At 43.9% G+C, this 72,089-nt stretch overlaps 1 protein-coding gene and 1 long non-coding RNA gene across 2 annotated transcripts; one reads left to right on the top strand and one right to left on the bottom strand.

The window, feature by feature from the left end:
- Window positions 1-14,007: 14,007 nt before the first annotated feature.
- Window positions 14,008-60,214, bottom strand: LOC308578141 (uncharacterized protein; the record flags this gene model as incomplete). Its single annotated transcript, XM_081178406.1, has 9 exons — window positions 14,008-14,210; window positions 16,308-16,487; window positions 32,124-32,225; window positions 34,681-34,834; window positions 41,568-41,668; window positions 42,437-42,577; window positions 45,383-45,578; window positions 47,251-47,330; window positions 60,077-60,214. Coding segments are annotated over 9 exons (1,284 nt in total), but the record flags the coding sequence as incomplete, so codon positions are not given.
- Window positions 60,215-63,256: 3,042 nt separating this feature from the next.
- LOC308577885 lies at window positions 63,257-69,016 on the top strand. The gene is made up of 4 exons (XR_014003750.1): window positions 63,257-63,338; window positions 65,012-65,207; window positions 68,010-68,150; window positions 68,916-69,016. It is a non-coding gene; the product is annotated as an uncharacterized lncRNA (long non-coding RNA).
- The last annotated feature ends 3,073 nt before the right edge of the window (window positions 69,017-72,089 follow it).

Here is a 72,089-nt window from a genome sequence, read left to right as displayed (position 1 = left end):
GCGGCAGCTAAAAAAGCCAATGCAATTCTGGGCTGCATCAATAGGAGTATAGCATCTAGATCAAGGGAAGTAATAGTGCCACTGTATTCTGCTCTGGTCAGACCTCACCTGGAGTACTGTGTCCAGTTCTGGGCACCACAGTACAAGAAGGACACTGACAAACTGGAACGTGTCCAGAGGAGGGCAACCAAAATGGTCAAAGGCCTGGAAACGATGCCTTATGAGGAACGGCTAAGGGAGCTGGGCATGTTTAGCTTGGAGAAGAGGAGGTTAAGGGGTTATATGATAGCCATGTTCAAATATAGAAAAGGATGTCATATAGAGGAGAGAGAAAGGTTGTTTTCTGCTGCTCCAGAGAAGCGGACACGGAGCAATGGATCCAAACTACAAGAAAGAAGATTCCACCTAAACATTAGGAAGAACTTCCTGACAGTGAGAGCTGTTCGACAGTGGAATTTGCTGCCAAGGAGTGTGGTGGAGTCTCCTTCTTTGGAGGTCTTTAAGCAGAGGCTTGACAACCATATGTCAGGAGTGCTCTGATGGTGTTTCCTGCTTGGCAGGGGGTTGGACTCGATGGCCCTTGTGGTCTCTTCCAACTCTATGATTCTATGATTCTCTTCTCATGAGGTGGCCAAAGTCTTGGAGCCTCAGCTTCAGGATGTGTCCTTCCAGTGAGCACTCTGGGCTGATTTCCTTCAGAATGGATAGGTTTGATCTTCTTGCAGTCCATGGGACTCTCAAGAGTCTCCTCCAGCATCATAATTCAAAAGCATCAATTCTTCGGCGATCAGCCTTCTTTATGGTCCAGCTCTCACTTCCATACATCACTACTGGGAAAACATAGCTTTTACTATACTGACCTTGCTGGCAAGGTGGTGTCTCTGCTTTTTAAGATGCTGTCTAGGTTTGTCGTGAGATGATTACCCCTCCTTTATTGCCTGTTCCGGGTTGCCCAACCACTACCCCAGAGTCCTCTCTTGGCAGATCAAGAGGAGCAGGTGACGGCAAAGGCGGCCGGGTTTTGAGCTGGGGCAGTCAGAATAAGGTCCACTCTCGATTCAAAACCCTCAAATGTATTTGATATCATTGATTTTTCATTTCTATTCCTTGCAGATCATCTCGTTGTTTTATTGCTACAACCAAGGGCTGATGCAAATTAAGAGGATAATGATGATAATAATAATAATAATAATAATAATAATAATAATAATAACAACAACAACAACAACAACAACAACAACAACAACAACAACAACAACAACTTTTATTTGTATCCTGCCCTCCCCGTCCGAAACCGGGCTCAGGGAGGCTAACACCAAATATGTAACACTGTTATAAAATCAAGCAATAACGAAATTACCTCCTGAAAACAAGCCAGGATCAAATTCAAATCCAATTAGATGGCTTTCCGCAGGATTAGGGTTGGGAACAGTAAACGCTCATCAGGCCCAACTCTTATATGGGCCTGTGAGAACACTGGGAGGCCTCTTTCATACTAGTCCTTACACAAAAAGAGAAGGGGAGTCAGGTTGAACCAAAGGCCCGGCGGAACAACTCCATCTTACAGGCCCTGCAGAAAGATGTCAGATCCCACAGGGTCCTGATCTCTTTTTTTTTTATATATAAATTTTTTATTGGTTTTACAGAATTTTTTAAAGACAAACAAACACCTAAAAAGACATACAAACACGTATAATTTCATAACATTTTTTCATAAACCTCTTTTCCGGGACTCCCCCATATCCCCCCTTTCTGCATCCCAATGTCCATAATTTTTTAGCAACTTCTAAATATTCCTTTCCAACCTCTGTCGTCTTAATCTTTTCTATAATCTGGTCTTATATCACTGTATCCCTTTTTTCCTGAAAACCTCAACATTCTAGCATTCATCAAGTTTATAATAGTCCTTAAGATAGCTTTTAAATTTTCTCCATTCTTCTTCCGCCGTCTCTTTTCCCTGATCACGGATTCTGCCTGTCATCTCAGCCAATGTCATATAGTCCATCACCTTCATCTGCCATTCTTCCAGAGTGGGTAGATCTTGTGTCTTCCAATACTTTGCGATGAGTATTCTTGCTGCTGTTGTAGCATACATAAAGAAAGTTCTATCCCTCTTTGACACCAATTGGCCGACAATGCCCAAGAGAAAGGCCTCTGGTTTTTTAGGGAAAGTACATTTAAGTACCTTTTTCATTTCATTATAAATCATTTCCCAGAAGGCCTTAATCTTCGGGCATGTCCACCAAAGGTGATAGAAGGTACCTTCAGTCTCTTTACATTTCCAACACTTATTATCAGGCAAATGATAAATTTTTGCCAGCTTGACTGGGGTCATGTACCACCTGTAAACCATTTTCATAATGTTTTCCTTTAAGGATATGAGTTTCTTCACTGCTTTAGCTTCCACTGGAGACACCCATCTGGGGGTTTTGTTTTCCAACAGATCTTTATATCTTATCCAAACATTAAACAATGCTTTTCTGACAATATGATTTTTAAAGGCCCTATGCAGCTTAATTTTATCATACCATAGATATGCGTGCCAACCAAATGCATTATTAAAACCTTCCAAATCCAAAATGTCTGTGTTCTCGAGGAGCATCCACTCTTTCAGCCAGCAAAACGCTGCTGCCTCATAGTACAATTTTAAGTCCGGCAGGGCAAAACCCCCTCTTTCTTTAGCATCTGTCAATATTTTAAATTTTATTCTGGGCTTTTTGCCCTGCCAGACAAATTTCGAGATATCTTTCTGCCACCTCTTAAAACATTCCATCTTGTCAAGAATCTGCAAGGTTTGAAACAAGAATAACATTCTAGGCAATACATTCATCTTAATCACTGCAATTCGGCCTAACATTGACAATTTCAAATTTGACCATATTTCTAGATCTTTTTTAATTTCTGACCAACATTTTTCATAGTTATCCTTATACAAATTCAAATTTTTAGATGTCAAATAAACCCCTAGGTATTTCACCTTCTTGACCACCGTCAACCCTGTCTCCTCTTGGAATTTCTCCTTCTCCATATCTGTTAATTTTTTTCCTAAAACTTTAGTTTTTTGTTTATTCAACTTAAATCCGGCTACCTGGCCAAACTGTTGGATTATTTCTAGCACCTTTTTCGTACTAGTGTTTGGCTCTTGCAAAGTCAATACTAGGTCATCTGCAAATGCTCTTAACTTGTAATGTTTAGCTCCGACCTGTACACCTTTGACCTGCTGGTCATTTCTAATCATATTCAGCAACACCTCCAGAACCAAAATAAAAAGCAATGGGGAAATTGGGCACCCCTGTCGTGTTCCTTTTTCTATCTTAAGTTCCTCAGTTATTACATTATTTACAATCAACTTAGCTTTTTGTTCAGAATATATTGCACCCATACCATTCTCAAAACCTTGGCCTACCCCCATCCCATGAAGATTCTTTGTCATAAAACTCCAAGAAATATTGTCAAAGGCTTTCTCCGCGTCCACAAAAATCAATACTGCTTTAGTATTTATATTCACCTCTAACTTTTCCAAAATGTCTATTATATTCCTTACATTGTCTGCTAGGTGTCTTTTTGGGAGAAAGCCTGCTTGGTTCTTATGAATCTTTTCCATCAACACTTTTTTAAATCTTTTTGCCAAAATGTCTGCAAAAATTTTGTAATCCACATTAAGTAGTGATATTGGGCGGTAGTTCTTCAATTGAGTCTTTTCAGTCTCTGTCTTTGGTATGAGTGAAATATACGCTTCTTTCCATGATTCAGGTGCCTTTTTTCCCTCTAGAATCTCATTACAGACTTCTTTTAATGGTTGAATCAACCACTCCTTCAAAGATTTGTAGTATCTGGAAGTCAGTCCATCTGGTCCTGGAGATTTGCCCAGTTGCATATTCTGAATGGCAGCCTCTATCTCTTGTTCTGTTATTCTCTGATTCAGATCCATCTTACTTTGATGAGAGATTTTTTGTAATCCATATTTGTCAAGGAATTTATCTATATCTTCTTCATTTTGCGGTCCTTGAGTCCCTTTTTTAAAGTAGCTCAAAAAGCAATTTCTAATTTCATTAGGTTTAGATATGTTCTTTCCATCCACTTCTAGGCTTGTAACTGTATTTAGTTTCTGCCTTTTCTTCAATTGCCATGCCAGGAGTTTGCCACATTTATCTGCCGATTCAAATGTCTTTTGTTTCATTTGCTTTATCTTCCATTCAATCTCTTGGTTCATCAATTCCATATATTGTGCTTGATATAACTTAATCTCTCTTAAAATCTCCTGGGACTTTGGTTTTACTCTTAATTTTTTCTCTCCTTCCTTTATCTTTTCCAAAATCTTTTCCTTTTTCTCATTCTGTTTCTTCCTCTTTATTGAGTTTTGTTGAATCAAAAAACCTCGCATCACAGCTTTGCTTGCGTCCCAGATCACTCTTTTTTCCACATCGGCCCTTAAATTTATTTCAAAATAGTCCTTTAAAGTTTTTTGGGCCTTCATGAGGATCTCCTTATCTCGAAAGAGGGTGTCATTCATTCTCCATCTAAATTGACCAGTTGTTGTAAGTTTCATTTCCATCTTCACAGCTGTCAGGGGTTTAGGAGCAGAGGCAAGGCCAAGGGAGGAAACAGAGAGCGAAGGGGAGGAGGCAGAAGAAAAGATGAGTGATGACGACGACCCGAGATCTCCTAGTCTTTCCAGTGAATCAGAGGATTCACAGAAAGGAGCACCAGTGGCCAGGGCAAGGGGGGAGTCTAGGGGGGCACCCCAGGAAGATAGAGCCAGAGGGGACTCAGGGGAGAGCAGTTGGAAATCGGGACCAGCGTCACCGCCAGGGAGCAGGGAAGAAGGAGGGAGCCAGGGGGCAAGCGCTGGCAGCTCACCACAGGAGGGAGGGCATGAGTCAGGAGTGGCCACACCTCCATCGGGGAGCGAAGAAACGGTTAAGAGGAAAGTGGAAGGCTGGGCGCGCGCGCCAAGTTCAAATGCAGAGGAAGGCGGCGCAGTAAGCAGCCCGGAAAGGGAACCAGGTCCTAAAGCCCGGCGCAAGGAGGCAGGAGGGTCCGGGTCAGCGTCAGAAGAATCCAGGAAGGAAGAAACCCCGGGGGGTAGAGGGACCCAGAGGAGGACAGTCAGGCGGAAAAGGTGGAGCAGGGCTAGGATATTAAGTTGGTGCACAAGGGGCGGAGACTCAGACGGAGCTTCGCCGATCTAGCCATTAGACGTAGAGTTGCAAGTAGCAGCTTGAGAATGGAAACTGTAACTCAATAAAGACTTTTACTTAATGACCGCTGGCTAGCGTGATCCTCTGTGAGCCAGGATCTTGAAGCAGCTCTGACAGTAAGCTCCGTCACACAAAAATTGTGGGCATCTACAGCCTCGAGGAGAGGAGAGAAGCAGGTGCCTACTAGCTAGCTCACAAACGGCAGACAACATGACGGCTGAGCAGCAGATAGAGGAACTCAGAAAAGCAGTGTCACAACTGACTGCCGAGGCTCTCGCATCCAGGAAGAGAGAGGAGGAGGCAGCTGCCGCCTGCAGGGATCTCCAGGTCAGGTTAGACGTGCTGACAAAGCAGACACCCCGGCAGGAGGGAATTGGGTTGGCGAGACGAACAGGCGGGCTGGTCTCTCACTTCGATGGGAACCTGCAACAGTATCCCAACTTTAGAGCAGACGTACTGTGCGCACTGCAACTGCTGCGTAAAGACTTTAGAGATGAGCAAGAGAGAGTGGGATTCATCATGTCTCATTTGCATGGGGATGCTAAAGCATGGCTACGCAATTTATGGAGAGATAAGGATCCGGCGCTCCAGAATGCAGATGCCTTTATTAAAGCGATGGATGGGTGTTTTTTATCAAGCATTGACGTGGATCTTGCCCGGAAGGAGGTGCATGGGCTAAGACAAGGGAGGGCCAGCGTCAGGCAGTACCATGCCCGCTTTTTCGCCTTGGTCAGTGCCCTGGAGTGGGACAGAGATTCGGCCCCTGTAAGAGACCTCTTTTGGGAGGGGTTGCACAGCTCGATTAAAGATGAGATCGCGAGGGGGGAGAGACCCCGAACCACCCAGGAGGTCGTTCAGAGGGCACTGGCAGTGGGGGTGAGGCTGGAAGAACGCCCGTGGAGCAGGGACGAAGGGCGTGGAGGGCGCGAACCAGCCAGGGGCCCCTCCTTCCTTCCCAGAGAAGCAGCGCGGGCGCAATCCACGCCTCCGCCAGGAGGAGGAGCCGAACCTATGGAGGTTGGAGGTGCAAGGGCTCAGTCAGCAACCAGAGCCCTAGCACCGGCAGCAGTGAAAGCGAAGCCTCCTAGAGGGAACAGGAAGTGTTACGTCTGTGGGGAGCCAGGGCATATGGCGAAAGAGTGTCCCCAGAGGCTCCACAAGCTCACTGCAGCCTCGGCAATGGTGACTGCAGCAACGCAGCAAGGAGGAACACAGCAGGGAAACGAAGCAGTCTGGCTGGAGGAAGAGGCCCTGGGGCCCAGCCAGACGTGTTAGTGCTGCAGTCCCCAGAGATTTTACAGCCCGTGAACCCCCTCCCGCCCAAACCAGTGGTGAGGCTCACCGCATCTCTCCAGCTGCCCAATGGAATCACCATGGACGTGCCCATCACAGTGGACTCGGGCAGCAACGCGGACTTTATAGGGCAGGACTTTGTCGACAAGCACGCTATACAGTTGCTGCCGGCCACACTGCCCCTGCAGGTTGTCACGGTGGATGGCAGGGAGTTGCTTGGGGGGCAAGTGGTGAAGCAGACGCCGCCAATGGCGATGCGACTTGGGAATCACAAAGAAATCATCAGCTTCAATGTCACTCAACTATCGGATACGCCCATTGTATTGGGAATGAGTTGGCTGGACAAGCACAGCCCAACGCTGGCTTGGTACCAGAGGCAGCTGGTCTTCGGCTCTTCCTTTTGTGCTGAACACTGCATCGTGCACCGGCAGGAAGGAGAGGAAGAGGAGTCACAGCTGCTGCTAGGCACGCTGCAAGCGATTCCCCACAAGTACGCAGAATTTTTGGAAGTTTTCTGCGAGAAGGAGGCGGACAGGCTACCCCCTCACAGACCATATGACTGCAAAATTGACCTGCTGCCGGGGGCGGCGCTGCCTAAAGGGAAACTGTATTCCATGTCGGAGGACGAGCTGCAGGAACTCAAAGAGTTCATCGATCATAATTTGGAGCGCGGTTTCATCCGAGAGTCCAAGGCAGCGGGGGGCAGTCCTGTATTCTTTGTTAAAAAGCGAGACACGCCCCAAAAAAGACTGGTCGTGGACTATCGCATTTTAAACAGTGTGACCAAGCCGTCGGACTTCCCCATGCCCCGAATCGACGACCTCCTGGCGAAGGTGCGGAAGGGAAAAGTGTTCACCAAATTAGACCTGCGAGGGGCGTACAACCTCATTCGCATGCGGGAGGGAGATGAGTGGAAGACGGCCATGTTCACGCCACTGGGTACCTACGAATACAGAGTTATGCCTTTTGGACTGCAAAATGGCTCCCACGTTTTTCAAGCTTTCATGCATCACGTGTTGGCGGGACTTCTCTACAAGACGTGCGTCTGTTTCTTAGATGACATCCTGATCTTTTCGGAATCGCAGCAGGAGCATGACAGGCACGTCAAGGAAGTGCTGACCAGACTAAAGCAACATAGGCTCTACGCCAAGCTGGAGAAGTGCCAATTCGACGTGACGGAGGTGGATTTTCTGGGCTACAAGTTGTCTGACAAGGGGCTCGCCATGGACAGCGCCAAGGTTCGAGCGGTATTGGACTGGAAGAGCCCACGCAACCGGAAAGAGGTCCAAAGGTTTGTCGGCTTTGCGAACTTCTATCGCAAGTTTATCAAGGGCTTCGCTATGCAGACAGCGGCCATCACAGACACGCTTAGCTCCAAGAAAAAGAAGTTCGTTTGGACAGAGGAGGCGGAGCAGTCCTTTCAGGCACTCAAGCGTCTCTTCGCGTCGGAAGAGCAGCTGCTTCACGTCAACCCCAGCAGGCCGATGAGGGTGGAGACAGACGCCTCGGACAGAGCCGTGGGGGCGGTCCTGCTGCAAAAGGACCAGCAGGGGGTGTGGCGACCGGGAGCGTTTTACTCCAGGAAGCTCAGCAAGTCCGAGCAGAACTACACCATCTGGGACAGGGAGTTGCTGGCCATTCATGCAGCGTTCAAAGCGTGGAGGCACTTCCTGATCGGCGCCAAGCACACGGTGCAGGTTTGCACGGACCACAAGAATCTGGAGCACTGGCGCACGGCACAATTCCTAAACCAGAGGCAGATACGCTGGGCTGAGTTTTTTGCGAACTTCGACTTCCGCATAGAGTATGTCCCGGGGGACACTAACATCATGGCGGACGCCCTCTCCCGTAAGCCACAGTATCTGGAGGACGCAACGCCAGCGGCAGCCATGCACATCTTCGCACCAACAGTATGGGCGTGCGCCGCGGCCACCGTGGACCTGGAGGCGGTGCGACGAGCATTGCAGGATGACTCCTTCGCGCAAGCAAAGATGGCAGAGGTGCAAAGGGGCAAGGCTGTGGCCGACGGTTTCCAGCTACGAGATGGATTGCTCATCCGTAAAGGGGCCATCTACGTGCCGGGAGACGACCTTCGCGCCAAGGTGCTGCAGCAGCTGCACGACGCGCCCACGGCCGGGCACTTTGGCAAGGAGAAGACGGTGGAATTAGTAGCCAGGGATTTCTGGTGGCCTGGAATGAGAGGGGAGGTCGCAGACTACGTGGCGAGGTGTGACACCTGCCAGAGGGCCAAACCAGTGCACAGACCGCCGGCCGGACTGTTGGAACCGCTGCAAACTCCGGTCGAACCTTGGGAAAGGGTGGCTCTGGACTTTGTCACGGATCTGCCCAGCTCGAGGGGCAAGACGGCAGTGCTGGTGGTGGTGGACCTGTTTTCCAAGATGGCCCATTTCATTCCGTGTGCTAAGGTGGCCACGGCGGAGCAAACCGCCAAACTGTTCATAGACCACGTGTTCAAGGTTCACGGTCTGCCACGGTCTATTCTGTCCGACCGCGGGCGGCAGTTCATCTCGAATTTCTGGCAGAAGCTGATGGGCTTCCTAAACGTCAAGATCAACCTGGCGTCGGCGAGGCACCCGCAGACCAACGGGCAAGCGGAGCGGGTCAATGCCATCATGCAGCAGTACCTGAGATGCTATGCGAATCAACAGCCTGCGACGTGGGTGGATTACCTGCCGCTTGCCGAGTTCGCCTACAACAACACGAAGCACGTGTCCACGGGGGTCACGCCGTTCTTCGCCAACAATGGGAGGCACCCCAGAACCTTCCCAGGACTGGAAAGAATGGGGGAGGGGGAGCCGCAGACGGCAGATGCGTTCGCGTCGGAGCTGCAGGAAGTCCACGATCAGCTGAGGCGCCACCTGGAGCTGGCCAAACACGCATACAAGGTACAAGCGGACAGACACAGAAGGGTTGGCGAAGAGCTCCACGTGGGAGACTGGGTCTGGTTAGCAGCCCACGCAGTGCCGGCCAGGTCGTTGGCCAAGAAGAAACTAGGGCATAAACAACTGGGGCCCTACCAAGTCGAAGAGCAGGTCAACCCGGTAGCTTTCAGACTGGCACTTCCGGAGGGTTCCAGAATGCATCCGGTGTTCCACAGATCGGTGCTCACTCCCTACAAGGCACCGCACAGGTTCCAGGAACCAGGAACGGCGCCGAGTCCGGTCAGAGACAGAACAGGGCACGCGGGAGTGGCACAGAAGGAGCGCATCAACGAAGTCACGGAGATTTTGGACTCCAGATGGGGGGAAGAGGGGGTAGAATACTTTCTCGCCAAGGAGGGCACCCCGGCCAGTGCGAACAGCTGGGTGCCGGGCTACGCCTTGGGCGAACCTCTACTCAAAGACGAGTTTCATGCCCTCTTCCCACATAGACCTATGCCAGCAGACTTTTTCGACGACTGGCTTTTCACGCCAACGCTTTCTGCCAGCACGTTCCGGGGGTTTGACTCGGACGAGGACCCGATACGAGACGCCCGTTCCCCGGAGGGGTCACCCTCGGGATCTGCCTCAGAACCCTCGTATTGGTGGGACGATAGACCAGAGGAGCAGTGGCGCAGGAAGTGGCAGGAAGGTCCAGGACGAGCAACGCCGCCAGGAGGAAGTGAGGGAGAAACGGACATGGACGTTTTCGGGGACGACCCTGGTTTCGAGCACGGCGGCACAGAGATGGAAGCGGAGGTGACCGTCGTCGACGAGAGCAGGGAGGAAGACCCGAGAGACTTCAGATGGAGGCCCGCCACGGGAAGCGAACGATATCCGACGTTCGTCCCTTTGCAACAGCAGCACCCAGCTCCAGCACCGGAAGGAGGGGAGGGGGGAATGGGGGGCTTCGAGGGGGGGATGGATGTCAGGGGTTTAGGAGCAGAGGCAAGGCCAAGGGAGGAAACAGAGAGCGAAGGGGAGGAGGCAGAAGAAAAGATGAGTGATGACGACGACCCGAGATCTCCTAGTCTTTCCAGTGAATCAGAGGATTCACAGAAAGGAGCACCAGTGGCCAGGGCAAGGGGGGAGTCTAGGGGGGCACCCCAGGAAGATAGAGCCAGAGGGGACTCAGGGGAGAGCAGTTGGAAATCGGGACCAGCGTCACCGCCAGGGAGCAGGGAAGAAGGAGGGAGCCAGGGGGCAAGCGCTGGCAGCTCACCACAGGAGGGAGGGCATGAGTCAGGAGTGGCCACACCTCCATCGGGGAGCGAAGAAACGGTTAAGAGGAAAGTGGAAGGCTGGGCGCGCGCGCCAAGTTCAAATGCAGAGGAAGGCGGCGCAGTAAGCAGCCCGGAAAGGGAACCAGGTCCTAAAGCCCGGCGCAAGGAGGCAGGAGGGTCCGGGTCAGCGTCAGAAGAATCCAGGAAGGAAGAAACCCCGGGGGGTAGAGGGACCCAGAGGAGGACAGTCAGGCGGAAAAGGTGGAGCAGGGCTAGGATATTAAGTTGGTGCACAAGGGGCGGAGACTCAGACGGAGCTTCGCCGATCTAGCCATTAGACGTAGAGTTGCAAGTAGCAGCTTGAGAATGGAAACTGTAACTCAATAAAGACTTTTACTTAATGACCGCTGGCTAGCGTGATCCTCTGTGAGCCAGGATCTTGAAGCAGCTCTGACAACAGCGTTATGGTCGGAGCAAGTTTTTGGGCAGATTTCTACCTTCTTAATCTTTGGAGCCATCCCACTAGTAATCCAGATTTGGTCGATTCTGGTCCAGGTCGTCATTGCTTGGGAGAAAAAGGTTCCCTCTCTCTCAAGAGGGTTCCTTGTTCTCCATATGTCTATTAAGTCCATATTTTCCGTCATTTCAAAAAAAGTCTTAGGAAGTCTCCCTTCCTTGGTAACTGTCAGTCTTTGTGCCTTGTCCATGTTAGTGGAGACCACACCGTTCATGTCTCCCATAATTATCATATTATAATCCAGATAGTCCGTCAAAGTTTCATGAAGTTTCTTGAAGAATTCAGCTTTACCTTCATTTGGTGCATAAATTCCAACTATCAAAAATTTTTCTCCTTGTACTTGTATCTCAACTGCCAAATATCTCCCTTGTTCATCTTTAAACATCATTTTTGGAGCCCATTTCTCTTTTACATAGATCACAACTCCTCTTTTTTTGACTTTGTCTGATGAGATAAATTCTTGTCCTAGTCTTTTGTTTATAAGTAATCTCCTGTGAGCTCTGGTTATATGGGTTTCTTGTAGGCATATCAAATCCAGTTGTTCTCTGTTCAGAATATGAAAAACTTGTCGTCTCCTCAAAGGCATATTGAGCCCATTACAATTCCAACTAAGGAATTGCAGAGCCATCTTGTTATTTTTCTGACACTCCTCCAACAGCTCCAAGTTGTTGCTCTTCCTCTGATGGTGGTGGAATGTGTCCAAACGAAAGATTCAAAATGTCTATTGCTCTCCTCTGTTCTGCAATTGGGTCCACAGTTCCCTTCTGTAGGTCCTCTCGGTTTCTTTCCAAAAATTTCTCTTTGTCTTGTATAGTCTTTATTTTCACCTTCTTCCCCTTGTAATCGAAAGACAATCCCTGTGGAAATTCCCACCTAAAGAGGATGGTATTCTTCTTTAACAAAAAAACCAGATCCTTATAGAAGGTTCTCAGATCCAAGATATATTTTGGGATGTCTTTAAAAATCTGTACAGCTGAATTTCCAATTTGCAAGGCCTTTCCAAAATGTAGTCTTAATATTTTGTCTCTTTCTTCCTTGGATCTAAGGGTAATCAAACAATCCCTCGGGGTCTTTCTGTTCTGTTTTTTACCCAGTCTAAACGCTGTTGTGATTTTAAATTCGTCTTCCTCCAAATCTTCCCAGCAGTCAGCAAACTCTTGTGTTAAAAACTCCATGAGATTGTCACCTTCGTTCTCTGGAATTAATCTCAATTTCAAATTTCTCTCTTTTCTCTGTAATTCCCACAAAGCCAGAGTTGCGTCATGCTCGTGCACCTTTTTGGCAATCGGTTCTAAGTTCTCTTGAGTCTCTCCAGCAATAGCTCTAGCTTCTTCCGCAATTTTACGTGTTGCAGAATTTTCCTGGACCAATTTGTTTATAGATTCTGTGTTCAGATCTAATCTTGCTGATAACTCTGTTAATTTTTGTGTATTTTCTGAGCTCTGCTTTGTTAGAGTCTCCAGGGATTGGTTTATCTTAAGTAAAGCTTGTGTCACAGCATCCATGGAGACAGCTGTCACTTTTTCTTGTCCTGTTATTCCTGTAGGTCCTGTAGGGGTTGCGCCTGTAATCGAGCCTCTCTTCTTTTGTTGCTGTTGCTGTTGCTGGTGCTGTTGTTGTTGTCTAGTCTTAGCTCTTGTGGCTATCTCTTCTAGTGGACCACTCATGTCCCAAGGTCGTTTCCCACGGGAACCGTTTCCGGATGGAAAATTCCACTGTCTTGAGCTATATCGGCCTTTACTTTACCCTCTAGGGGGAGCAAATCAAAATGTCCAGATACAGAGACAAAGAAAATGTCCAAATACAAAAAGAAAGAAAGAAAGTTTAAAACAAGTATATCAGGAGGCTTGTAAATATAAATTGCAGCAGTTTTCCAGTAGATACTGTCTCAGCCTACTCTGGTATACTGTAGCAAAAGAATCCAGGAACTTTGTATCACAATGTAACCTTCACAGGGAAAAGTCAGTTCAGTGCCCTATTGTCTTATTTAGCAGTCCGTTTCAGGTTATTGAGGCAGCAGAAATTTTTTTCTTTTAAATAGATCATGCAGTTACTAATGTCTCTTTTGCCTCCCCTCTGCCCTGCTAGCTAGAGGGGAGATCTAAAGTCCAAATGTCAGATTTAATTAATCAAAGGCAATGTCTCTTGCGGATGCAGCTTTAAAGTTTCGTTGCTTTCACTTTCATGCAGTCGGGGGAAGGCAGACTTCCTTAATTTTCACCTCCCCGTTTTCAGCCAAATTTCCAGACTTTAGTTTCAAATAGACGTTCAGTCTTACTCACGGGTTTTTTCAGTCCGAAATTTACAGGAAGGAATCGGCGCTCTCCGCTAATAGCGACGCGGCTTCACCCTGCGGGCTGGGTAGCGATTCTCAGCACCGCGCTCCCCCGATGTCGTTCCGGAGCCTTTAAAAAGGCTCTTTCTGCGGTAAAGGGGGGGCGCTCCTGGTGCCCACCGAATCTCCTCGTTCACAGGCTTCCGCGCCTGTGATTTTAGGGGTCCCCCGCTTGCCGTAGCGGGTCAGACCCGAACTCGCAGAGCAGTCCTCCTCCGGAGCTCGGAAAGAGGACCGCCATTAGCGCTGGCGCCGACCGGAAGTCACCCAGGATCCTGATCTCTTGTGGCAGAGAGTTCCACCAGGCCGGGGCCAAGGCTGAAAAGGCCCTGGCCCTGGTCGAGGCCAGCCTAATCTCCCTGAAGCCCAGGACCTCTAACATTTTTTTATTTGCAGACTGTTAGATCCTCCGTGGAGAGGCGGTCCTAGGCTGTATTCATTCGTTTGGCCCAACGTGGGGCTCGTACCCATGACCCCAAGATTCAGAGTCTCAGCGCTCTGCCGCCTGAGCTACTCACACAGCTGCCCTCTTGTGCACCTCACCTCAAATTTGTCCGAATTGTGCATGCCTGGGATTGACTGCATGAGATGGGAGGTGGGGTGGTTCCCAAAGTCAGAGCTCAGGTAGCCAACGCGGAGCCGGCCCTCACTGCCTTTCAGGTCCTTGGGGTGCTCGTAAGGCGGCTTGTGGAGCACGTTGATCTAGCAAGGGGATTCAAGAAAGCCGGGTTACGGAAATGACATGGGGGTGGGGGACATGAGGCCACATCTTTGAAGTTGTTCCAATGTTACAAATATACATACCTTTGACTTGACAGCCCAAGAAAGACATGCAGAAAATCTATGCTTTAACCGACTCTCCTCATTCCGCCATTTGAACGAATTTGGGCTCCACCTCCCTCCATGAGCCAAGAAGCAGGAAGTCATGTAGGCAGCAGGAACAGGGCATCCCGCCAGAATTCCCCAAGCCTGAGAGCACATACACGGCACCCCACCGAGGGAGGGACCAAGGGGGCAACCATAGACATCTGCCAAGGCAGTTTAGCAAGGCAGGTGTTCTGAATGCCCATCTCCAGACAAGTCCAGTGGGAAAGGACGTGTCAAGAGTTTTATTGTTCTTTCAGTGATGGAGATTTAAGGGGTCTGATAAAGGGACCTCATAGTGAATGCATAACCCTTGTATACCCCTCCTCATTTGTGATGTGCTAGTGATGTAGTGATGATGTATCAACGATGCTGCTTGAAGTGTATTCTGGGGGGAAGAAGGAAGTTATAAAAGTTGACATTGCCCCATGCTCGGGGTTCTTACTCCTGGGCAGACCTGTGGTGCAACAGTAAGAATCATGGTCTACTGACCACTGTTTTGCTCCAAATTACCGGGCTGGGACTTCCTCCTTTTACTGACAGCATGGACCCATGGGGGACAAGTGCCCCGGTGAGCTAGGCTGTCAAGGAGTCACTCACCCTGGAATTTTTTCGCTTAACAGCCATTGGCGCCAATACAGAGCAGGCTTCCTAAACCTTGGCCCTCCAGCTGTTTTCAAACTACAGTGCCCATCATCCCTGACCACTAGACCTGCTAGCTAGGGACCATGGAGCTGTAGGCCAAAAGCATCAGGAGGGCCAAGGTTGAGGAAGCCTGATAGAGAGCTCTACCTCTCTTTCAAATCAGAGCCGGCAAAGGCGGTGGAGTTCCTGCGCGGGTGCCTCGAGGCGGTTGGAGGGTGGATGGCAGCTAACTGGTTGAGGTTGAATCCTGACAAGACTGAAGTTCTGTGGTGTGTGGGTGGGTGGGGGGGACTCCCTGGTCCTGAACGGGGCAACTGTGCCCCTGAAGGACCAGCTGCACAGTCTGGGGGTCATTTTGGACCCATGGAGGCACAGGTCTGTTCTGTGTCCAGGGCAGCTCTATCTGGGATGCAGGATAAGACCCTCCCTGCCCACGGACTCTCTTGCCAGAGTGGCGCATGCTCTTGTTATCTCCAGCTTGGACGACTGCAATGCGCTCTATGTGGGGCTACCTTACTGCAATTAATCCAGAATGTGGTAGCCAGACTGGGGGCTGTGAACAGCCGCAGAGACCACATAACACCAGTCTTGAAAGACCTGCATTGACTCCCAGTACGTTTCCGGGCACAATTCAAAGTGTTGGTGCTGACCTTGAAAGCCCTAAACAGCCCAGCAGATGAAACTTTCCTCTGGTTGTCAATATTAAGAGGATGCCAGCAAGATCAAGCCTTTCTGTAAAATAAAGGATTTAAATCCAGTCTGACTGAGACCACATACCACCGGTCCCAAGAGATCTGCTTTGGCTCCCAGTACGTTTCCAAGCACAATTCATAGTGTCGGTGCTGACCTTGAAAGCCCTCAATGGCCTCGGCCCAGTAGACCTGAAGGAGCATCTCCACCCCGGACACCGGGGTCCCTCTCCCGAGGGCCTTCTGGCGCTTCCCTCCCTGCAAGAAGCCAAGTTACAGGGAAGCAGGCAGAGGGCCTTCTCGTGGTGACGGCCGCCCTGTGGAACGCCCTTCCATCAGATGTCAAAGAAATAAGCAATTATCTCACTTTTAAAAGACATCTGAAGGCAGCCCTGTTTAGGGAAGTTTTTAAATATTTAATGCTGTCTTGTGTTTTTAATATTTGGTTGGCAGCCACCCAGAGTGGCTGAGGATACCCAGACAGATGGGCAGGGTAGAAATAATAAATTATTATATATTATTATATATCCAAAGCCAACATGAAAGCATTCAAACTCTGACGGAACGGAGCGGCGCACACCTCTTCACAGCATAGACCCACCTTGTCCAGGCAAAGGTTCCCATGTCTCTCGGCAATAGCCTTTCGGAAGCCGTGAGACAGTGGATACAGCATGCTGTGATGGGGGTGCACCGAAGGGAGCCGGTTCTTCTCCAGCTGGTCAGCCACAATACTGACAAGCTTCTTCATTCTCTCGTCGTAATCGGTCCAATCACAGACGATCTGAAAGGGGGCAAAGAAAACCAGGGTTCTAGATTCAGGTAGGTAGCCGTATTGGTCTGATGAAGTCAAAATATATATAAAAATTGTCCAGTAGTGCCTTAGAGACCAACAAAGTTTGTTCTTGGTATAAGCCAGGCACCCCAAGCCTTCGGCCCTCCAGATGTTTTAGACTACAATTCCCATCATCCCCGACCACTGGTCCTGTTAGCTAGGGATCATGGGAGTTGTAGGCCAAAACATCGGGGGGGGGCGCAGGTTGGGGATGCCTGATATAAGCTTTTGTGTGCATGCACACTTCTTCAGATACACTGAAGCGGAAGTCCCCAGACCCTGATATACAGAGGGAGAAGTCCCCAGACCCTGCTATATAAGAGTAAGGAGAAGCCCCCAGACCCTGATATATAGTGGGAGGGTGAGTTGGGGTTTTTCTCCGAAGGGTAGTATGTGATAGGAATTTTATGGTTTTAGATATATAGTAATGTTCATAACTGCACATACATAGATCAGTACAAGAAGGCCGACCTGGAACCATTTTGATTCCTAAACTGACCAAATCCTTTCTCTGCAAGGTTAAAAATGGAAAAGCCTCCCCATTGTCTCTTCCTTTAATCTGTGTTTGAATAAGGTGTGAGCCTGTGACCTGGCCCAGGAAATAAGTATTTTAGCATTACAAAGGAATGGCCAGGCTCCCCAGAAAATCCAATCAAGTAACCTGCTAGACAGGAGATAAACAAGGAGAAGAGAAAAACAACATTTAAATTTCTGTGATGTAGGTGGGATGTATCTGAGGGGTGGTCTTAGGTTACACCCCTTCTGTGATGTATGCATAATGTTTCTGGGGGTGGTCCTGATCTAGAGAAGGGGAATTTCAAAAGTCTTTATAAGGCCTCGCAGGCCATTGTTCTGGGTCCTCTTCCTCTCCTGCGTGTGAGGGGGGTACCCTGTTGCAACAGATCAATAAAGATCAAGCTTACTAGCTGCTTTGCTTCTCAATATTCTCTGGTTGGCCTCTGTTATTTTCTCCTACCAATAGGGAACCTATGTAAGGACTCTATATGGGCTCTTGGATACCCCATAAGGGAAAAGGGCATATTTTTATTTACAACAGATGGCGACCACGCACGAAGGGACTTTTGGTTACCCGGATTCTGGAAACGAGGAAGGACTGGTTATCCAGCGTGCACCAGGCAGTTTGCCAGGAGGAATAACCAGTCTTCCATCGGTCCCAGGGTCTGGCAATAACTGGAGTTTCAGCGGGGCTAACCAGAGGAAGCAAATCTTGATCAGGCCGGCCTTAAAAAAACCAGTCAAGAGATCCCGGGATCACCAGGACAGCGCTTGCGAAGTGAGTATGAGTAGGAAAAATGGGTAGTGGGGTGGGATTCTGCAAACCACAGCAAACCTATACTTCTCAAATCCTTACTTCTTTCCTCACTTTAACTCTTGAAAAATTGCCTTCTCCTCCTTTCTGTCCCCTCGATCTCAACACCAGCCTTAGCCCTTCGGAGTATGCCCAGGCAAGGGTTGTGTGTGACTTCTTTCACTTAATTCTTTATGCCGACCTATTCCTTCGGAGTTTTGCCCAGAAAGGTCGTGCAATTTCTTCTGCACTGAAAACTATAATTCCCAAGACTATAACTCCCAGCACAGCCGCACCTCTGCCATGGCGATCTTTGTTAGAAATGACCTGTGAACAGAGAACGCAAGGGCGCTGAATTCCTTTCCATCTTTCATATTCCAGAGTCTCAATCTGGCATTGCAAGTGTGCAAGCGTTCAGTAGGGACTCTGAGTTAGATTGTAAAAGGCAGGGAGGTTGCTGTGAGTTGTAGAATAGAGATTTGTCCAGGTATCCCCAGGTTTTTTCCCTTGGATCCCCAAGTTTTCCCCTCGGAGATTTGTCCAGGTATCCCCAAGTTTTCCCTTGGATCCCCAAGTTTTCCCCTCGGAGATTTGTCCAGGTTTCCCCAAGTTTTCCCCTCGGATCCCCAGGTTTTCCCCTCGGAGATTTGTCCAGGTATCCCCAGGTTTTTTCCCTTGGATCCCCAAGTTTTCCCCTCGGAGATTTGTCCAGGTATCCCCAAGTTTTCCCCTCGGATCCCCAGGTTTTTCCCCTCGGAGATTTGTCCAGGTATCCCCAGGTTTTTTCCCTTGGATCCCCAAGTTTTCCCCTCGGAGATTTGTCCAGGTTTTCCCAAGTTTTCCCCTCGGATCCCCAGGTTTTCCCCCTCGGAGATTTGTCCAGGTATCCCCAGGTTTTTCCCATCGGAGATTTCTCCAGGTATCCCCAAGTTTTTTTGTCCAGGTTTCCCCTTTTCCGGACCCTTCGGAGTTTTGCCCAGGTCCAAAACCCTTTTAATTGAAAATGGGTGCACCTCAGTCAAAAGAAAAATAGTCCCCAGACCCCTGGCGTGAAAGAAGCCCAGTTGGTGCTTACTTCCCGCCTGGACTCTGACAGTCCCCTTCAATTTGTGTTTAAGAAACGTTTTTCCTGTGTTTAAATTGTACTTAGGTAACATCCAGCAGCTGCTTATCTTAAATGTGCCATCTAAAATAAGAATGCAAGCTTGCTCCAAATTCTAAATCTAAGGAAGCCATGTTGAACCTTATCAGTCTTAAAAACAAGACAAAATGGAGAATGGAGTGTGCAAATGTTTATTTGAGAGAGGCTCTAAAAGAGTTTTCCTCCCAAGTGGTAAAATCCTGTATACGTGCTACTTGTGTTCTGAAAGGAGGATTACCCCACCTCCTTTCTCTAGTTTCAGTGGGGAGGGTGATTTTAAGTCTAATGGTAAATGTTGTGTTGTAACTTTTGAGTTTGTGAGTACATCTGTGTTCCAGTCTAAGTTAACCTAATGTTTCTAGTTAACCTAATGTTTCTGCTGCAAAAGCCTAGTTGAGCCAACTGCTCTCTCAAGCTAAAATGCAGTGTATGTATTTCATTAAGCATATGCCTATGAAAGTATGGTGTTCCTTCTAAGAAAAATATCTGAGTCCAGTTTTAACTTTGATCTGGTTGGACAGAAGAGTTATTGTAAGGCTCCTGATATCAGTCTCAATAAGATGTCCTGGCCTTTTTTCTTAGAAAATGCCCCCCCCCCCCTTGTTTCATTCTCTCTTTCAGGTTTTTTCCTTCTCCTTCTTATTCTGTGCCAGGTGTTGTAAATAAAAATATGCCCTTTTCCCTTATGGGGTATCCAAGAGCCCATATAGAGTCCTTACATAGGTTCCCTATTGGTAGGAGAAAATAACAGAGGCCAACCAGAGAATATTGAGAAGCAAAGCAGCTAGTAAGCTTGATCTTTATTGATCTGTTGCAACAGGGTACTCCCCTCACACGCAGGAGAGGAAGAGGACCCAGAACAATGGCCTGCGAGGCCTTATAAAGACTTTTGAAATTCCCCTTCTCTAGATCAGGACCACCCCCAGAAACATTATGCATACATCACAGAAGGGGTGTAACCTAAGACCACCCCTCAGATACATCCCACCTACATCACAGAAATTTAAATGTTGTTTTTCTCTTCTCCTTGTTTATCTCCTGTCTAGCAGGTTACTTGATTGGATTTTCTGGGGAGCCTGGCCATTCCTTTGTAATGCTAAAATACTTATTTCCTGGGCCAGGTCACAGGCTCACACCTTATTCAAACACAGATTAAAGGAAGAGACAATGGGGAGGCTTTTCCATTTTTAACCTTGCAGAGAAAGGATTTGGTCAGTTTAGGAATCAAAATGGTTCCTGTGCTGATCTATGTATGTGCAGTTATGAACATTACTATATATCTAAAACCATAAAATTCCTATCACAATATTCCCCCCTTTGGGGCTAGAATTTTTCTTAAAAATTTTTGCCCCACAAATAATAACATCGTATGTTGTAAATGGATGTGTTTGTATAAATATATCATAAAAATAACACATGTTGCGTTTTGCTACTAAATTACTTGTGGCATTCTAACACTTTGGGAGAGACCATTTACTCAATAGTGTTCTATGCTTTACACCTAGCAGGAAGGTAAGGTCCACTAATGACTGAAAAGTGCAGTTTGCTTCCCCCCCGCCATTTTTGTGTTCTCAGGTGTCAAGGTAGCTCTTCTGAGGTCTCACACTGACATAGTGCTACAGCAACACATCCTGTCTGTTGAATCCCCTCAGGGCTTTCATTTAACCATGTCGCCTGGCATTCACCATAGCTGGCACAGGTTTGGGCATCTCGTGAGGGAGAGGTCTTCGCCTTGGCCTTTAGCTATGGGATTTTATTATAGGCTGTGGTCTCGCACTCGCACAATGGGAAGTTGCTCACTTGCACTTAAAGGACCAAAAAGCTAATTGCAGCCTGGATACACTTGCCCAATTCAAACTGAGTCCAATTTGAATTTATCTTGCCCCATGGTTCTCAACTCTTCAAACCAATCTGTTAAAGAAAACCATTCTTAAAAAGGGCACTTTGTCCAAATAAGTCAATTTAACTCTATAAGGGATCATTCCTGCTAAACTAAAGCATATCCACCTTCATGTACCTGGTGTTTTATGGATCCAGAAGTTTGTCCTTGGCAAAACGAGGTTTAACACATATTAAAATGGATAGGGAAAGATTGGCATAGTGTCAGGTGGGACAATGAAATGTGGTTATCTAAACATTGGACTACACAATAGTGTGAGCTATTAGAAAGTATAAAATGCATGAGAATTCTCCATTGGTGTGTAAGCAATAAGACATTAAACATAAAAACAGTTACACACAATATTCCCCCCTTTGTGGAAATTACACTGTCAGACACATTTCAACATTCTTACATAATAACACATAATACAAAAAAAAAAAACTAATTAAATATCTGTTACATATCTTGACACAATTGTGATCTTTTACGTATGTATCTTTTGAATCCTGGAGCAGAGGCTTGAGGTTCAAGTGAAAAAATGTCCTTGCAATTCAACTCCTCCCCCCTTTGTCAGCCCCCCCCCCGTCAGTCTATAGCCTTTGAAAGAGATAACTGTGGGCACTTTGAAAACTCTGGTGTTGCAGGTCTTGTGAGTTGAGGGGTTGTTGCTGCTTTTCATCATTGCACATCTGTAGAAGTGATATCCTGTAAGGGGGCAGGGTTTTGGGGAGACTTAAACACACAGTTAGACAAGGATGGGGGAAAAGGCAAAAGGGATGTCCTTGAGTTTTCCGTGGGAAGCTGCAGATAATAACAATCTTAGTGGATTAAACATTTTATTCATTATCACATTTCCATATAATTACTGTTATTATCTGCTAAGTTTGTTTGCTTTCTTTCACTTAATAAAAAATTACTCCACATGTAGAGAAAGAGAACTGTAAAAAATACAAGAAAGGTTAAAAAATAAAAAGAAAGCAAAAAATTAGATTACCAGTTAGATGAAAATGGACTTGACACAAAGACATCAGATTCAGAAAATAACTATTATTAAATAGTACAAAGATATTATCAAAACCACACATATTACTACTGGACTGAAAAAAAAAATGGGAAACCAATGGGGAAAACTTAAAATTCACCATGTGCTATCCAATAAAAGAACTTCATGAGACTGACTTTCAACATGTGATGAACATGTCCCCAAAGTAAAACACACACACACACAAATGACCTATGAGGAACCAAAAATAAATAAATGCTAAGACACACAATTAATAAGCAACCTGAAGTAACCTGAAGTAATCTGTTTTGGCATTCTAACATCACAAATGAAAATAAAAGTGTTTCTTGATGTGACATCAGCTGTAATGTTAATAGCGGAATATTGGGAAATGAGTTAATACCAATAAAAATGAATGGCAATTTAAAGTTGTGCAGGTACCTTGCACTAGCCAAAATGACAGAATTAGTAAGAAATGCTCAAACAATGTTTGGTTGTGCTTCGATTAACTTCATAGACATCATGGAGAAACTGATTAAATAAATGAAAACAGATTATTTGTAACTTAAAGTGTCAAAGGCACAAAGAGATGGAAGTTACTAATACAGCAGGGATTCAGACTTGTTTCACAGAACAGAAAGAAAGTTGCTGTTTGGCTTTAAGGGAAGAAAGACAAAAAGAAAAACAAATGCAATTACTTTTTATAGAGTATTTAAATCACTGTTTGCATCCCCTCATTATCATTTGTGCTGTGGGAGAAAAGAAAGGACACTCTGTTGAAAGGGAAAATTATTTCATGTGAGAGGTCTGTCAGGAAATGCTGTTCCTAAAATGCATAGGCATATACACACCTGTTGAAAGGGAAAATTATTTCATGTGAGAGGTCTGTCAGGAAATGCTGTTCCTAAAATGCATAGGCATACACACACACACACACACACACACACACACACACTGTTATAAAATCTACTCAAGAGAGGAACTCACAGTGGGAGTGCTTTGATATTACCTGTGAAAAGAATTTGACATGTCCAGTACTTAACTCTTTTGTATTAAGTAGCCCCTGGAGCAAAACACATTAAGGGTGATTTCCCTCAATGGCTATTTGGAAAGGTTTCTCCCTGCAGCACACTGCTCTCCAAACCTTCTCTCTCCCCCCTCCAATCTCTCTCTCTCTCTCTCTCTCTCTTTTTTTTTTTAAGCTGATCTAGCCTCTGTGCATGTGCAGAGTTCATGCCTCAGCAAACCTTTTATACCATTGAAAATGTTGCATCTTTTGGCTCAATTAGAATAAGGAAGGGAAAGGTAAGGAGTAGATTTTAAAAATATGGTTAGATTTTAAAACAAAAAAGAGAAACTCAGCAATTCAAGTATTCACCATTCAGCCCAAGCAAAGGAGTGCTTCCTTTATGTACAGGAAAGGGCTAATATCCCTCTGGCCATTCGCGGAACAATCAACCGCTCTCTTATTTATGAGTAAAAATGGCCAGAGAGTTAGAATTCATAGGATTATTTTATTTTATTTTTTTAACATTCTCAGTCATGGTCAAGGCTAATTCTACTTAACTATATGAATTTTTATGTGCTTAAACTTTGAGTAGACTTTTAAGTCTGATTTTTGTAAATAATAGACAAAATGATAAACACTAATCACTTAAATGCCTGATATCACCAGTTCTGCTTCAAACATCACGAGCAAATCTGGGCTGAATTTCAACACATCAGTTACAAATTGGGAAAGTTGAAAGGGACCTGGGGTCATCTAGTCCAACCCTAAAATACAGGGTTCATAGCAAGATTTGTACTACCAGAAACACACACATTCACCTCTCACCTTTAAAAACAAAGAGCAAATCTGGGCTGGATTTCAACTCATCAGCCACAAATTGGGAAAGTTGAAAGGGACCTGGGGTCATCTAGTCCAACCCTAAAATACAGGGTTCATAGCAAGATTTGTACTACCAGAGAGACACACACATACTTATGTACACAGACACAACTGGGGAAGAGACCACAAGCCATGCGCCTATCATGTACTATGGAAGAGGAAAATAAAAGTACCCAACCCTTTTAGCAGATCTTGAAGCTAGTTTGAGTGAGTGTTTACTTCCTTAGACTAAAGAGTGAAAGTTCCTAGATAAATTATCTTTAAAGACTGAAGTGAACATTTTTCCTAAGATAGGGAGAGGATCTCTTATAAAGCATAGTTAAAACAACCATAGATTTGATTTAAAAGGAATACAAAAGTGACAATTTTTCCTGAACTTGCAGAGGAATAGTAAGCCTAATCTATGCCCCCCCCCTTTGCAGTTTCCTTTAAAGGAAGCTTACTCGGGAGTAAATTTACCTGGCACAGAATAAGAAGGAGAAGGGGGGAAAAAAACAAAAAAAACCTGAAAGAGACAGAATGAAACAGGGGGGGGGGGCATTTTCTAAGAAAAGAGGCCAGGACGTCTTATAGAGACTGATACCAGGAGCCTTACAATAACTCTTCTGTCCAACCAGATCAAAGTTAAAACTGGACTCAGATTTTCTTAGAAGGAACACCATACTTTCATAGGCATATGCTTAATGAAATACATACACTGCATTTTAGCTTGAGAGAGCAGTTGGCTCAACTAGGCTTTTGCAGCAGAAACATTAGGTTAACTTAGACTGGAACACAGGTGTACTCACAAACTCAAAAGTTACAACACAACATCATTTACCATTAGACTTAAAATCACCCTCCCCACTGAAACTAGAGAAAGGGGGTGGGGTAATCCTCCTTTCAGAACACAAGTAGCACGTATACAGGATTTTACCACTTGGGAGAAAAACTCTCTTTTAGAGCCTCTTTAACAAACATTTGCACACTTCATTCTCAATTTTTGTCTTGTTTAAAGACTGATAAGGTTCAACATGGCTTCCTTAGATTTAGAATTTGGAGCAAGCTTGCATTTTTATTTTAGATGGCACATTTAAGATAAGCAGCTGCTGGATGTTGCCTAAGTACAATTTAAACACAGGAAAAACGTTTCTTAAACACAAATTGAAGGGGACTGTCAGAGTCCAGGCGGGAAGTAAGCACCAACTGGGCTTCTTTCACGCCAGGGGTCTGGGGACTTTTTTTCTTTTGACTGAGGTGCACCCATTTTCAATTAAAAGGGGTTTGGACCTGGGCAAAACTCCGAAGGGTCCGGAAAAGGGGAAACCTGGTCAAAACTCCGAGGGGGAAAAACCTGGGGATACCTGGACAAATCTCCGAGGGGAAAATCCTGGGGATACCTGGACAAATCTCCGAGGGGAAAAACCTGGGGATACCTGGACAAATCTCCGAGGGGGAAAACCTGGGGATACCTGGACAAATCTCCGAGGGGAAAAACCTGGGGATACCTGGACAAATCTCCGAGGGGAAAACCTGGGGATACCTGACTTAATCTCTATTCTACAACCCACAGCAACCTCCCTGCCTTTTACAATCTAACTCAGAGTCCCTACTGAACGCTTGCACACTTGCAATGCCAGATTGAGACTCTGGAATATGAAAGATGGAAAGGAATTCAGCGCCCTTGCGTTCTCTGTTCACAGGTCATTTCTAACAAAGATCGCCATGGCAGAGGTGCGGCTGCGCTGGGAGTTATAGTCTTGGGAATTATAGTTTTCAGTGCAGAAGAAATTGCACGACCTTTCTGGGCAAAACTCCGAAGGAATAGGTCGGCATAAAGAATTAAGTGAAAGAAGTCACACACAACCCTTGCCTGGGCATACTCCGAAGGGCTAAGGCTGGTGTTGAGATCGAGGGGACAGAAAGGAGGAGAAGGCAATTTTTCAAGAGTTAAAGTGAGGAAAGAAGTAAGGATTTGAGAAGTATAGGTTTGCTGTGGTTTGCAGAATCCCACCCCACTACCCATTTTTCCTACTCATACTCACTTCGCAAGCGCTGTCCTGGTGATCCCGGGATCTCTTGACTGGTTTTTTTAAGGCCGGCCTGATCAAGATTTGCTTCCTCTGGTTAGCCCCGCTGAAACTCCAGTTATTGCCAGACCCTGGGACCGATGGAAGACTGGTTATTCCTCCTGGCAAACTGCCTGGTGCGCGCTGGATAACCAGTCCTTCCTCGCTTCCAGAATCTGGGTAACCAAAAGTCCCTTCGTGCGTGGTCGCCATCTGTTGTAAATAAAAATATGCCCTTTTCCCTTATGGGGTATCCAAGAGCCCATATAGAGTCCTTACATAGGTTCCCTATTGGTAGGAGAAAATAACAGAGGCCAACCAGAGAATATTGAGAAGCAAAGCAGCTAGTAAGCTTGATCTTTATTGATCTGTTGCAACAGGGTACTCCCCTCACACGCAGGAGAGGAAGAGGACCCAGAACAATGGCCTGCGAGGCCTTATAAAGACTTTTGAAATTCCCCTTCTCTAGATCAGGACCACCCCCAGAAACATTATGCATACATCACAGAAGGGGTGTAACCTAAGACCACCCCTCAGATACATCCCACCTACATCACAGAAATTTAAATGTTGTTTTTCTCTTCTCCTTGTTTATCTCCTGTCTAGCAGGTTACTTGATTGGATTTTCTGGGGAGCCTGGCCATTCCTTTGTAATGCTAAAATACTTATTTCCTGGGCCAGGTCACAGGCTCACACCTTAGAATCATAGAATCATAGAATCATAGAGTTGGAAGAGACCACAAGGGCCATCGAGTCCAACCCCCTGCCAAGCAGGAAACACCATCAGAGCACTCCTGACATATGGTTGTCAAGCCTCTGCTTAAAGACCTCCAAAGTAGGAGACTCCACCACACTCCTTGGCAGCAAATTCCACTGTCGAACAGCTCTTACTGTCAGGAAGTTCTTCCGAATGTTTAGGTGGAATCTTCTTTCTTGTAGTTTGGATCCATTGCTCCGTGTCCGCTTCTCTGGAGCAGCAGAAAACAACCTTTCTCTCTCCTCTATATGACATCCTTTTCTATATTTGAACATGGCTATCATATAACCCCTTAACCTCCTCTTCTCCAAGCCCAAGACAGAACCCTGTGGCACCCCACTAGTCACTCTTCTTATTCAAACACAGATTAAAGGAAGAGACAATGGGGAGGCTTTTCCATTTTTAACCTTGCAGAGAAAGGATTTGGTCAGTTTAGGAATCAAAATGGTTCCTGTGCTGATCTATGTATGTGCAGTTATGAACATTACTATATATCTAAAACCATAAAATTCCTATCACACAGGTAAATTTACTCCCGAGTAAGCTTCCTTTAAAGGAAACTGCAAAGGGGGGGGCATAGATTAGGCTTACTATTCCTCTGCAAGTTCAGGAAAAATTGTCACTTTTGTATTCCTTTTAAATCAAATCTATGGTTGTTTTAACTATGCTTTATAAGAGATCCTCTCCCTATCTTAGGAAAAATGTTCACTTCAGTCTTTAAAGATAATTTATCTAGGAACTTTCACTCTTTAGTCTAAGGAAGTAAACACTCACTCAAACTAGCTTCAAGATCTGCTAAAAGGGTTGGGTACTTTTATTTTCCTCTTCCATAGTACATGATAGGCGCATGGCTTGTGGTCTCTTCCCCAGTTGTGTCTGTGTACATAAGTATGTGTGTGTCTCTCTGGTAGTACAAATCTTGCTATGAACCCTGTATTTTAGGGTTGGACTAGATGACCCCAGGTCCCTTTCAACTTTCCCAATTTGTGGCTGATGAGTTGAAATCCAGCCCAGATTTGCTCTTTGTTTTTAAAGGTGAGAGGTGAATGTGTGTGTTTCTGGTAGTACAAATCTTGCTATGAACCCTGTATTTTAGGGTTGGACTAGATGACCCCAGGTCCCTTTCAACTTTCCCAATTTGTAACTGATGTGTTGAAATTCAGCCCAGATTTGCTCGTGATGTTTGAAGCAGAACTGGTGATATCAGGCATTTAAGTGATTAGTGTTTATCATTTTGTCTATTATTTACAAAAATCAGACTTAAAAGTCTACTCAAAGTTTAAGCACATAAAAATTCATATAGTTAAGTAGAATTAGCCTTGACCATGACTGAGAATGTTAAAAAAATAAAATAAAATAATCCTATGAATTCTAACTCTCTGGCCATTTTTACTCATAAATAAGAGAGCGGTTGATTGTTCCGCGAATGGCCAGAGGGATATTAGCCCTTTCCTGTACATAAAGGAAGCACTCCTTTGCTTGGGCTGAATGGTGAATACTTGAATTGCTGAGTTTCTCTTTTTTGTTTTAAAATCTAACCATATTTTTAAAATCTACTCCTTACCTTTCCCTTCCTTATTCTAATTGAGCCAAAAGATGCAACATTTTCAATGGTATAAAAGGTTTGCTGAGGCATGAACTCTGCACATGCACAGAGGCTAGATCAGCTTAAAAAAAAAAAGAGAGAGAGAGAGAGAGAGAGAGAGATTGGAGGGGGGAGAGAGAAGGTTTGGAGAGCAGTGTGCTGCAGGGAGAAACCTTTCCAAATAGCCATTGAGGGAAATCACCCTTAATGTGTTTTGCTCCAGGGGCTACTTAATACAAAAGAGTTAAGTACTGGACATGTCAAATTCTTTTCACAGGTAATATCAAAGCACTCCCACTGTGAGTTCCTCTCTTGAGTAGATTTTATAACAATGTGTGTGTGTGTGTGTGTGTGTGTGTGTGTGTATGCCTATGCATTTTAGGAACAGCATTTCCTGACAGACCTCTCACATGAAATAATTTTCCCTTTCAACAGGTGTGTATATGCCTATGCATTTTAGGAACAGCATTTCCTGACAGACCTCTCACATGAAATAATTTTCCCTTTCAACAGAGTGTCCTTTCTTTTCTCCCACAGCACAAATGATAATGAGGGGATGCAAACAGTGATTTAAATACTCTATAAAAAGTAATTGCATTTGTTTTTCTTTTTGTCTTTCTTCCCTTAAAGCCAAACAGCAACTTTCTTTCTGTTCTGTGAAACAAGTCTGAATCCCTGCTGTATTAGTAACTTCCATCTCTTTGTGCCTTTGACACTTTAAGTTACAAATAATCTGTTTTCATTTATTTAATCAGTTTCTCCATGATGTCTATGAAGTTAATCGAAGCACAACCAAACATTGTTTGAGCATTTCTTACTAATTCTGTCATTTTGGCTAGTGCAAGGTACCTGCACAACTTTAAATTGCCATTCATTTTTATTGGTATTAACTCATTTCCCAATATTCCGCTATTAACATTACAGCTGATGTCACATCAAGAAACACTTTTATTTTCATTTGTGATGTTAGAATGCCAAAACAGATTACTTCAGGTTACTTCAGGTTGCTTATTAATTGTGTGTCTTAGCATTTATTTATTTTTGGTTCCTCATAGGTCATTTGTGTGTGTGTGTTTTACTTTGGGGACATGTTCATCACATGTTGAAAGTCAGTTTCATGAAGTCCTTTTATTGGATAGCACATGGTGAATTTTAAGTTTTCCCCATTGTTTTCCCTTTTTCCCCCAGTCCAGTAGTAATCTGTGTGGTTTTGATAATATCTTTGTACTATTTAATAATAGTTATTTTCTGAATCTGATGTCTTTGTGTCAAGTCCATTTTCATCTAACTGGTAATCTAATTTTTTGCTTTCTTTTTATTTTTTAACCTTTGTATTTTTTACAGTTCTCTTTCTATACATGTGGAGTAATTTTTATTTTATAATATGAAAAGAACAACAACAACAAAAATTAAGTGAAGGAAAGCAAACAAACTTAGCAGATAATAACAGTAATTATGTGGAAATGTGATAATAATATTGAAATAAATAAAATGCTTAATGTGCTAAGATTTTTATTTATCTGCAGCTTCCCACGGAAAACTCAAGGACATCCCTTTTGCCTTTTCCCCCTTCCTTGTCTAACTGTGTTTAAGTCTCCCCAAAACCCTGCCCCCTTACAGGATATCACTTCTACAGATGTGCAATGATGAAAAGCAGCAACAACCCCTCAACTCACAAGACCTGCAACACCAGAGTTTTCAAAGTGCCCACAGTTATCTCTTTCAAAGGCTATAGACTGAGGGGGGAGTGGGGCTGACAAAGGGGGGAGGGGTTGAACTGACAAAGGGGGGAGGAGTTGAATTGCAAGGACATTTTTTCACTTGAACCTCAAGCCTCTGCTCCAGGATTCAAAAGATACATACGTAAAAGATCACAATTGTGTCAAGATATGCAACAGATATTGAATTATTTTGTTTTGTATTATGTCTTATTATGTAAGAATGTTGAAATGTGTCTGACAGTGTAATTTCCACAAAGGGGGGAATATTGTGTGTAACTGTTTTTATGTTTAATGTCTTATTGCTTACACACCAATGGAGAATTCTCATGCATTTTATACTTTCTAATAGCTCACACTATTGTGTAGTCCAATGTTTAGATATCCACAATTCGTTGTCCCACCTGGCACTATGCCAACCTTCCCTACCCATTTTAAAAAATGTGCTAAACCAAGGAGAAGCTTCTAAGAAACATGAGGGTGGATATGCTTTGGTTTAGCAGGAATGATTTCTTATAGACTTAAATTGACTTATTTGGACAACTGCCCTTGTTAAGAATGGTTTTCTTTAACAGATTGGTTTGAAGAGTTGAGAACCATGGGGCAAGATAAATTCAAATTGGACTCAGTTTGAATTGGGCAAGTGTATCCAGGCTGCAATTAGCTTTTGGTCCTTTAAGTGCAAGTGAGCAACTTCCCATTGTGCGAGTGCGAGACCACAGCCTATAATAAAAAACCATAGCTAAAGGCCAAGGCGAAGACCTCTCCCTCACGAGATGCCCAAAACCTGTGCCAGCTATGGTGAATGCCAGGCGACATGGTTAAATGAAAGCCCTGAGGGGATTCAACAGAAGGGATGTGTTGCTGTAGCACTATGTCAGTGTGAGACCACAGAAGAGCTACCTTGACACCTGAGAACACAAAAATGGCGGGGGGGGGGAAGCAAACTGCACTTTTCAGTCATTAGTGGACCTTACCTTCCTGCTAGGTGTAAAGCATAGAACACTATTGAGTAAATGGTCTCTCCCAAGGTGTTAAAATGCCACAAGTAATTTAGTAGCAAAACGCAACATGTGTTATTTTTATGATATATTTATACAAACACATCCATTTACAACATCCGATGTTATTATTTGTGGGGCAAAAATTTTTAAGAAAAATTCTAGCCCCAAAGGGGGGAATATTGTGATAGGAATTTTATGGTTTTAGATATATAGTAATGTTCATAACTGCACATACATAGATCAGTACAAGAAGGCCGACCTGGAACCATTTTGATTCCTAAACTGACCAAATCCTTTCTCTGCAAGGTTAAAAATGGAAAAGCCTCCCCATTGTCTCTTCCTTTAATCTGTGTTTGAATAAGGTGTGAGCCTGTGACCTGGCCCAGGAAATAAGTATTTTAGCATTACAAAGGAATGGCCAGGCTCCCCAGAAAATCCAATCAAGTAACCTGCTAGACAGGAGATAAACAAGGAGAAGAGAAAAACAACATTTAAATTTCTGTGATGTAGGTGGGATGTATCTGAGGGGTGGTCTTAGGTTACACCCCTTCTGTGATGTATGCATAATGTTTCTGGGGGTGGTCCTGATCTAGAGAAGGGGAATTTCAAAAGTCTTTATAAGGCCTCGCAGGCCATTGTTCTGGGTCCTCTTCCTCTCCTGCGTGTGAGGGGGGTACCCTGTTGCAACAGATCAATAAAGATCAAGCTTACTAGCTGCTTTGCTTCTCAATATTCTCTGGTTGGCCTCTGTTATTTTCTCCTACCAATAGGGAACCTATGTAAGGACTCTATATGGGCTCTTGGATACCCCATAAGGGAAAAGGGCATATTTTTATTTACAACAAGTAGGAGTCAATGGGTATGGTCCACCTGCTGGCAACTGTGAATGACTGAAAAAACAAGGGATGGTACGCAGATGACCTGAAATAGTTTTAGGATATGTAATGAGACACAGTCGTCCACAGGTTGACCATACCGATTGAGTCCTACTACCGTTCAGAGAAATACCCCGCCCCACCCTCCCTCTAAATATCAGGGTGTGGGGACTTCCGCTTCAGTGTATCTGAATAAGTCTGCCTGCACATGAAAGCTTAGACACAGAACAAACTGAGTTGGTCTCTAAAGTGACATTGGACAATTCCTGAATTAGGTGACGCTTTTACCATTACCGTGGTACCTTGGGACTCAAACGCCTCGGTTCCCAAATGCCGGAAACCCTGGGAGTGTTGGCCCTTAAAACTCTGCCTCACCTGCAAACAGTGCGCCAGGTTGCAGTAAGCGTCAGGAAAATCCGGCTTCAGTTTCAAGGCGGTGCAATACGAAGCAATTGCCTCTGGGATGTTTCCGGAATCCTAGAAAGGGAGGGATATTTCAGCAATTGCCACTAGCTTTTTTTCTCAACCATCAAAACCAAAGATGAAGAACAGACAGAAGGCACGATGATCCACACCTGGTAGACTTATAAAGTAACATTCAACAATCATTGGAATAGAACAGGGGTCGGCAAACTTTTTCAGCAGGGGGCCGTCCACTGTCCCTTAGACCTTGTGGGGGCCAGACTAGATTTTGGGGAGGGGGGAAAAGGAACGCATTCCTATGTCCCACAAATAACCCAGAGGTGCATTTTAAATAAAAGGACACATTATACTCGTGTCAAAACATGCCGACTCCCGGCTAGATTGAGAAGGCCATGGGGCCGTAGTTTGCCTCCCCATGCTATAGAATAATATTGAGTATCAGCATGTAAAAATTCAATAGAAACCTACTCTTAACAATTACAATAAATTGTAATTAATCGTACAATAAATGAATATTACAATGAATGATTATTGTAATTGATCATAGAATAAATGTTACAATAAATGGTTATAAAACAATGGCAAGTCACAGTGTCTACAATAGCCGCAGCGAGAATCTTAACAGACAAAGGATGGAAAGGAGAATCCCATCCCTACTAAGTTGGCGTAGCTAGCAAAAAGGCTAAAATACGCAGAATTAGCAAGATTATAATACAGGCAGAATTACGAGAGGTTTTGGAAGAAACATTTCATAGAGAACAGGACACTTGCAGAGTACAGTGGTACCTCTGGATGTGAATGGGATCCGTTCCGGAGCCCCGTTCGCATCCTGAAGCGAATGCAACCCGCATCTGCACGTCGCAATTCGCCGCTTCTGCGCATGACATCATTTTGAGGGTCTGTGCATGCGGCGAAACCCGCAAGTAACGTGCTCCGTTACTTCTGGGTCACTGCGGAGCGCAACCCAAAAATATTCATCCTGAAGCATATTTAACCCGAGATAGGACTGTATTGTCTAAATTTACAGGGGTGCCCAAATTTTCCCAAAGAGGGCCAGATTTGACATGAGGGCGGGGCAAATTTGTTGAGCTGTTTTAGGATTTAACCCCAAGGTTGTTGAGCTCTTTTTAGGATTGAAGTTGTTGAGCATTTGGGGGGGGGGGGTTGCCCCAGTAAGTAAACCAGGTTACGCTCCCCGGCCACACGCTGGACATGTGTGGTCTAAAAAAAAATGTTGGGAAAATTTAAATTCTTTGGCAGGTGTGGATTGACAAAGGACAGCAGGAAATATGACAAAACCAATGCATTTTGAGATCTAGGAGAGACGAGCAAAAGGGCGCCATCGGAAATGTGACGTAGGGGTGATTGGAAGTCACAATGAGATTTTTGGGTGTGGAACTCCACCATACTTTCCGTCTATATAAGCCACCCTCTATTTGGGGGGGCTCAAATTTAAGAAAATGAGCCATTCACCCACCCAATCACCCGTATAAGACCTCCCCCCCCCATTTTTATTTCAAAGTAAAAATAGCAATTTTTTCATTTTCCTTTTAAAAAAATTATTTACAAACAAACACATAGACACAAAACAAAATTCGTATTACCCTACCACCCAAAATTTCAGACATTAAAACCACCCTCGTGGCTTCCCTCCACCGCCCCTCACCCTCCTATATAATATTTCACATTGCCATTTTTATTTCCCCCCTATTTATTTATTTATTTTTGATTTCATTTTACATGCTAGTTGCCGTACATTTTCAACACTATACATTACATATATGGATTCCCCACATCTAACCCTATACACAACTCAGCATTTACCCAAATACCCACGTGACTTCCTTCACTCACATTCACATTGCAATTTTTATCTAAATTTATATTTCTTAACTCTTTTAACTTACTATTTATTATTATTATAAACCAGATTTACAAACATTAAACCAAACATATCAACATGTTAGTTTTTGAGCAGTACTTGAACACATAATCTTCAAACCATTTCCATTATATTTTTATTTTCCAGTTTGATTGGTACCTTATTACTGCACTTGACCTTGCCAGTTCTATAAATTCAATTAGTTTCTTTATCCAGTCATCCTTTGTGGGTATATATTTCCTGTTCCAGTTTTGTGCAAGGAGTAGCCTTGCTGCAGCTGTCGCGTATAAGAATAATATCTTCCCATCTTGTGGTATTTCTTTACCTCTTATACTCAGTAAATATGCCTCTGGTTTTCCCCTCTAAATTAATTCTGATCATCTTTTTTATTTCCTCATGAATTTTTTAACGTTTCTGTAGCCCCACCATAAACGTATCGGCGTGCCCTCTGCCTCCTCACACTTCCAGCATAAATTCCAATTCTCCCCTTTTTCTTTTTGTGCCCCATCTCGGTTTGGGACGGCTTTTGCCAGTTGTTTTCCTTTTGTAAAAACTAAGATTCCCCTGCTGCCCCCCCCCCCAGTTTTTTTTTTTTTTAAATAGATTTAGCAGAGACACAAAGCTTACCTTATGGATGGAAGCGAGGTTGCTGTGGGCATCGGCAAACGCAGGATTTATCTGGATTGCTCTTGTGTAGCATTGCAGAGCTCCCTGGACGTCTTGCATTTCCTTCAAGGTGTTCCCCATGTTGGAATAGGCGTCTGCAAAAGTGGGACTGATTCTGACATGGAGGGGGAGAGAAAAAGTGCCATTTTGGTACAAAAATACTCTGAAGTTACGCTGGAAATGTAAGGGTCAAGAAGGCTCTTTCTATCCTATACGGTGGTCTTTAGGGCAGTTCATTAAAAAAACTTTTTTTAAAAATGCCTTCTCCAAAGCCTTCACAAAATAGGAAAACGTCCAAGAAAACAGCTATTTTCATGGAGGGTTGAGATATTAACTGATATGCACAAAATTTCAGATATAGCTATATAATCCCTAGTGTAGTAAGATAAGACCTTGGGAGCAGGCATCTTCAAAAAAGTGTTTTTTATGAACCACCCTAGTGGTCATGTGAGACAGTGAGACCTTGGTTCTCAAATGTTTTTTATACAGGTTTCTTTATACAGAAGGTTTTTTATACAGAAAGGTTCAGCATTGTGGCATCCTCTTCATACGGACAAGCAGCACTTTCCTTTTGGGAAATTCCATGCTCCTCAATTCTGGCAATTATTAATCACTCTCAATTCCACCCTAATAATTGCCACCTGCCCGGATTTTAACTTGTCTGAATTAATTTTTATTTGAATTACTTGATGTCTGCTTTTAGGCTCGTTGTGTTGTTTTTATGATGTTAGCTGCTCTGAGCCCAGCCTTGGCCGGCGAGGGTGGGATACAAACAAAAACAAATTATTATTATTATTATTACTACTACTACTCAAACGCTTTGGTTCCCAAATGCCGAAAACACAGAAAAAGTGTTCCAGTTTCCAGGCGTTTTTCGGAAGCCAAACATCAAATTTGGCTGTCAGCTATTCTTTCTGGGGCGCCTGCACCAATCAAACAGACTTCGGGAACAGATTAAGTTTGGTGCTTTGGTTTTTGCAATTTATGTGGTGTTTTTGTTTCGGAGGCTTTTTTGGTTCATTTGTTTTTGCGACTGTGCGGATCCCAGTTTAGTTACTGATTGATTGATTGATTGATTGATTGTGTGATTGCAGAAACGGATAGAAGCCCCGGTCCCCATCCGAACAATGACTATCATCAGTGCAGGTGAGGAAAAAAAATAATTTTCATTTTTATCATTTACAAGACTGTTGTATTTATTTTAGAGTACAGTACATGGATGACTGCTTTCATTTTAGGGATCAGTGGTCTCGTTAGATAGTAAAATTCATGTTAAATGGCTGTTTTAGGGATTGTTTTTCAAAGTCTGGTACGGATTAATCCGTTTTGCATGACTTTCTTTTTTTTATATATAATAATTTTTATTACGTTTTTTTCCAGATTACAAATAGAAAAGAAAGAACATAGACAGTAGAAAGAAAGAAAAAACAGAAAATCTCAACCATTTCAACAACTTATTTCAGATTTCTATCGGGCTTCCCCACATCTCCCACATAGTGCATTCTTAACAATAAAATTATCAGCAAATTATAACCTTGTTTCATGTGTTTCTTTTTACTTTCAATTGCAGTTTAAGTTTAAATCTCTTGTTTTCAATTTACTTTTAAAATATAACATATTGTCATTTTTACCCATTTAAACCTTGATTCTTTCGTAAAAATTATCCAATTTCTTATATAAACCATTTTGTTGCTGGGGCTGATATTCCAAATCATACGGCGTCTTAAGATTCATATAACTTATAATACTTTTGCAAATAGTCCTTAAATTTACACCAGTCCTCCTCCATTGCTTCTTCTCCCAAGTCTCGAATCCTTGCAGTCATCTCGGCTAGTTCCATGTAGTTCATCAGTTGCGTCTGCCAGTCCTCCAGTGTGGGCAAATCTTGAGTCTTCCAATGCTTAGCGATAAGAATCCTTGCTGCAGTAGTAGCATACATAAAAAGAGTTCTATCCTTCTTTAACACCTTCTGGCCGACAATGCCCAGGAGGAATGCCTCTGGTTTCTTAGGGAAAGTGTATTTAAACACCTTTTTTAACTCGTTATATATCATTTCCCAGAAGGCCTTCACTCTTGGACAGGTCCACCAGAGGTGAAAGAATGTCCCTTCAGCCTCCTTACATTTCCAGCATTTATTATCGGACAAGTGGTAGATCTTAGCAAGCTTGACTGGGGTCATGTACCACCTGTATACCATTTTCATAATGTTTTCTTTCAAGGCATTACATGCCGTAAACTTCATACCGGTGGTCCATAACCTTTCCCAGTCCTCAGACATGATGTTATAACCAATGTCCTGGGCCCATTTTATCATGGCTGATTTAACTGTCTCATCCTGAGTGTTCCATTTAAGCAGCAAGTTATACATTCTCGATAATAGCTTGGTCTTTGGTTCTAACAATTCTGTCTCAAGTTTCGATTTTTTCCACCTGGAATCCTGTTTTTTTATCTAGCTTAAAAACCTCATTAATTTGGGCATAATGAAACCAATCTTGCACTTTACCCTTTAACCTTTCAAAGCTCTGCAACCTCCAATTATCTCCAATGTTTTCTATTATTTCCCAATATTTCGGCCAACCGGCCTCCATATTGGGTTTTTTCCGAGCCTTGGCCTCTATTGGTGATACCCACCTCGGAGTTTTGCTTTCTAGTAAGTCTTTGTATTTTTTCCAGACCATAAATATTGCTTTCCTGACAATATGGTTTTTAAACATTCCATATGTTTTTGCCTTGTCATACCACAAATACGCATGCCAACCTAACGAGTTATTAAAGCCTTCCAGATCTAGGACATCAGTGTTTTCCAACAAGATCCAATCTTTCATCCAGCAGAAGGCTGCAGCTTCGTAATATATCCTTAAGTCCGGCAGGGCAAATCCCCCTCTTTCCTTTGCATCAGTTAGTATTTTAAACTTTATTCGGGGCTTTTTGCCCTGCCAGACAAATTTAGAGATATCCTTCTGCCACTTTCCAAAACATTCCACTCTGTCCACAATCTGCAAGGCCTGAAACAAAAACAACATCTTTGGCAAAACGTTCATTTTTATAGCTGCAATTCGGCCTAACAAGGACAACTTCAGTCTTGACCAAATTTCTAGATCCTTTTTAACTTCTGACCAACATTTCTCATAATTATCTTTAAATAAATTCAGGTTCTTGGAGGAGAGATTGACCCCCAGGTATTTCACTTTTTTAACAATATTTAGTTCTGTTTCCTTCTGAAACCCTTCTGTTTCAGTAGCTGTCAAATTTTTCCCTAACACCTTAGTTTTTTGTTTGTTCAACTTGAAACCCGCCACCCGACCAAATTTCTGTATCAGTTCCAGAACTCTTTTTGTACTAGATTCTGGCTTCTGTAATGTTAAAACCAAGTCATCTGCAAATGCTTTCAGTTTATATTGTTTCACTCCGACCCGTATTCCTTGTACCTGCCGATCCTTCCTTATCATGTTCAGCAAAACCTCCAGGACTGAGATAAACAATAAAGGGGACAGGGGGCACCCCTGACGTGTACCTTTTTCAATCTGAAGCTCTTCTGTCACCACATTGTTCACTATTGTTCACTAGATAGAGTTTTGCATGACTTTCTATGGGAAAGTGCACCTTGGTTTTGGAACACATTCAGTTTGAGAACCAAGGTACCACTGTATAATTAACTGGGGGGGGGGGGAGAGAACATTTGTGTAAAAACCAGAAGCCTTTCTAATAGGTTTAACGGGTGAAGAAATACCAAGAGACCTAAAAAGACAGTGTATTCTATTTATGCCAGAATGTTCTTAGCCCGGATGTGGAAGGAAGAGAAGGTCCCAACAAAAGAAGAGTGGATTATCAAAATGACTGTGAAGATCAGACATCAAGATGATAGGAAATTTAAGCAAAGAAAAAAGTTAAAAGGACAAAATGGGGAAAATAATGAAGATGAAATGTGAAAAAGCATGGTGCAAAAACCTTAAGGATATAACCATCGTTAGTTCAAAGATGGCAAAATTAAGGGAGAATGAGATAGGCAGGAGAAGTAAATATTTAAAAAACCAGAAGAGGGAAGCTGGGGGAGATTGGGATTCATCTATGCTGTCTGCAAGAATGATGTTTGTGTTGAATATAAAATGCTAAAACTTAATAAAAACTATTTATATATATAAAAAAATTAAACAAGAATGGGAAAAATTTATTGAATACCTTAAAGATACATATTTAGAAATAATAATAATAATAATAATAATAATAATAATAATAATAATAATAATAATAATAATTGTATCCCGCCCTCCCTGGCCGAAACCGGTCTTAGGGCAGCTAACATCAAATATATAACATTAGTATAAAATCAAACAATAATTAAATTACCTCCTAAAAACAAATCGGGATCAAATTAAAATCGAATTAGATGGTTTTCCACAGGCAGGATTGATATAACATTGATGAAGCCAAAGTAGCAAATAAGGAAATGGAATAGAACGAATCATTGTAATTACATGCAAGAAAAGATGGCAAAATATGGAAACGGGGGGTGGGGGGTGGGGGAGAGTCCAAGGGGTTTGTATAATCCCAGTATTGTATATATTGAAAATGTTTGGAGTGTATGGAAATAAAATGATAAAATAAAAAAACTGAATAATAATAATAATAATAATAATAATAATAATAATAATAATAATAATAATAATAATAATAAAATTATTTATATCCTGCCCTCCCCAGCCGAAGCCGGGCTCAGGGCGGCTAACAACAATCAAAATAGTCCAACATTTTAAAACATTCATTATAAAATTAATTAAATCAAATTAAAATCAAATTAATGGCAACCATCAAGCAAAATTCTGTGCAGGTTGCCAGAGGAGGGAGTCAGTCTGCGCCCTGACCAAAGGCCTGGTGGAACAGCTCTGTCTTGCAGGCCCTACGGAAGGATGTCAGGTCCCACAGGGACCTAGTCTCTTGTGACAGAGCGTTCCACCAGATTGGAGCCGCAGCCGAGAAGGCCCTGGCTCTAGTTGAGGCCAACCTAACCTCTCTGTGACCTGGGATCTTTAGGGTGTTTTTATTTGCAGACCGTAAATTTCTCTGTGGGACATACCAGGAGAGGCAGTCCCATAGGTACGAGGGTCCTAGGCCGTATAGGGCTTTAAAGGTTAAAACCAGCACCTTAAACCTGATCCTGTACTCCACCGGGAGCCAGTGCAGCTGGTACAGCACCGGATGGATATGATCTCGCAGCAAAGACCCCGTAAGGAGTCTCGCCGCGGCATTCTGCACCCGCTGGAGTTTCTGGGTCAGTCTCAAGGGCAGCCCCACGTAGAGCGAGTTACAATAATCCAGTCTGGAGGTGACCGTCGCGTGGATCACAGTGGCTAGGTCAGGGTGAGAGAGATAAGGAGCCAACTGCTTAGCTTGGCGGAGATGAAAAAATGCCGCCTTTGTTATAGCTGTAATCTGCGCCTCCATGGAAAGGGAGGTGTCGAAGATTACACCCAAACTCTTAACGGACGATGCTGGCACTAATTGCACCCCCGCAAGAGATGGGAGTTGCCCCCTCAATCCCATATCGCTCCGTCCCAGCCAGAGGACCTCTGTCTTCGAAGGATTTAACTTCAACCGGCTCCCACGTAACCATCCAGCCACAGCTTCCAGACATCTGGTCAGTGTATCTGGGGCCGAGTAAGGATGGCCATCCATCAACAGATAGAGTTGGGTGTCATCGGCATACTGATGGCAACCCAGCCCAAAACTCCGGACAAGCTGGGCGAGGGGGCGCATAAAGATGTTAAAAAGCATCGGGGAGAGTATCGCACTCTGAGGCACTCCACACACCAAGGAGTGGCGCGATGACAATTCCCCCCCCCAAGCGCCACCCTCTGTCCCCGACCGGAGAGAAACGAGCGCAGCCATTGAAGGACTGTGCCCTGGATCCCCACGTCGGCAAGGCGGTGGTCCAGAAGTTCGTGATCGACCATGTCGAAGGCTGCTGACAGGTCTAGAAGAATCAGCAGCCCCGACCCGCCTCGATCCAGCTGCCTGCGGAGATCATCTGTTAGGGCGACCAGAGCCGTCTCGGTCCCATGACCAGCGCGGAAGCCGGACTGGAATGGATCGAGAGCAGATGTTTCATCCAGAAACCTACCAAGCTGTTCAGCAACCGCTCTCTCAATCACCTTACCCAGGAATGGAAGATTCGAAACCGGGCGGTAATTGGATAGATCTAAAGGATCTAATGATGTTTTCTTTAAGAGCAGACACACCACTGCCTCCTTCAGTTCCCCTGGGAATATCCCAGTGCCAAGGGACAAATTGATGATATCCCCCAGGGGGGCCCGCACCTCGTCTGGGCACGCTCTAATCAGCCAGGACGGGCACGGGTCAAGAGGACAGGTGGTGGGCTTTCCAGCTCGGAGGAGTCTGTCCACATCGGCTGGGGATATCCGGTCAAAGTGGTCCAATACTGGACCCGAGGACAGTCGAGGGGCCTCCAGTTCCTTTATTGTATCCAAATTGGCAGGGAGGTCATGGCGGAGCAACAGGACCTTCTCCGCAAAAAAGCTCGCAAATGCCTCGCAGCTGTGTGTCGAATTGTTATTTAAATTTGGCTGTCCTTCAAGGGACAAAAAATAAAATAAAAATAAAAAATAAAAAATAAAAAAACCTAAAAGAAAAAGAGAAAGTGCTTTATCCACAAGAGGAGAGCTTTCCCACAGGCACCAGACCAGCGCATGAGGAGTAATAATAATTATTAACAACAGCAACAATAATTTATTATTTATACCCAGCCACTCTGGGCGGCTTCCAGCAAAAGATTAAAATACAGTAAGGAGGAGCTCTTTCAATCTATTTTCCCCATGGCTTTGGAAGCTCACCTGATGGCCTCCTTGTAGTGCATGAGGGCCTCCTGGAGCTTCCCCTGCTGTTGCAAAACACTGGCTAAATTTGAATGCGCAGCTGCAAACTCCGGGAAGACCTGCGGGGAAGAAGCTCACTCTTAGTTTCCCTGAGAAGCATTCTAAAGAGACGGAGGCTGCTCTTTGAGGCTCAAAGGTTGTGGGCGTGAAATAAATCCTCATTTGGATTGACTTGCAAAAATTAAGGAGGAGGAGGAACCTATGGACTGCCTTTTTAGCATGCATAGGAAATACTGTTGGGAGATCAGACTGTCAAATGACCAATGCCATATTTTAAAGAGCCCCTCTTTGATGCTCAAATGTGGCAGGGGCTGGCTGCAAAATAAATCACCGTTTGGAATGATTTGTGGTAATGATAATAATAATAATAATAATAATAATAATAATAATAATAATAATAATAATAATGGGCCTATGAACTGCCTTTTTCGTACGCATAGGAAATACTGTTAGAAAATAAGACTGTCAGGGGATCAAGCTCAGCCGACACAGAGAACAGCATGTGCCCAGCTTTTATTTCAATTTCTGTACCGTTCCTTAACACCTTGCATTGTTCTTCTGATGAAAAAGCAGATTTTTGGTCATTCCAGGAGGCCTAGGAATATAAAAAGGGGGACAGACCCTCTTCCTTCCAAAGGGGACTTATCGGACCATGCTTTGTCGAGCCTCAAAATGCTACTTCACTTTCACTTCTTCACCATTATTTCCGTTATTGATCAAGAAAAATTTGATCGGCGATTTTTAAAAAGACCCAGACTAGGAGTCCAGGGTACGCATGCCTAACCCTTATATGTCAATTTAATTGTTGTAATTCTCCACGCACGTACCTCAAGAGCTTTCCGGTACAGGCGGACAGCCTCCTCGATATTCCCTTGTTCTCGCTTGATGTTCGCCAGGTTATTAAGAGAATCCGCGTGAGTCGGACATAAACGGAGAGCTGTATTGTAGCATTCCTCGGCTTCGGCAACCTTCGAAACACAAAACAGAGTTTTTACACGAATATTAGTATGTCTTTCACAGGAGCCCAAAAGGCTGCTCTGTGATGTGATGGCTGGATTGAGGTTTGATACGGCCCCTCAGCTCCTGACGGTAACTTGGTATTAGAGCGGTTCATAAAAAACTCTTTTTTTGAAAATGCCTGCTCCAAAGTTCTTCTCTTACCAACAGTAGAGATTATATAGCTATATCTGGAATGGCATGCATATCAGTTAATATCTTTTATATATATATGCCAGCTGTCCTTTGTCAACAACCAATTGTTGCTGTTTTTTATATTGAATATATGCTATATGGTAACTGTTGCACCTCATAGGTAACTCAAGCCTTCTGCACGTCACAAAAGATGTATTTTATCAAAGTCATTGTTGAACTGAAATACAATTAAGAAGTATATTAATAGTGAAATGCAATTAAGAAGAAGCATATTAACAGTAAAACCCCACAATTGTTGAGCCTTTTTAAAGGATTTGACCCCAGAGGTGCTGACCTTTTTTTAGGATTAAGGTTCTTGAGCTTTTTGGGGGGAAGTTTTGCCCTAGTAAATAAACCGCCACGAGGGCCGGATTAAATCGACCAGAGGGCCAGATTAGGCCCCTGAACTGGACTTTGGACATGCCTGGTCTAAAAGAACATTGGGAAAATTTAAATTCTTTGGCAGGATAGCAGGAAATATGACAAAACCAATGCATTTTGAGATCTAGGAGAGATGGGTGGAAGGCCCCCAAAGTGGACTTTGGACATGCTTGGTTTAGGGGAACATAAATACAAGAGCAGACTAATCCGATTCAAACTCTCTTTCCCGCACACTTACCGTCTTTTGCAAGATGTATTTAAGGAAGACAGTAAGGGAAATGGTTTTGGTCATACTAAATCAAAATTAAGAGACAGAGTTGCTAGATAGTAAAAGAAAATCATTGCCAAAAACGTATAAGAATGGCATACAAAGGATGAAGAAGTTAAGTCGGTTATGATTAAATGGGCTCAAGATTTTGGTCATAACATTGAATTAGATAAGTGGGAAAGATTATGGGCAAAAACAATTTATTGAATGTACAGCACTAATTAAAAATTTAATGAAGGTGACGTATAGGTGGTATTTGACGCCGACTAAACTTGCTAAAATATATATAACTCAAGATAAGGCACGCTAGAAATGCAAGGAGAAGGAAGGGAATTTCGTCCATAGGTGGTGGATGTGCACTAAAGTCAAAGTCTACTGGGATATGATTTACAAAGAATTGAAAAAGATCTTTAAATATACTGTTATTAAAAAAACCAGAGGCTAATTTTTGAAAGTGATTTACAAATGCTAAAGTAAATTGTTTTAAGTAGAGTAAGAAGGTAAATAGGGCGATATATGTTCAGGTAGGCAGCTGTGGTGGTCTAACGCAGTTGAAATATATAAAAAATATATAAATTGTCCAGTAGCACATTGCAGACCAACTCAGTTTGGTCTTGGTAGAAGCTTTTGTATCTGAAGAATTGGACCTGCATACAAAAAATTATACCAAGAAGAAGCCAAGTTTAGCAAGCCCTGTTTAGGGAAGCTTTTAATGTTTGACGGACTATTGTATTTTAATATTTTGTCGCCAAGAGTGGCTGGGGAAACCCAGCCAGATAGGCGGGGTATAAATTTTATTATTATTATTATTATTATTATTATTATTATTATTATTATTATTATTATTATTATTATTATTATTATCATCATCATCAGGTGCTACTGGACAATTTTTAAAGGGTGATATAGAAATGCTAAGAGGATCGTGACTGCTTAAGAAAGCCAGGGAGTGGGAGCGGGGGAAGGGGGAGGGGAGTCGACGCTTGGTATGAGCAAAGTTGTATGTGACGATATGACAAAGGAAAAAATAAAAGAGGACTTCTTCTAGGTTCTGTACCCCAAATCCCCCCCCCCCCAAAGAGCCCAATTTCGAGGTCACCATCATCCGGAAGGCTTTTTTCAGCAAACCCTCTGACATACAGAAAGCAAAAGGGACCGGTTTCATTTTCTTTTTTTAATTTTTATTTTATTTATAACATAGTCCACAACAACTCATACATACAAACAGACCCACCACCATTGACTAATTATCAAAATTAAACTCCTATCCCCTTACACAAAGAAAACATAACATAAAAATAAAAGACTTTATTCTGTTAAATGGCCGCCTTATTTACCTCTTGTATACTATTTCTTTTGTATGGGATTATTACAATTTTTCCTAATTATGACTTAAACCACAAAGTCTCCTGTAGAAATTAATTGAAACAAGTCCAAGTGTATATTTTGGGGCACTGTTTGGTAAAGTATTCTCTGCATTTTCCCCATTCCTTTTGGAATTCTTGTCTGGGTTGTGCCCTAATTGTCTCTGTTAATCTGGCCAATTCAGCATGGGGTAAAAGCCTAAGAAAAAGCTAAACAACTTCAATCCTAAAAAAAGTTCAACAATTTAAACCCTAAGAAAAGAGCTCAACAACTTCAATCCTTAAAAAAAGTAAACAACTTTGGTCGGCCCTTATGGCCCTTCACTTCATCAAATCTGGCCCTCTTTGAAAAAAGTTTGGACACCACTGCCTAATAGGAAAGTTTCTGTATTTTTTTTTCACAGGCCCACCAGAAATGTATAAGTGTCCCTTCTTCTTTACTGCACCTCCAGCACAGTTTTTTTGTTTTATACATTTTAGCTATTTTGGCAGGTGTTAAGTACCATCTATAAAACATCTTTTATATAGATGTTCCCCCCACCCCAAGGCAAAAGGGACCAGTTTCTTACGCTGCCTTTCTCTTTCAGCGCGTTGGCCAGGTTGCAGTAGGCGTCAGGGAAGTGGGGCTGGAGCTCAATGGCCCTCTTGTAGGTATCGATTGCCAGATCGATCAGCCCCTGTTCGTAATACACACATGCCAGGTTGCCGTGGACAACAGCGTGGTTGGGACTCAGGCTCAGGGCCCGTAGGTAGGCTGCAACGGCTCTGAAATGAGATCAAGGACTGGTTCAGTTTCATTGTCACCAGGGTGGATAAAAATCTGTTTTTTAAAAAATAAAATGCTTTGGGAGGACGATTAAGAGGATCGAGGCGGGCCGGGACTGCTGATTCTTTTAGATTTGTTAGCGGCCTTCGACATGGTCGATCACAAATTTTTGGACCACCGCCTTGCCAACGTGGGGATTCAGGGCACAGTCAGACAATGGCTGTGCTCCTTTATCTCAAGTCGGGGACAGAGGGTGGCGCTAGGGAGGGAGTTGTCGCTGCGGCACTCCTTGTTGTGTGGAGTGCCGCAGGGCACAATCCTTTCCCAGATGCTTTTCAATATCTTTATGCGCCCCCTTGCCCAGATTGTCCGGAGTTTAGGGCTGAGTTGTCGTCAATATGCTGATGACACCCAACTTTATCTGTCAATGGACTCGGCCCCAGACACACTGACCAGATGCTTGGAAGCCGTGGCTGGGTGGCTGCGTGGGAGCCAGTTGAAGTTAAATCCTTCGAAGACAGAGGTCCTCTGGCTGGGTCAGGACAACATGGGGTTGGGGGGCCAACTCCCATCTCTTGTGGGGGCGCAATTAGTGCCAGAGCCTTCTGTCAAGAGCTTGGGTGTAACCTTCGATGCCTCTCTTTCCATGGAGGCACAGGTTGCAGCCACAGCAAAGGTGGCATTTTTCCACCTCCGCCGTATTAAGGAATTGGTTCCTTACCTTTCTCGCCCTGATCTGGCCAGTGATCCATGCGATGGTCACCTCCAGGCTTGATTATTTTAACTCGCTCTATGCTTAGACTCACTCTGACACCCTATATGGGATTTGGTATATAAATTTTCCCGTGGCTTTTTTGCTGGCCCATGTAGCACCAGCATGGATAGCTGGCTTGGGTGAATAGCTGATGTTTCCTCCCTTTGTAGTCTTGATGAGGCTGCATTTTAAGCTGTATTTTAATTAACTGGGGTTTTTTTCTATTCTATTTTATTGTAATTTATATTTGGTGTTAGCCGCCCTGAGCCAGGCCCTGGCCAGTGAGAGCGGGGTAGAAATAAATAAATAAATAAATAATTCGGGGAAGAATTATTTGTTTTAAGTTTTTCATGTGTGCGAAAACTCAGTCCAAGTTTTTCTTGGGGAAAAAATGTTTCAGCACATCAGTTAAGCAACATGGATACATATGCTACCATTTTACTGTTTTAGTGAAATAAATTGCTTAAATTGTTATGAAGGAAATGTTTCTTTTCTCCTTCCAATCAAGTACAGCAGAAAAGTTGTTCAAATAAAAAGTGTTCACTTATTAAAACTCACCATCATTTCGTCACAATCGGGCTGTATATAGCAGAACCAAATCATTTTGATATAACTGTAGAAAAGACTCTGAAGTTAGGATTCCAAAAAGGAAACCTGCCTCCGATTGTCAATATTAAGAGGATGCCAGCAAGGCTGAACCTTGCGGTAAAAGGGGGATTTAAATCAAGTCTTATGGATTTGGGATTTAAATCAGTTTGCTTTAAATAAAATCAACCCTCTAGGCAACAATGGGAGTTAGTTTGGGTATGGGTGCAACCACTAAACTGAGAATATAAGACGTAATGTGATTATACGCAAAACCAATAAAAAACATTTATATAAAAAAGAGAATATAAGCTCTATGCCTATTTGCTTACCTGTCAAATATACGCGCCTCCTTCAAGACGTTCCCCAGATTAATGTAAGCATCCAGGAAGTTGGGGTCCAGGGTCACCGCCTGAAAATATTTAAGATAATAGATTTTTGTTACTAATACAGTCATACCTCAGGTTGAAGTAGCTGCGGGTTAAGCATTTTCGGGTTGTGCTCCGTGGCGACCTAGAAGTAACAGAGCCCGTTACTTCCGGGTTCTGCAGCTTGCGCACGTGCAGACACTCAAAATGATGCCACACGCATCTACGGAAGCAGCAAATTGTGACCCGAGCATGTTCGCTTCAGGATGCGAACGGGGCCCCGGAACGGATCCCGTTCGCATCCAGAGGTACCACTGTATAACAGCATGGTTACTTTTAAATAAGTGGGTCAACTTTGACCTAGGCTGCCTCCTACCTACCTTCCTACCTTATCGATCTACCGACTTTATCTTATTATCTATCTACTTGCCTACCTATCTTATCTATCTATCTATCTATCTATCTATCTACCTACCCTATCTATCAAATCTATCTACCTACCTACCATCTAATCCAGGTGTGGCCCAACTTGGCCCTCCAACCCCCATCATCCCTACCTAACAGGACCAGTGGTCAGGGACAATGTGAGTTGTAGTCCCAAAACAGCTGGAGGGCCAGGTTTGGCCATGCCTGAATCTATCTACCTACTCAATCAATCAATCTAACTAATCTATCTATCCATCTACCAACCTTTCTTATATATGTATCTATCTAATCTACCTACCTAATCTATCTAATCTAATCTAATCTAATCTAATCTAATCTAATCTAATCTAATCTAATCTAATCTAACTATCTATCATCTATCTAATCTATCTATGCAAGGAATATCAACTGTACGAGAAATGGTACCAACTAATGTACTAACAGGACACCGGAGGCCCATTGCAGCTGAAAAAATGCCTCCAGTTTTAATATAAAAAAGAATGGGAAACGTTTATTGCATATTGACAAAAGCAGTGCACACAGGTTAATACATTAGCAGGATTATTTTTTTTAAAAAAAACCCACCTGTAATGGTTAAATTTAAAGTAGAATCATAGAATCATACAGCTGGAATAGACCACAAGGGCCATCGAGTCCAACCCCCTGCCAAGCAGGAAACACCATCAGAGCACTCCTGACATATGGTTGTCAAGCCTCTGCTTAAAGACCTCCAAAGTAGGAGACTCCACCACACTCCTTGGCAGCAAATTCCACTGTCAAACAGCTCTTACTGTCAGGAAGTTCTTCCTAATGTTTAGGTGGAATCTTCTTTCTTGTAGTTTGGATCCATTGCTCCGTGTCCGCTTCTCTGGAGCAGCAGAAAACAACCTTTCTCCCTCCTCTATGTGACATACTTTTCTATATTTGAACATGGCTATCATATCACCCCTTAACCTCCTCTTCTCCAGGCTAAACATGCCCAGCTCCCTTAGCCGTTCCTCATAAGGCATCGTTTCCAGGCCTTTGACCATTTTGGTTGCCCTCCTCTGGAGTAAGGACAGTCCCCGGATTTACAAATCAGTCCCCATACAAAATCCATTTAAGTTGAAAAGTATCCCCGGACTCATTGAAAAAAAATCTGATAACCTTAAATTAGTGATGATGATTTTATTGAAGAAGAAGAAGAGTTTGGATTTGATATCCCGCCTTTCACTCCCTTTAAGGAATCTCAAAGCGGCTAACATTCTCCTTTCCCTTCCTTCCCCACAACAAACACTCTGTGAGGTGAGTGGGGCTGAGAGACGTCAGAGAAGTGTGACTGGCCCAAGGTCACCCAGCAGCTGCATGTGGAGGAGTGGAGACGCGAACCCGGTTCCCCAGATTATGAGTCTACCGCTCTTAACCACTACACCACACTGGCTCTCCAGTGATGATAATGAATGATGATAATACAAAGGAACCAGGGGAGGCAAGTCAAATAATCCCATAATGTGGGATTAACATTGATTGTGTATACAGTTGTTTTTTTAAAAAAATATTATTTAATTTAATGATTTGGTTTTTTGTGAAAACTAAAAAAATATTATACAGTGGTAGCTTGGGTTAAGTACTTAATTCGTTCCGGAGGTCTGTTCTTAACCTGAAATTGTTCTTTTTTTAAATAATAATAATAATTTTTATTAAATTTTCCTATTTACAAATTCGCCATCCCAAACAGTATTCACAAATTTCAACTTTTTGGACTTCCACAAGCTTTTCCACCAATCCATATTTTCTATTTTTATGCATTCTCTAAATTTATATTGCCATTTAATATTATCCTTTCAGTTCTATTTCTTTTTTACAATACATCTTTAACTTTCACAAAGCCTCTTTAAATCCCACTAGCGTTGTCTGTTCGTCACATATGCTTTTCCGATAATCTGTAAACTTTCCCGAGTCCTCGATGAACTTGTGATCCCATTGATATCTAATCTTCCCAGTCAGTTTATCCAGTTCTGCATAGTCCATAAGTTTCATTCTCCACTCTTCAAGGGTCGGTAGCTCCTCTTGTTTCCATTTTTGGGCCATTAATATTCTTGCCGCTGTTACTGCGTATTGGAAAAGTTTGTAATCCTTTCTATTTATCTCTCTTCCAGTTATTCCTAACAAAAAGGCTTCTGGTTTCCTTACAAATGTGTATTTAAGCATCTTCTTCAACTCATTATATATCATTTCCCAGAAACCCTTTACCTTCTTACATTCCCACCACATATGGAAAAAAGATCCTTCTTTTTCTTTACATTTCCAACACTTATTACATGTTTTGAACATTTTTGCTAACTTAACCGGTGTTATGTACCATCTATATACCATTTTCATAATATTTTCCTTTTTCCATTTTCATAATATTTTTCCCAGTCAGCCAATTGTATATTATAACCAAAGTCTCTGGCCCAATGTATCATAACCGACTTTACCTCCTCGTCCATCGTTTGCCAATCCAACAACATTTTATACATTTTTGACAATATCTTATAATCATTGTTTATCATCTCTATTTGAAATTTCGATTCTTTTTCCGTATATCCACTCTTTTAAATCCTTTTTAAACATTTCATTTACCTGAAAATAATGCAACCAATCAAACACATGTTCTTTTACTTGTTCATATGGCTTCATTTTCCATTTCCCCCCTTCTTTAATTATTAGCTCTCCGTAAGTGATCCAATTCCCTCTCATATTGATTTTCTTTACACTCATAACCTCTAATGGAGACAACCAGTGTGGAACTTTGGGTTCTAATATATTTTTACACCTATCCCATATTTCTATTATGGAGCTCCTGAAAATGTGATTCTCAAAACCCTTGTGACTTTTCTTCTTCTCCAACCACAAATACACGTGCCACCCAAATCTATTATCAAATCCTTCTAACTCTAACAGTTTATTGTTTTTTAATTTTATCCATTCCCTTAACCAGCAGAGACAAGACGCTTCATAATATAATTTCAAATCTGGCAGCGCAAAGCCTCCTCTTTCCTTTGCATCTGTCAATAACTTACATTGTATTCTTGGCTTTTTGCCCTGCCAGATATATCTTGAATTTGCCACTCTTTGAAAGTCGTTGTCCCCCTAATTATAGGAATCATTTGGAACAAAAATAACATCTTTGGAAGCACACTCATTTTGATCGTTGAGATTCTACCCCAAAAAGAAAGTTTCATCCTTCCCCAAACTTACAAAACTTTTTTGATTCTGTTCCACACCGGTATATAGTTGTTTTGAAATAAATCAATATTTCTTGGAGTTAACCATATTCCCAGATATTTTACCTTCTTCGCCACTTCAATCCCTGATTCTCGTTGCATTACTTCTATTGCACTTTGGTCCATATTCTTAATCATTACTTTGGTTTTTTTCTTATTTAATTGTGGGAGCCAGGAAGTCATGGAAAAGGCTTGTAGTGCCACCTGGTGCCTTGCTGACCTCGGTGACCAGCACTCTGAGCTTACAATGTATTAGAATGTATTGACCCTATAAGGAGTTAGGTTCCCCCCTCTGGGCACTGTAACCCTATATGGTTTGTGGGTGGGTTAAAGCTTGACCGGATGAGGTAACGTGAGACATTGGAATGCAGCCATGCGGCTGGAGAGAACAAAGGATAATAAAATCGGAGGAGAGAGAGGAAGGAGCTTTTTTGCCCTCCGTCCATGGAGACATTTGCCTTTGTGTGTGTTTTTTCTTTGCCTTGCACCCCAAAATGACGGCTGGTTTCCGTCAACTGGTTCCCACAAGTGGTGCCCTCTCTGAGGCAGAATAAAAGGATACGGCTGAGGTTTTTAAAAGGGAAAAAAGAAGCAACTGGAAGCAAACAGTCTGAGGCAGACTAAGAGGATTTTAAAAGAAACTGAGAGGATTTTTGATCCAAGCAGTGGTTATCATCGACTCACTACGTCCGGCAAGGATTGCAAAGCGCTCTACATCTTTAAAAAAGATCCCGGTGAGTTCGATCCCTTCTATTATATTGATTTTTGAAAAATGGGCAGCTCTTTGACTACTCCCCAACAGAAATTTTTAAAAGACTTAAAATTTCTCCTCTCCTCCAACAAACTGGAAGTTCCCGAGGGTGATTTGATACAGCTCATTCTGGCCATTGATGAACATTCTCCCTGGGACTTGGGTGTAATTGCAAATGGGGCTTGGGAACTGAAACTTTGGGACAAGATTGGTGAACATTTTCATGAGCTCCCCAGCATCAGTACTCGGATTTTAAATGCATGGTGCAAGGTTCATTACGCTATGGGCTCTTTATCACCAAAAAATATCTCCCTGGCTGCATTGCCATCACAACCTCCAGCTTCTTTAATCCAGTCTGCTGTGTTAGAGTTTGTTCCAATCCTTGCCCTGCCAGCAGCTCCAGAACCCAAGCCTCCAGATTATAGTTCCTCACTAGAGGACCCAATCCTGCAAAAATATCGTGGTCTGGCTGGAAATGACCCTGCTCTTTCAGCAGCAGAACCAGCTACCCCCTTTCAACGTGCAGCCCTTGCCTGTTCCTTATCTCAGGATACCATGGCATTCCCTGTTATTGTGCCCCCTGCTGGTGCTCCAGCAGGAACTCAAGCCCAGCACCAACCTTTTGACTTTAAAATCTTGAAAGAGCTCCAATTGTCAGTCAGGACAAATGGACTGCAAGCACCATTCACACAGGCTCTTTTGGAAGCCACATTAGCCCAGCTGTTGGTTCCAGATGACATCAAGCTTTTGGCACGTACAGTTTTACCTCCATCAGCTGGTGTATTATTTGCTCATGAATGGGAAATCGCCTGTCATGGTTATGCTCCTGCCTTACTGCAACAAGCAAGAGGGAATAATCCTAATATTACCCTCGCAGATGTGATGGATGCTATGATGGGCCGTGGGCCCTTTGCTCAGGCTTCAGTACAAGCCACACTGCTGCAGATTTTATTGAGGGATACTGCTCTTGCTGCTCAACAAGCAATGAGAAAAATCCCAGAACCCACCAGTATTCAATCAAGGTGGGGTTCAATCAGGCAAGAGGCAAGAGAATCATATTCTTCCTTTATGGACAGGCTGATTACAGCAGTGAGTAGACAAATTGAAAATCCTGAAGCCAAACAAATAATTATCAAACAATTGGCCTTTGAATATGCCAAAGAGGATTGTAAGGTTGCGTTAAGACCGATAATACACAATCCTGCCACAGACACAGCAGCCATGCTTCGCATTTGTCAGTCTGGTGATACAGCCACCCACAAGATTCATCTGCTAGCAGCAGCGCTCAATGAAAACCAGCCTGTAGCCACCGATACAACGTTTCCAGCGTGGCGAACCAGGATCACCGATACCTCAGTGTGGGTAGAACGGTGGCCTCCACCAAAAGAAAAATCCGCAGCAATGGCACCATCCTGTTTCTGAACAGCTTATCTCTGAACAATTGACTTTCGGCCACATTGAACCATCTTCATCCCACTGGCTCCAGCAGACAAGGAACAGTTTGCTTTTACATTGCCAGTATATCACGATTCGCAACGTTATCAGTGGATTGTCCTCAAGGCATGCGGAACTCCCCTACACTTTGTCAACATTTTGTGGGTGAAGCATTGAAACCTTTCCACATGCGCCACCTAGAGGTGCTGCACACGAGCTGCACCTGGCCGTATTTGCTACATCGTTGCCAACAGGAATTTTATATGCTCAGGCGGAACAAGAAGAAGACTATCTGCATTATAGAATGGTTACATCTACCACATACCCCACCGAAGAACATTTATTCAGTAATTGAATCCACATCAGACATTGTTATCAAAGGACGTTCACGTGCAAATTGCTTTAGCTGATTTTATAGGTGTCATCATTTTTAACCCTCCAAAGGATGACCGTTTGACATTTCTGACACAGGTCACCTATGTTTGGCTACCCCCTTGTCTCTCACACCTCTCCCCTCTGCACTAACCCTCTTCATGGATAGAACAAGAAGTAGGGGGGTGGTGACATGGGAGGAGGGAGGAAAATGGAAATGTTTATATACCCCTCCACAGTCTTCTGCCCAGTGAGCTGAGCTAGCAGCTGTGATTCTTGCCTTTCAATCCTTTCCTACTCAACCTTTCAATCTTATTGTGGATACTCAGTATGTATATCGCCTTTTTGCTAGTTTACCAATATCTTATATAACTCCTTCCTTGGATTCTGACTTGTTTTCCTTGTTTCTTGGCCTGCAGGCCTTACTTCAGCACAGAGGGTTATCTTATTATGTTGCACATCTTCGCTCCCACACATCACACCCAGGGTATTTAGCAGAGGGCAATGCAAGAGCAGATGTGGCTCTGAGGGACATTTCTACCTTTTCTCTCTTTTCTGACCCTATACTAGGTCATAACACCTTTCACCTTCCTGCGAAAGCATTGGCAAAGCATTTTTCTATTCCTTTGGCCCAAGCAAGGGATATAGTTTCCCAATGTGCTTCTTGTTCTAAATCTCAGCTGGCCATTCCTTTTGATGCTGTCAATCCTAGGGGCACGTCTGCATTGGCGTGTTGGCAGATGGATGTCACACACACACCTGTGTTGGCTCCACTCTCCAAGGTTCACCTCACGGTGGACACCCACTCTGGATTCATATGGGCTACGCCCATGAGGGGGGAAACAGCTCGGCATGTCATTCAGCACACTATCCGCTGTTTCTCAGTCATGGGTAAACCTGCGCGTATCAAAACTGATAATGGTCCAGCATATATTTCTAAAACATTTTCGGAATTTTGTATGTTGTGGAATGTGAAATTAACTCATGGCATACCCTTTAACTCCACAGGTCAAGCTATAGTGGAAAGAGCACACCTGACGTTCAAAACACTATTGCTTAAACAGCTTGGCGGCCGAAGCATACCAACGGCAGATATCCCTTCGGCTGTTCACCAAGTTCTTTTTGTACTTAACCATCTTTTATATCCACATAATAGGACCCATACTCCCGCGGAATTGCATTTTAGGAAGGAGGAGGCACTCCCCCGCCCCTTGGTGGTGTACCGACGCTTGCCTGATCCCGCGTGGCATGGACCTGTTCCGCTGATCACGTGGGGACGAGGGTACGCGGCAGTGGACGTCGAGGACAAGCCTTTGTGGGTTCCAGCTCGATGCGTGCGGCCATGGCGAGTCCCTTCAACTACAGAAGTGCCTTCCTAACCATTTGCCTTGCCATCTTTTGCTGCATCATTATACAAGGATGAGAAGCAGACGACACAATCCAGTTGCAGCCACCATATTTCACCTTATCGGCTGGCAAGCAGCTGTCGCCTGAATCCTACTCTGGCTGGCAGTATCCACGGCTCAGCCACTCTCGAACTATAAGAACAGCATTGTTGAATAAGACTTTTAGGGGAGAAAATTATCATAAGATATGGAGGAATAATATTTTTGTACAAGATATGATTAAGTTTACCAGTTTATTGCATGCTTCTAAATGTTGGTTATGTATGCACATGCCGCCCTTTGCCAGTCATTCAGGCATAATGCTTCATGGCGTGCCTGTCAATGGATCTTTTCAATTTACTGATATTATATCCCCTAAGCAAACTTTTTGGCCTCCAGTACAATTGACCCTCCATGAGCCTGCCCCCATTTGTTTTCAAATTAAAGAGGGGAAAGAATCATGGGGCATATATCCAAACTGTCAATATACATTGAAATTCATGTTTAATAGCTCTTGTTCTCTTACAGGAACATACAGTGACCAATCTCAGTGCTTTAGAAGCGATACCAGTGCATGGCTAAAAACTAGGAAAGAAACCTACCATGCAAATTGGAGTCTGAATTCTTCTATCCCTGGCTTAGCAAATGCCACAGATGAGCAATTTCATATCAGTTCCTTATTTACTGAAGCCTTTAATTGGTCCCAACAGAGTAGTAATATCAGCTATTTACTCCAAAGAGAGTTATGGTTGCTTTGTGGCGAAAAAGCATACAAAGCCATTCCTCGAAACCTCACAGGCACATGTACATTGGGTCTCGTGGTTCCGTTGTTGTATAAGGTTGATAAGTTACCATCTTCTCTTAGACTACGAAATCGTCGGGAGGTAAATTCACCCATAAATCAATATATCGGTACCCAGGTCTCTCGGGCCTTGCTGCCCTCGGTGGGTGCAGCAATGAACTATAGGGACCTCCATCGGCTAGCAAATTGGACTGAAGGATTATTCAATGATACCATAAAAGCTTTGAAGGAACTCAACCAGGAGGTGTCTGCAATGAGAGAAGTGGTTTTACAGAATCGTTATACTTTGAATGTGATTTTAGCTTCAAAAGGAGGAGTTTGTGCGCTTGTTCATTCTCACTGTTGCATGTTTATTCCTGATAATAATGTCAGCATATCTGCGACAATCGACCATATGGAAACCATGGTAGCCCACAATCCGTTTGCCCCCCCTCCTTCCGTTGATCCATGGGCATGGTTATATTCTTGGCTTCCGGATGGAAGTTGGCTTCGACATTTATTGATTTTAGTGATCATTATAGTAGTTATTTGCATTATTTTGTGTTGCTGTATACAATGTATTCCTTCTTTAATTTCTGTATGTACTGCATGGTTCTCCAGTCCGCGGCCCGCTTCCGGTCTCACAAGAGTCGCCTATCGCGCTCGATATAACCGTATTGGTACTGACATATATGACTCTGATTAAATAAATAAAGAAAGAGGGCATGTGGGAGCCAGGAAGTCATGGAAAAGGCTTGTAGTGCCACCTGGTGCCTTGCTGACCTCGGTGACCAGCACTCTGAGCTTACAATGTATTAGAATGTATTGACCCTATAAGGAGTTAGGTTCTCCCCTCTGGGCACTGTAACCCTATATGGTTTGTGGGTGGGTTAAAGCTTGACCGGATGAGGTAACGTGAGACATTGGAATGCAGCCATGCGGCTGGAGAGAACAAAGGATAATAAAATCGGAGGAGAGAGAGGAAGGAGCTTTTTTGCCCTCCGTCCATGGAGACATTTGCCTTTGTGTGTGTTTTTTCTTTGCCTTGCACCCCAAAATGACGGCTGGTTTCCGTCAACTGGTTCCCACATTTAATATAAACCCGGCCACCTTGCCAAATTCCATCTCCACATTTAAACTCTTTAAAGGATCTTCTATCGTTATTACCAGGTCATCAGCAAAGGCTTTAACTTTATATTCGTTTTGACCTACTGTCACCCCTTTTATTAATTCATTTCGTCTAATTGCACTCAAGAGGACTTCCAGAACCATTATGAATAACAGTGGCGAGAGAGGACAACCCTGTCTTATACCCTTCCATATCTTCACTTCTTCTGTTATTACATTATTCACAATCAATTTAGCTCTTTGCTCTGTATAAATCGCCCTTATTCCATTATAGAAATCGTTCCCCACTTCCATAAATTCTAAATTTTTTAACACAAATTCCCATGATATACAGTGGTGCCTCGCAAGACGAATGCCTCGCAAGACGGAAAACCCGCTAGACGAAAGGGTTTTCCGTTTTGGAGGCGCTTCGCAAAACGAATTTCCCTATGGGCTTCCTTCGCAAGACGAAAGCCCATAGGGAAATCTCCGGGACAGCGGGGAAGCGCAGCACGTCTTCCCCACTGTCCTCGGACCTCCTCCGAAGGCTGGCGGTGGTGTGGAGACCTCCTCCCGCCGCCAGCCTTTGGAAGGCTGCTCTGAAGCCTGGCGGTGGGGTGGAGAAACCTCCTCCCGCCGCCAGGCTTCGGAAGGATGCTCCGAAGCCTGGCGGCGGGAGGAGGTCTCTCTGCCCCACCGCCAGCCTTCAGAAGGCTGCTCCGAAGCCTGGCGGCGGGAGAAGGTCTCTCCGCCCCACCGCCAGCCTTCAGAAGGCTGCTCCGAAGCCTGGCGGTGGGGCGGAGAGACCTCCTCCCGCCGCCAGGCTTCGGAAGGCTCTCCGAAGGCTGGCGGTGGGGCGGAGAGACCTTCTCCCCGCGCCAGCCTTCGGGTGGCTGTCCTGAAGACTTGCGGTGGGAGGAGGGTTTTCCTTCCCACCGCCAACATTCAGAATGCTGTTCTGAATGTTGGCGGTGGGGAGGAAAAACCCTCCTCCCACCGCAAGCCCCGGGAACAGAGGAGAAGCGCTGCGCCCCTTCCCCTCTGTTCCCGTATCTGTCCTGAAGGCTTGCGGTGGGGAGAAAAGCCCTTCTCCGCACCGCCAGCCTTGAAAGCGGTTTCCATAGGAACGCATTAATTGATTTTCAATGCATTCCTATGGGAAACGGTGCTTCGCAAGACGAAAAACTCGCAAGAAGAAAAAACTTGCGGAATGAATTAATTTCGTCTTGCGAGGCACCACTGTATTATCAAATGCCTTCTCCGCATCTACAAACATTAGTATAGCTTGTTTCTCATTCCTAGCAGACAGATATTACAAAACATTTATTATATTTCTCACATTATGTTTCATCTGCCTGCCTGGAAGAAACCCTGCTTGATCATCGTGAATAAATTCTCTCAATACCTTTTTTAATCTTTTTGCTAATATTCCAGCAAAAATCTTATAGTCTGTGTTTAACAATGAGATCGTGTGTTAAATCAGAATCTTGCTTGGGAATAAGTATGATGAAGGCTTCTTTCCAAGTTTCCAGAATATCTTTTTCCTTCAAAATATTATTCATAACTTCTTTCAGTGGTACCGTCAGGGTGTGCCTCAATTCTTTGTAATAACTGGCTGTAAATCCATCTGGTCCTGGAGCCTTTCCTTTTTTCAATTCTTTTATGACCTCTATTATTTCCTCATTCTCAATTGGGGCATTCAGTCTGTCTTTCTTTTCTGTCGGGATCTTTTGCACCTTTTTTTCTTTTAAATATCTTTCTATTCTCTTCAAATTGTTCTTTTCTCTGTTGCTGTACAAATGATTATAAAAGTCCAAGAATCCTTTTCTAATGCCTTTCGGGTTCTCAATCTCTTCTCCATCCACAATAATTTTGTTGATTATGTTTTGTTCCTTTCTTTTCTTAATTTGCCACGCGAGCCATTTACCTGACTTATTGGCATTGTCCATAAAATATTCCATCAACTTCTTTTGCGCCTCTTGTATGATTTTTTGATCACCCAAGAGGTAATCGTTAATTCTCCATCTAAATGATCTTTCTTCATAACCTTTAATTTCCAATTTTATTGGACTGTGGTCTGAAATTACTCTTGGCTGAATTTCAATTTGCCGAATTCTTGGAGTTAGTTCATTCGAGACCCAAATTTGATCTATTCTTGACATTGACTGATTTGGTTCCGAATAAAATGTAAACTGTTTCTCCAGTGGATGTCTAAGTCTCCAAACATCAATTAGATTACAGTTTTTCGTCATTGAAAAGAAAGTCTTGGGTAGTTTTCCTTCTTTGCTAACCTGAAATTGTTCTTAACCTGAACTTTAGCTAATGGGGCCTCCTGCTACCATTGAGCCGCCAGAGCACGATTTCTGTTCTCATCCTGAAGCAAAGTTCTTAACCTGAAGCACGATTTCTGGGTTAGCGGAGTGTATAACCTGAAGTCTATGTAAAACGAGGTACCACTGTATATATTTAAAAATTGCATCCAATTTTGACAGTGTTATTACAAACCACTTCATTCAGCCCTGCAACATCTTGCGAAGCAGCGATATACTAATATGCATCTGTTATTATGTGACATTGGTCAAGGCTTTCTGGGAAATAATATATGATGAATTTAAAGAAAATGTTTGAAAATACATTTGTCAAAAAAGCCAGAAGCCTTCTCACTAGGTATAAGACTTCTTATGTCTGCAACGACGGCAGCAAGAATGCAACTAGCCCAATGGGGCTTAAATTGGATTGTTATGAATGAAAAAAATTAGTAAAAAAATATTTCAAAAGAGAATGCTACTTGCCCAATTAATGGGGCTTAGATCAGGTTATTCATGAAAGAAATGATAAAAAAATATTTAAAAGAAGAGAGAATGCTACTAGCCCAGTTAATGTGGCTTATATTTGATTGTTATTAATAAAAAAATTAATAAAAAATAATTTAAAAAGAGAATGTCACTAGCCCAATTAATGGGGCTCATATGGGATTGTTATTAATGAAAAAAATAATGAAAAAATAATTTACAAAGAGAATGCCACTTGCCCAATTAATAGGGCTTAAATCAGATTGCTATGAATGAAAATAATAAATTCTTTAAAAGAAGAAGAGAGAACGCTACTAACCCAATTAATGGGGCTTCTAATGGATTGTGATTAATGAAAAATTAATAAAACATTATTTAACAGAAGAAGAGAGAACGCTACTAGCCCAATTAATGGGGCTTATATTGGATTGTTATCATTATCATTATTTTTCCAGGCCTTCCCATCTAGAGCCCAGAAACTCTGTAACAGTTACCTTCTCAAAGTGATGAATCGCCAGCCAGATTTCCCCTTGCGCATTGAACACACAGCCGAGGTTACTCCATGCCACAGCAAAGTTGGGTTGGGTCTCGATGGCTTTCAGGTAGCAGGCCTTGGGAGGGTCGAGAGGTAGGTAGGTACAGGGGGAAGGGGGTATTTGCACAAAAGAAAAGCAAGAGAAAAGTCCCAGTTAGCAGAGGCTTGACAACCATATGTCAGGAGTGCTCTGATGGTGTTTCCTGCTTGGCAGAGGGTTGGACTCGATGGCCCTTGTGGTCTATTCCAGCTGTATGATTCTATGATTCTACTTTAAATTTAACCATTACAGGTGGGGTTTTTTAAAAAAATTAATCCTGCTAATGTATTAACCTGTGTGCACTGCTTTTGTCAATATGCAGTAAACGTTTCCCATTCTTTTTTATATTAAAACTGGAGGCATTTTTTCAGCTGCAATGGGCCTCCGGTGTCCTGTTAGTACCATTAGTTGGTACCATTTCTCGTACAGTTGATATTCCTTGCATAGATAGATTAGATCAGTGTTTCCCAACCGGTGTTCCGCGGCACACTAGTGTGCCGCGAGAGATTGCCTGGTGTGCCGTGGGAGGGAGGCGGGCGAGTCGGGCGGCGAGAGGCGGGGCGGCGGCGGCGAGGATCCGCGTCGAGCCGGGGGCGGCTCCTCGGTGGTGGTGCCGAGGTTTCTCTCTCCATTCTCCCCTCACACACACACATAGGAAATAACACAGGATCAGCTGACAGGACCCGGCCAATGGGGCGGCGGTGGGGCAGCGCGCGCAAAAGGGAGGAGCGCGAGACAGCGGACAAGGAGGTGGCCGGCATGTCCGGGCAGCAGCAGCAACAGCAGCAGCAACTCCCGGCGACTGCTCCTCAAGCCCCGGGCAACCCTACTCCCTCACCGGCCTCGGCCGCCCTCCTGCTCCACCGCCGCCGCCTCCCCCGCCGCCGCCGGCTACCTCGGCCCCGCCGCCGCTCCCTCCTCCGCCCGCTATCGCCGCCACCACCACAACAGCCGCCGCCGCCTCAGCTGGGCCCATGCCTGCCGGGAGCGGTGGCGGCAGCAGCAGCAGCAGCAGCGCCCCGGCGCCCTTCCCTCACGGCGGCGACCCGGCCCTGCAGTGGCGTAGCGTGGGGGGTGCAGGGGGGGGCCGGCCGCACTGGGCGCAACATCTGCGGGGGGCGCACTCGCAGCTCTCTGCCCCTCCCGAGGTACTATTTCTGGGTTAGCGGAGTCTGTAACCTGAAGCGTATGTAACCCGAGGTACCACTGTACTTCCAAGTCAGCGTGCAAGGGATTGCAGGACCGGCGGACTTGGCGGTGGGGGTGGTTGCTGGAGCCTTGTCTGTCCTTTCAGCCCCGCACCCACCGCAGACCCCTTCCTATGCCACTGGTAGCTAGGCGAGGCGGGGGGCACTGGGCGCCACACCTCGGTGCCTGCAGCGTGCCTGAGCCATGCGTCTGCGGGCGAACTGCCCGCAAGCTCCGCTCTGGCCTCTGCCCACCGCCTCAGCCTCCCTACAGCTGAGGGGGAGGCTGCAGCGAGGCTCCACGCAGCGCGCCCTGCCATGGCTCGCCCCCATGGCACTCGCCCCTGGCTGCAGGACGCGCGCGCCGCCCCGGGCCCCTGAGCGGCTAGCTGCGCCGCTGCGCTGAGCGCAAGGAATACGTCCTCTCCGAGTTCGGCGTCCTCTTCGTGGGCAGCGCGAACCGCATCTCCAGCTTCGGGTGGAACTTTGGCCAGGTAGGGGGAAGCCTTTGGGCGGGGGGGGGGGGGGGCTGGAGACCGGGGTGGGGAGGGGTTAGGAGAGACGCTACCGGCCCCGTCCAGAAATGCCCAGAGCAACTGGAGCTCAGCTACACGCACACATGCGCCCTCCAAATCCCGTTTCCCACCCCTTTCTCAAAAGAAGAGAGAAAAAATGGGTCCTGGGTGTGAAACCAAAGGACCTTTCCAGCTCCTCCTCAATTCCAGGTGTGGATGGCAATGCCTCGTGTCTCCTCCCCCGCGACCAGAGCACACTTCCTAGGCTGGTTGGACGGTCCCTGGGGGTCTTCGGGTTGCCACATTTTGAAGAGCAAAAAACAGGACACATTTGTCGACTTCTGCTTTTAGCTATGGATCAGTGGCCTAGCGTGGGGGGTGCAGGGGGGGCCGGCCACACCGGGCGCAACATCTGGGGGTTAGTGTTAGGGGGCGCAAATCCACGGGTTAGGGGGCGCAAATTACTTGCATTGTCCCGGGTGCTGACAACCCACGCTACGCCACTGCGGCCCTGAACGAGCAGGAGAAGGAGCTCAAGTGACGCTGCGCGCTGACGTCACGGGGCTGTAATGGTGGTGTGCCTCGAGATTTTTTTCATCAAACAAGTGTGCCTTTGCCCAAAAAAGGTTGGGAAACACTGGATTAGATAGATGATAGATAGTTAGATTAGATTAGATTAGATTAGATTAGATAGATAGATTAGGTAGGTAGATTAGATAGATACATATATAAGAAAGGTTGGTAGATGGATAGATAGATTAGTTAGATTGATTGATTGAGTAGGTAGATAGATTCAGGCATGGCCAAACCTGGCCCTCCAGCTGTTTTGGGACTACAACTCACATTGTCCCTGACCACTGGTCCTGTTAGGTAGGGATGATGGGGGTTGGAGGGCCAAGTTGGGCCACACCTGGATTAGATGGTAGGTAGGTAGATAGATTTGATAGATAGGGTAGGTAGATAGATAGATAGATAGATAGATAGATAGATAGATAGATAGATAAGATAGGTAGGCAAGTAGATAGATAATAAGATAAAGTCGGTAGATCGATAAGGTAGGAAGGTAGGTAGGAGGCAGCCTAGGTCAAAGTTGACCCACTTATTTAAAAGTAACCATGCTGTTATACAGTGGTACCTCTGGATGCGAACGGGATCCGTTCCGGGGCCCCGTTCGCATCCTGAAGCGAACATGCTCGGGTCACAATTTGCTGCTTCCGTAGATGCGTGTGGCATCATTTTGAGTGTCTGCACGTGCGCAAGCTGCAGAACCCGGAAGTAACGCGCTCTGTTACTTCTAGGTCGCCACGGAGCACAACCCGAAAATGCTTAACCCGCAGCTACTTCAACCTGAGGTATGACTGTATTAGTAACAAAAATCTATTATCTTAAATATTTTCAGGCGGTGACCCTGGACCCCAACTTCCTGGATGCTTACATTAATCTGGGGAACGTCTTGAAGGAGGCGCGTATATTTGACAGGTAAGCAAATAGGCATAGAGCTTATATTCTCTTTTTTATATAAATGTTTTTTATTGGTTTTGCGTATAATCACATTACGTCTTATATTCTCAGTTTAGTGGTTGCACCCATACCCAAACTAACTCCCATTGTTGCCTAGAGGGTTGATTTTATTTAAAGCAAATTGATTTAAATCCCAAATCCATAAGACTTGATTTAAATCCCCCTTTTACCGGAAGGTTCAGCCTTGCTGGCATCCTCTTAATATTGACAAACGGAGGCAGGTTTCCTTTTTGGAATCCTAACTTCAGAGTCTTTTCTACAGTTATATCAAAATGATTTGGTTCTGCTATATACAGCCCGATTGTGACGAAATGATGGTGAGTTTTAATAAGTGAACACTTTTTATTTGAACAACTTTTCTGCTGCACTTGATTGGAAGGAGAAAAGAAACATTTCCTTCATAACAATTTAAGCAATTTATTTCACTAAAACAGTAACATGGTAGCATATGTATCCATGTTGCTTAACTGATGTGCTGAAACATTTTTTCCCCAAGAAAAACTTGGACTGAGTTTTCGCACACATGAAAAACTTAAAACAAATAATTCTTCCCCGAATTATTTATTTATTTATTTATTTCTACCCCGCTCTCACTGGCCAGGGCCGGGCTCAGGGCGGCTAACACCAAATATAAATTACAATAAAATAGAATAGAAAAAAACCCCAGTTAATTAAAATACAGCTTAAAATGCAGCCTCATCAAGACTACAAAGGGAGGAAACATCAGCTATTCACCCAAGCCAGCTATCCATGCTGGTGCTACATGGGCCAGCAAAAAAAGCCACGGGAAAATTTATATACCAAATCCCATATAGGGTGTCAGAGTGAGTCTAAGCATAGAGCGAGTTAAAATAATCAAGCCTGGAGGTGACCATCGCATGGATCACTGGCCAGATCAGGGCGAGAAAGGTAAGGAACCAATTCCTTAATACGGCGGAGGTGGAAAAATGCCACCTTTGCTGTGGCTGCAACCTGTGCCTCCATGGAAAGAGAGGCATCGAAGGTTACACCCAAGCTCTTGACAGAAGGCTCTGGCACTAATTGCGCCCCCACAAGAGATGGGAGTTGGCCCCCCAACCCCATGTTGTCCTGACCCAGCCAGAGGACCTCTGTCTTCGAAGGATTTAACTTCAACTGGCTCCCACGCAGCCACCCAGCCACGGCTTCCAAGCATCTGGTCAGTGTGTCTGGGGCCGAGTCCATTGACAGATAAAGTTGGGTGTCATCAGCATATTGACGACAACTCAGCCCTAAACTCCGGACAATCTGGGCAAGGGGGCGCATAAAGATATTGAAAAGCATCTGGGAAAGGATTGTGCCCTGCGGCACTCCACACAACAAGGAGTGCCGCAGCGACAACTCCCTCCCTAGCGCCACCCTCTGTCCCCGACCTGAGATAAAGGAGCACAGCCATTGTCTGACTGTGCCCTGAATCCCCACGTTGGCAAGGCGGTGGTCCAAAAGTTTGTGATCGACCATGTCGAAGGCCGCTAACAAATCTAAAAGAATCAGCAGTCCCGGCCCGCCTCGATCCTCTTAATCGTCCTCCCAAAGCATTTTATTTTTTAAAAAACAGATTTTTATCCACCCTGGTGACAATGAAACTGAACCAGTCCTTGATCTCATTTCAGAGCCGTTGCAGCCTACCTACGGGCCCTGAGCCTGAGTCCCAACCACGCTGTTGTCCACGGCAACCTGGCATGTGTGTATTACGAACAGGGGCTGATCGATCTGGCAATCGATACCTACAAGAGGGCCATTGAGCTCCAGCCCCACTTCCCTGACGCCTACTGCAACCTGGCCAACGCGCTGAAAGAGAAAGGCAGCGTAAGAAACTGGTCCCTTTTGCCTTGGGGTGGGGGGAACATCTATATAAAAGATGTTTTATAGATGGTACTTAACACCTGCCAAAATAGCTAAAATGTATAAAACAAAAAAACTGTGCTGGAGGTGCAGTAAAGAAGAAGGGACACTTATACATTTCTGGTGGGCCTGTGGAAAAAAAATACAGAAACTTTCCTATTAGGCAGTGGTGTCCAAACTTTTTTCAAAGAGGGCCAGATTTGATGAAGTGAAGGGCCATAAGGGCCGACCAAAGTTGTTTACTTTTTTTAAGGATTGAAGTTGTTGAGCTCTTTTCTTAGGGTTTAAATTGTTGAACTTTTTTTAGGATTGAAGTTGTTTAGCTTTTTCTTAGGCTTTTACCCCATGCTGAATTGGCCAGATTAACAGAGACAATTAGGGCACAACCCAGACAAGAATTCCAAAAGGAATGGGGAAAATGCAGAGAATACTTTACCAAACAGTGCCCCAAAATATACACTTGGACTTGTTTCAATTAATTTCTACAGGAGACTTTGTGGTTTAAGTCATAATTAGGAAAAATTGTAATAATCCCATACAAAAGAAATAGTATACAAGAGGTAAATAAGGCGGCCATTTAACAGAATAAAGTCTTTTATTTTTATGTTATGTTTTCTTTGTGTAAGGGGATAGGAGTTTAATTTTGATAATTAGTCAATGGTGGTGGGTCTGTTTGTATGTATGAGTTGTTGTGGACTATGTTATAAATAAAATAAAAATTAAAAAAAGAAAATGAAACCGGTCCCTTTTGCTTTCTGTATGTCAGAGGGTTTGCTGAAAAAAGCCTTCCGGATGATGGTGACCTCGAAATTGGGCTCTTTGGGGGGGGGATTTGGGGTACAGAACCTAGAAGAAGTCCTCTTTTATTTTTTCCTTTGTCATATCGTCACATACAACTTTGCTCATACCAAGCGTCGACTCCCCTCCCCCTTCCCCCGCTCCCACTCCCTGGCTTTCTTAAGCAGTCACGATCCTCTTAGCATTTCTATATCACCCTTTAAAAATTGTCCAGTAGCACCTGATGATGATGATAATAATAATAATAATAATAATAATAATAATAATAATAATAATAATAATAATAATAATAATAATAATAAAATTTATACCCCGCCTATCTGGCTGGGTTTCCCCAGCCACTCTTGGCGACAAAATATTAAAATACAATAGTCCGTCAAACATTAAAAGCTTCCCTAAACAGGGCTTGCTAAACTTGGCTTCTTCTTGGTATAATTTTTTGTATGCAGGTCCAATTCTTCAGATACAAAAGCTTCTACCAAGACCAAACTGAGTTGGTCTGCAATGTGCTACTGGACAATTTATATATTTTTTATATATTTCAACTGCGTTAGACCACCACAGCTGCCTACCTGAACATATATCGCCCTATTTACCTTCTTACTCTACTTAAAACAATTTACTTTAGCATTTGTAAATCACTTTCAAAAATTAGCCTCTGGTTTTTTTAATAACAGTATATTTAAAGATCTTTTTCAATTCTTTGTAAATCATATCCCAGTAGACTTTGACTTTAGTGCACATCCACCACCTATGGACGAAATTCCCTTCCTTCTCCTTGCATTTCTAGCGTGCCTTATCTTGAGTTATATATATTTTAGCAAGTTTAGTCGGCGTCAAATACCACCTATACGTCACCTTCATTAAATTTTTAATTAGTGCTGTACATTCAATAAATTGTTTTTGCCCATAATCTTTCCCACTTATCTAATTCAATGTTATGACCAAAATCTTGAGCCCATTTAATCATAACCGACTTAACTTCTTCATCCTTTGTATGCCATTCTTATACGTTTTTGGCAATGATTTTCTTTTACTATCTAGCAACTCTGTCTCTTAATTTTGATTTAGTATGACCAAAACCATTTCCCTTACTGTCTTCCTTAAATACATCTTGCAAAAGACGGTAAGTGTGCGGGAAAGAGAGTTTGAATCGGATTAGTCTGCTCTTGTATTTATGTTCCCCTAAACCAAGCATGTCCAAAGTCCACTTTGGGGGCCTTCCACCCATCTCTCCTAGATCTCAAAATGCATTGGTTTTGTCATATTTCCTGCTATCCTGCCAAAGAATTTAAATTTTCCCAATGTTCTTTTAGACCAGGCATGTCCAAAGTCCAGTTCAGGGGCCTAATCTGGCCCTCTGGTCGATTTAATCCGGCCCTCGTGGCGGTTTATTTACTAGGGCAAAACTTCCCCCCAAAAAGCTCAAGAACTTTAATCCTAAAAAAAGGTCAGCACCTCTGGGGTCAAATCCTTAAAAAAGGCTCAACAATTGTGGGGTTTTACTGTTAATATGCTTCTTCTTAATTGCATTTCACTATTAATATACTTCTTAATTGTATTTCAGTTCAACAATGACTTTGATAAAATACATCTTTTGTGACGTGCAGAAGGCTTGAGTTACCTATGAGGTGCAACAGTTACCATATAGCATATATTCAATATAAAAAACAGCAACAATTGGTTGTTGACAAAGGACAGCTGGCATATATATATAAAAGATATTAACTGATATGCATGCCATTCCAGATATAGCTATATAATCTCTACTGTTGGTAAGAGAAGAACTTTGGAGCAGGCATTTTCAAAAAAAGAGTTTTTTATGAACCGCTCTAATACCAAGTTACCGTCAGGAGCTGAGGGGCCGTATCAAACCTCAATCCAGCCATCACATCACAGAGCAGCCTTTTGGGCTCCTGTGAAAGACATACTAATATTCGTGTAAAAACTCTGTTTTGTGTTTCGAAGGTTGCCGAAGCCGAGGAATGCTACAATACAGCTCTCCGTTTATGTCCGACTCACGCGGATTCTCTTAATAACCTGGCGAACATCAAGCGAGAACAAGGGAATATCGAGGAGGCTGTCCGCCTCTACCGGAAAGCTCTTGAGGTACGTGCGTGGAGAATTACAACAATTAAATTGAGATATAAGGGTTAGGCATGCGTACCCTGGACTCCTAGTCTGGGTCTTTTTAAAAATCGCCGATCAAATTTTTCTTGATCAATAACGGAAATAATGGTGAAGAAGTGAAAGTGAAGTAGCATTTTGAGGCTCGACAAAGCATGGTCCGATAAGTCCCTTTTGGAAGGAAGAGGGTCTGTCCCCCTTTTTATATTCCTAGGCCTCCTGGAATGACCAAAAATCTGCTTTTTCATCAGAAGAACAATGCAAGGTGTTAAGGAACGGTACAGAAATTGAAATAAAAGCTGGGCACATGCTGTTCTCTGTGTCGGCTGAGCTTGATCCCCTGACAGTCTTATTTTCTAACAGTATTTCCTATGCGTACGAAAAAGGCAGTTCATAGGCCCATTATTATTATTATTATTATTATTATTATTATTATTATTATTATTATTATCATTACCACAAATCATTCCAAACGGTGATTTATTTTGCAGCCAGCCCCTGCCACATTTGAGCATCAAAGAGGGGCTCTTTAAAATATGGCATTGGTCATTTGACAGTCTGATCTCCCAACAGTATTTCCTATGCATGCTAAAAAGGCAGTCCATAGGTTCCTCCTCCTCCTTAATTTTTGCAAGTCAATCCAAATGAGGATTTATTTCACGCCCACAACCTTTGAGCCTCAAAGAGCAGCCTCCGTCTCTTTAGAATGCTTCTCAGGGAAACTAAGAGTGAGCTTCTTCCCCGCAGGTCTTCCCGGAGTTTGCAGCTGCGCATTCAAATTTAGCCAGTGTTTTGCAACAGCAGGGGAAGCTCCAGGAGGCCCTCATGCACTACAAGGAGGCCATCAGGTGAGCTTCCAAAGCCATGGGGAAAATAGATTGAAAGAGCTCCTCCTTACTGTATTTTAATCTTTTGCTGGAAGCCGCCCAGAGTGGCTGGGTATAAATAATAAATTATTGTTGCTGTTGTTAATAATTATTATTACTCCTCATGCGCTGGTCTGGTGCCTGTGGGAAAGCTCTCCTCTTGTGGATAAAGCACTTTCTCTTTTTCTTTTAGGTTTTTTTATTTTTTATTTTTATTTTTATTTTATTTTTTGTCCCTTGAAGGACAGCCAAATTTAAATAACAATTCGACACACAGCTGCGAGGCATTTGCGAGCTTTTTTGCGGAGAAGGTCCTGTTGCTCCGCCATGACCTCCCTGCCAATTTGGATACAATAAAGGAACTGGAGGCCCCTCGACTGTCCTCGGGTCCAGTATTGGACCACTTTGACCGGATATCCCCAGCCGATGTGGACAGACTCCTCCGAGCTGGAAAGCCCACCACCTGTCCTCTTGACCCGTGCCCGTCCTGGCTGATTAGAGCGTGCCCAGACGAGGTGCGGGCCCCCCTGGGGGATATCATCAATTTGTCCCTTGGCACTGGGATATTCCCAGGGGAACTGAAGGAGGCAGTGGTGTGTCTGCTCTTAAAGAAAACATCATTAGATCCTTTAGATCTATCCAATTACCGCCCGGTTTCGAATCTTCCATTCCTGGGTAAGGTGATTGAGAGAGCGGTTGCTGAACAGCTTGGTAGGTTTCTGGATGAAACATCTGCTCTCGATCCATTCCAGTCCGGCTTCCGCGCTGGTCATGGGACCGAGACGGCTCTGGTCGCCCTAACAGATGATCTCCGCAGGCAGCTGGATCGAGGCGGGTCGGGGCTGCTGATTCTTCTAGACCTGTCAGCAGCCTTCGACATGGTCGATCACGAACTTCTGGACCACCGCCTTGCCGACGTGGGGATCCAGGGCACAGTCCTTCAATGGCTGCGCTCGTTTCTCTCCGGTCGGGGACAGAGGGTGGCGCTTGGGGGGGGAATTGTCATCGCGCCACTCCTTGGTGTGTGGAGTGCCTCAGAGTGCGATACTCTCCCCGATGCTTTTTAACATCTTTATGCGCCCCCTCGCCCAGCTTGTCCGGAGTTTTTGGCTGGGTTGCCATCAGTATGCCGATGACACCCAACTCTATCTGTTGATGGATGGCCATCCTTACTCGGCCCCAGATACACTGACCAGATGTCTGGAAGCTGTGGCTGGATGGTTACGTGGGAGCCGGTTGAAGTTAAATCCTTCGAAGACAGAGGTCCTCTGGCTGGGACGGAGCGATATGGGATTGAGGGGGCAACTCCCATCTCTTGCATGGGTGCAATTAGTGCCAGCATCGTCCGTTAAGAGTTTGGGTGTAATCTTCGACACCTCCCTTTCCATGGAGGCGCAGATTACAGCTATAACAAAGGCGGCATTTTTTCATCTCCGCCAAGCTAAGCAGTTGGCTCCTTATCTCTCTCACCCTGACCTAGCCACTGTGATCCACGCGACGGTCACCTCCAGACTGGATTATTGTAACTCGCTCTACGTGGGGCTGCCCTTGAGACTGACCCAGAAACTCCAGCGGGTGCAGAATGCTGCGGCGAGACTCCTTACGGGGTCTTTGCTGCGAGATCATATCCATCCGGTGCTGTACCAGCTGCACTGGCTCCCGGTGGAGTACAGGATCAGGTTTAAGGTGCTGGTTTTAACCTTTAAAGCCCTATACGGCCTAGGACCCTCGTACCTATGGGACTGCCTCTCCTGGTATGTCCCACAGAGAAATTTACGGTCTGCAAATAAAAACACCCTAAAGATCCCAGGTCACAGAGAGGTTAGGTTGGCCTCAACTAGAGCCAGGGCCTTCTCGGCTGCGGCTCCAATCTGGTGGAACGCTCTGTCACAAGAGACTAGGGCCCTGTGGGACCTGACATCCTTCCGTAGGGCCTGCAAGACAGAGCTGTTCCACCAGGCCTTTGGTCAGGGCGCAGACTGACTCCCTCCTCTGGCAACCTGCACAGAATTTTGCTTGATGGTTGCCATTAATTTGATTTTAATTTGATTTAATTAATTTTATAATGAATGTTTTAAAATGTTGGACTATTTTGATTGTTGTTAGCCGCCCTGAGCCCGGCTTCGGCTGGGGAGGGCAGGATATAAATAATTTTATTATTATTATTATTATTATTATTATTATTATTATTATTATTATTATTATTCAGTTTTTTTATTTTATCATTTTATTTCCATACACTCCAAACATTTTCAATATATACAATACTGGGATTATACAAACCCCTTGGACTCTCCCCCACCCCCCACCCCCCGTTTCCATATTTTGCCATCTTTTCTTGCATGTAATTACAATGATTCGTTCTATTCCATTTCCTTATTTGCTACTTTGGCTTCATCAATGTTATATCAATCCTGCCTGTGGAAAACCATCTAATTCGATTTTAATTTGATCCCGATTTGTTTTTAGGAGGTAATTTAATTATTGTTTGATTTTATACTAATGTTATATATTTGATGTTAGCTGCCCTAAGACCGGTTTCGGCCAGGGAGGGCGGGATACAATTATTATTATTATTATTATTATTATTATTATTATTATTATTATTATTATTATTTCTAAATATGTATCTTTAAGGTATTCAATAAATTTTCCCCATTCTTGTTTAATTTTTTTATATATATAAATAGTTTTTATTAAGTTTTAGCATTTTATATTCAACACAAACATCATTCTTGCAGACAGCATAGATGAATCCCAATCTCCCCCAGCTTCCCTCTTCTGGTTTTTTAAATATTTACTTCTCCTGCCTATCTCATTCTCCCTTAATTTTGCCATCTTTGAACTAACGATGGTTATATCCTTAAGGTTTTTGCACCATGCTTTTTCACATTTCATCTTCATTATTTTCCCCATTTTGTCCTTTTAACTTTTTTCTTTGCTTAAATTTCCTATCATCTTGATGTCTGATCTTCACAGTCATTTTGATAATCCACTCTTCTTTTGTTGGGACCTTCTCTTCCTTCCACATCCGGGCTAAGAACATTCTGGCATA

Source organism: Podarcis bocagei, assembly GCF_964188305.1.
Source record: "Podarcis bocagei genome assembly, chromosome: W".
Classification (NCBI taxonomy): Eukaryota; Metazoa; Chordata; class Lepidosauria; order Squamata; family Lacertidae; genus Podarcis; species Podarcis bocagei.
This window is presented reverse-complemented; position numbering and strand designations above follow the sequence as displayed.